This window comes from Coturnix japonica, chromosome 1 (genome assembly GCF_001577835.2).
Source record: "Coturnix japonica isolate 7356 chromosome 1, Coturnix japonica 2.1, whole genome shotgun sequence".
NCBI classification, from domain to species: Eukaryota; Metazoa; Chordata; class Aves; order Galliformes; family Phasianidae; genus Coturnix; species Coturnix japonica.
In genome coordinates this window covers 72,072,867-72,130,774 of record NC_029516.1, presented here as the reverse complement: position 1 = coordinate 72,130,774, position 57,908 = coordinate 72,072,867, and the positions used below count along the sequence as shown (strand labels likewise).

The 57,908-nt window shown below is 47.0% G+C and overlaps 2 protein-coding genes across 11 annotated transcripts in view; both read left to right on the top strand.

Moving 5' to 3' along the window:
• CHD1L (chromodomain helicase DNA binding protein 1 like) overlaps nucleotides 1-13,240 on the top strand; it is a 31,975-nt gene extending 18,735 nt beyond the window's left edge. For all 6 annotated transcript variants that reach the window (XM_015876333.2, XM_015876305.2, XM_015876315.2 and 3 more), the window contains one exon: nucleotides 11,721-13,240. In XM_015876333.2, the coding sequence (XP_015731819.2) occupies nucleotides 11,721-11,790 (70 nt within the window). In that variant the 3' untranslated portion in view covers nucleotides 11,791-13,240. The remainder of the gene's footprint in view (nucleotides 1-11,720) is intronic.
• A 1,431-nt stretch (nucleotides 13,241-14,671) lies between these two features.
• VANGL1 (VANGL planar cell polarity protein 1) lies at nucleotides 14,672-51,858 on the top strand. 5 transcript variants are annotated; one of them, XM_015875104.1, is made up of 9 exons: nucleotides 14,672-14,800; nucleotides 20,020-20,298; nucleotides 21,405-21,531; nucleotides 24,160-24,767; nucleotides 39,673-39,806; nucleotides 43,010-43,145; nucleotides 45,121-45,355; nucleotides 46,262-46,534; nucleotides 49,962-51,858. In XM_015875104.1, exons 2-8 carry the CDS (start codon nucleotides 20,216-20,218, stop codon nucleotides 46,520-46,522), a joined length of 1,584 nt encoding a protein of 527 aa, XP_015730590.1. In that variant the 5' UTR covers nucleotides 14,672-14,800; nucleotides 20,020-20,215; the 3' UTR covers nucleotides 46,523-46,534; nucleotides 49,962-51,858. The 5 variants fall into 5 exon arrangements, with proteins under 5 accessions (XP_015730590.1, XP_015730610.1, XP_015730600.1 ...); XM_015875124.1 differs by adding an exon at nucleotides 42,681-42,719 and having other exon boundaries at nucleotides 43,013-43,145; nucleotides 46,262-51,858; XM_015875114.1 differs by having other exon boundaries at nucleotides 43,013-43,145; nucleotides 46,262-51,858.
• Nucleotides 51,859-57,908: the final 6,050 nt, after the last annotated feature.

The following is a 57,908-nucleotide window of genomic DNA, read 5'->3' as shown; positions in this document are numbered from 1 at the left end:
CCACCTCAATTTTGGCAGCTCGATCAACCTGATGGTTATTTTTATGTTCTTCAGTAGCCTTACTTTTAGGCACATGAGCATCTACATGGGCGCACCTTTACACAATGTTCCTTATTCGGGCAGCAATGTCTTTCCACCAGTTCAGCAGCCCAAACAGGTTTACCCTTTCGTGCCAATTAAGCATTTTCCCACTGTTGCAACCACCCCCATAAGCATTTGCCACCATCCATGAATCAGTATAAAGATAAAGCACTGGCCACCTCTCCCGTTCAGCCACATCTTAAAGCCAGCTGAACAGCCTTTACCTCTGCAAAATTGACTTGATTCTCCTTTACCTTCAGTGGCCTCTGCAAACTTGTCGTGTGGGGCTCCATACAGCAGCTTTCCATCGCTGCGATGCTTCCCTACAATACGACATGATCCGTCTGTGAATAGGGCCAAATTTCTTTTCGTTTTTCTGGTAGCTCATTGTATGGTGGTGCCTCTTTAGCACGTTGATACCCTCTTCTTGTAGGTGGTGTGTTTCATTTTTATCTCACGGCCAGTCCCATGATCACTTCTAGAATTCCAGGAGGCTGAGTTTTCCATTCGAAGCTCGTTGAGTAATTAATAAATCATTACTCCAAGTGCATCAGTAGCAGACTGGGTGGAGGGAACCTGAGCCTTTTAAACATCCAGTTTACTTACTGGCACGAGGGGCTAAAGAAGCTGAAACCTCTGTCCCAACTACTTCAGAAGCAGCCGAACCCCCTCATACCACGGCTAATATCGCTGTCTTCAGTCGGAGTGTAGCGCTCCTCAGACCTTGTATATGCTCGACCGCAAATCCTAGGGGTCGGCCTCGCGGTCTCCCTGAGGCTCTTTGCCACAAACTCCAGTGGACCTTTCCTCTCCAGCAGCCAGTGTAGAGGATGTTCTTCAGATCCTGTCCCGTCCGCTACTGGCCCAAGGCCGACGCACGCGGCTATCATTCTTGTTTTACTCTGCTACAAAGCCTCTGCTGCTCAGGACGCCCATGAGAAATTATTCTCTTCCGTGTTACCGTGATAGAGAGCCTCACTATGTGGCTGTAGTTTCGGACGATGCATTCTCCAAAAGCCCACTACTCCCAGAAAAGAATGGAGTCCTGTTTCTCATTCGTGGGCGGAGGAACATAGCCAGTGATTTTGTCATCACTATCTCTGGATGATGTGACGACGTCCATCTTGCCAATTTTTATGCCTAAGACTGGATTTCCTGGGCAGGCCCCTTTCACCTTGCTGAACCGCTTAATGCAAACCAGCTTTCAAAAAGAAATTTGGTTTATACTAGTTCCCCTTTACTTGGAAACCTCATGCATGCATGTATGTGGCCCCACACCACAGATGTTCATAATATACTTGCAAGTAGATTCGTGAGAAATTACCCTGTTCCAAAACAGCATATGGATCAATCCATGGCAATTGTTGGCCGTGCTCTCCACCCCTGGGTAAACGGTTCCAGGTATACTGAATACCTACACCAGGTAAAAGCAAACTGGCCTACATTTTGCAGCCAAGGGATGGAAAGAGAATTAGCAATTCAATGGTGGCATAACCACCTAGCTTCTTTTGACTCCAGTTCATACTGGAAGTTCTAGGCATGTTGGTACAGCAGCACTTAATGGAGGTGGGTAACTTCATTCAGGCCATGGTAAATCTACCGTCAGCACTCCATTCCCCACTGGTTTTACGCACTGGCCATATGGGGCTGTTAAAAGGCGAGTGCGTTTTGCTAATCACTCCCTGATTTTCTAATTGGCGAATTAGCTTGTGAATGGGGAGCAATGAGTCCCTATTGGTGCGGTACTGCCGTCTGTGAACCACTTTGGTGGCAATTGGTTACCTCTTGGTCTTTTACCTGGAGCAAACCCCACAACAGAAGGATCACTGACAGACCAGGTAAAGTTGACAGCTGCTTAACACCATTTGTGTTTACAGCAGCTATCCGCAAAGGCCCCATCGATTACCCCTTTGGGATCCTTGAAATATCCCGATCCTAAGGTAATCATCCCAGTATATACATGAGCCTCTGGACCCAGTCCACAATATTCGGTGTCTCTGCAGTTTTTACCAGTGAGGCCGTATTTCGGCCTTCCAACATAGTCAATCTTGGAACCCCCAGTTCACTCCATGGATATTTATTGGTTGGGGTCCCTTGGTGATTGAGGGCATTAGCGGTTGCATTGTGCACCAGTGTGCCACAAGCTTTATAGTTTTCTGTGCTCGAGATGTTGCCAGGCCACTTAATCCACACAGTCCCAGTTAGTACTCTATTGTCCTTTTCCCCGCCCTGGCTTGGGGGCCCCTCTGATTGTGTACCGTCGGCGCTTTGCAGCAAACTAGAACTTTCCCCCTTTGGAAGAGTTTCAACCCCTTGGTGGTTGTTTTGCATTGTAATTCTTTCACTTGTGCCTGAAGTGCAGAAGTGGATGAATTACACCACTTCTTCATGTCCTCCCCATGACTACAGAGGAAAAGCAACAAGGCAAGACGTGTAGTCTTATCATTGTCATTTGCTTGAATACGAGTCTTATCGTTGTCAGTTGCTTGAGATACTGGAGGACGTTCTTTTTTATGGTTGAGACTTTTCGATGATACAGTCGAGAGGAACTCACTTGGTTGTTAGCTCTCTCAATAGCCTCAGATCGTGGAAATCCTGGTTTCCATGATCTCGGTACCACCGTGGATTCATCTACATCGCACACCAATTAAGCCAATTGTCAATAATATCACTTTGTGTTTTCCCCACTTTGTCTAACCTTTCCACTATTTCTTTTTTTTTTTTTTTTATTCCCCCATTTTGGGAACCAAAAAATGGGGGCTTTAAGTTTATAAAAGGCTTAAAAAAAAAACTGTTTCTGTAGCGCTTAGAAATATTCAGCCTCCTGAAGTCTGCTAATTAGCCTCCATTTACAAGGGGCTTTCTTTCCCCTTTGCCATATGCCAGATGCAAGCTGCACTGGCATTAGCGCTTTTCTGAGCTGCCATTTGGTAAAGTCACGCCCACATTTGTCCGTGGAACGTGGACTGCTCAGGATCACTGTAATTGTTTGCGATTTTACGATTGAACTGGGGCTGTAGAGCACTTTCCACAGAGCCCTTTCTCTCAAAAATTCTGGATACCTTTCTCCATATCAGTCCATTTCTTTTTTCTCAGCTCCAGAGTCCCGTTTAACCAGGGGAATCTATCTACTTACCGCTTATCAAAATCCGCTTTCAGAGGTGTAGGACGATTTTGGATGTGGCCCTATACCTCTGTCCACACGTGAGTCCCTGGGAAATGCTACCCAGTTTGGCGAGACTTCGACTGCCAAAGTAGGTGGAATTAAGTCGAGCCACCGCCACTGATTGGCACCATTGTCCAAGCAGCCCAAGTAACCAAGTGACCATATTTCTTTGGCTGACGTGTGAAAATCCTTTCTCAGATCTCGAATCTTCACTCAGTTCTAAAAAGATCGATCAATAATGGTCGTAATTACTTTGCTTCACCTTTTGCCTCTATTCAGGCAGTCCCAGGTTAATGTTGTGCAGCTGTGTTGATGAGCTGCCCCACTATAAGAAAAATTTGACTCGAGAAATTTTCTCGGTAAAGAAAATTGTAGCTTTTGGCCTCCTCGTCTGGACTCTTGACCCTACTCTGACGCGTGTGTTATTTCTCCAGGCGACCTTGCCTCCTTTTTCCTCTCTCCTAACTTTCTCTGCTCCTAACTCTCTGCTCCTCAAACTTCTTCTGCTCCTCTAACATCTTCTTATACTGCTCTGAACGAAACCTCGCTCCGCCTGATTCCCGGGTTTTTTTCTATATTATGGTCTTCTGACTCCTTTCCTGCTCTCTGAGATCCCCTGACCTCCTGACTCCCCTGCTCTCCTGTCCCCCTGCCTCTTCTGAGTCCTGACTCTTCTAACTCCCTCCACTCTTCTAACTCCCTCTGCATTTTCTCTAACTGAAGTTGAAACTCGTTTTGTTTTCGCCCTCTTACAGGGGCAACCAGCATTGTATCTAGAATGGATGTGCCCCGGTGGTGTTAAGTGAGTACATACGGTTCAGACTTGAGGGTGTCGCATTTCTCGCCCGAGGATTGTTCGTACCTNAATCTCCAGGTATGTTTCTGAGCACTCTACCTTATAACTCTACAGGAAAATTCATTGCGCTGCCAGCTCCCCCAACAACCTCAAAATTTCCCCTTGTGTGGTACCACAATTGGACATTCCCATTATTTTGTCCATCAGCCACCACGTGCACCGTCAGTGATGCCCTTTGGGCCAAAGACAGTACCCCGGAGGAGGTTTGCCCTTTCCAGACGCTGGAAGGAACCCAAAACCCCGTCTTTCCCAACACGCTCTTTATGGTGTACTACAGGTAACCTTATCTCCCTCCACGGTACGTAGGGAGCTGGATTGGTTAGACCATATGCGATTTACTAGATCTCGCAGACCTGTTGACCAACCCAGGTGGCTTCTGCTAAATGGTTCTCCCACCCAATTTTTATACGTTCCGCTCACCATTGCTTCAAACTTAGTTTTTGCAACAACCGCATTGAATCCGTTCAATCTTACTCAAGACAGCTGTGCATGGATAGGAGAATATGGTAAATCCACTCCGATGCCCCCATGATTTTTGGCCCCAAGTGGGTTACAAGGAGGGAATTTTTTAAAATGGGTCCCATGATCTGATTCAATGTCTTGTCTAGGAGTGCCCATGCCGCCATAGGATTTTTGCCTATTTCCCAACCCTAAATGATGCGTGGTTGTTCGGGGGCCGGTAGGCATGGGCCGGTAACTCGTATGGCGGTTTCCCGAGCCCACCAGTGGTTGCCTCCACCCATGGTGAGTACAGTAACGCCTTGTGTACCATGGCCTAGGAGACTCGTGCCAAGGTGATATGATATCAACCTGCCATGCCTCTCCACATATTTATTACTTTGCCATCGCCCTTCCCCCCAAATAGGTTCATCCTCTTGGCTGTGTTTAATATGGCGCATGTTTCACAATCATGAATAACTTGAGCAATAGCGTCCATAGTTAAGTCCACCCCCCGTCGGTCTCTGGCCCACTTATTGTTGCATCCTTCCTTGATGACCTTGAAGTCTCATGGGGCCCACCGAGCTAGGAATAATTCACCCTGGTTTCTGCCAGTCCAAGTCTATTATTGAGCCACCGTCAATTTGGCAGCTCGATCAACCTGATGGTTATTTTTATGTTCTTCAGTAGCCTTACTTTTAGGCACATGAGCATCTACATGGCGCACCTTTACAACAATGTTCCTTATTCGGGCAGCAATGTCTTTCCACAGTTCAGCAGCCCAAACAGGTTTTACCCTTTCGTTGCCAATTATCATTTTCCCACTGTTGCAACCACCCCCCATAAGGCATTTGCCACCATCCATGAATTCGTATAAAGATGAAGCATTGGCACACCTCTCCCGTTCAGCCAACATCTAAAGCCAGCTGAACAGCCTTTACCTCTGCGAATTGACTTGATTCTCCTTTACCTTCGGTGGCCTCTGCAACTTGTCGTGTGGGGCTCCATACAGCAGCTTTCCATCTGCGATGCTTCCCTACAATACGACATGATCCGTCTGTGAATAGGGCAAATTTCTTTTCGTTTTCTGGTAGCTCATTGTATGGTGGTGCCTCTTTAGCACGTGATACCTCTTCTGTAGGTGGTGTTTCAATTTTTTTACTCTCAGGCCAGTCCATGATCACTTCTAGAATTCCAGGACGGCTGAGTTTTCCCATTCGAGCTCGTTGAGTAATTAATGAAATCCACTTACTCCAAGTGGCATCAGTAGCATGATGGGTGAGGGAACCTGTCCTTTAAACATCCAGTTTTATACTGGCAAGCGAGGTGCTTAGAAGAAGCTGAACCTCTGTCCCAACTACTTCAGAAGCAGCCCGAACCCCCTCATACACGGCTAAGATCTCCTTCTCAGTTGGAGTGTAGCGCTCCTCAGACCCTTTATATGCTCGACTCCAAATCCTAGGGGTCGGCCTCGGGGTCTCTCCTGAGGCCTTTTTGCCACAAAACTCCAGGTGGGACCTTTCTCTCCAGCAGCAGTGTAGAGGATTGTTCTTCACATCCTGTTCCCGTCCGTACTGGCCCAAGGCCACGGCACGGGCTATTTCTTGTTTATCTGCTCAAAAGCCTGCTGCTGCTCAGGACCCATGAGAAATTATTCTTCTTCCGTGTTACCTGATAGAGAGGGCTCACTATGTGGCTGTAGTTTGGGACATGCATTCTCCAAAAGCCCACTACTCCCAGAAAAGATTGGTCTCTGTTTTATTTGTGGGCGGAGACATAGCAGTGATTTTTGTCAATCACATCTGCTGGGATTGTGATGATGTCTATTCTGCCATTTTATGCCTAAGAACTGGATTTCCTGGGCAGGCCCCTTCACCTTGCTGCGCTTAATGGCAAAACCAGCTTTCAAAAGAATTTGGATTATCTGTTTCCCTTTCTTGGAAACCTCTGCTGCTGTATGGCCCCACACCACAATGTCATCAATATACTCAAGTGCTCAGGAGCATTACCCTGTTCCAAAACAGCTTGGATCAATCCATGGCAAATTGTTGGGCTGTGCTTCCCACCCCTGGGTAAACGGTTCCAGGTATACTGAAATTACCTCTCCAGGTAAAAGCAAACTGTGGCCTACATTTGCAGCCAATGGGATGGAAAAGAAGGCATGCATTGACGCAATATCAATGGTGGCATATCCACCTAGGCTTCTTTTGACTCCAGTTCATACTGGAGTTTCTAGCATGTCTTGGTACGGAGACTGAGAGGGTGTAACTTCATTCAGGCCACGGTAATCTACCGTCAGCCTCCATTCCCCACTGGTTTTACGCACTGGCCATATGGGGCTGTTAAAAGGCGAGTGCGTTTTGCTAATCACTCCCTGATTTTCTAATTGGCGAATTAGCTTTGTGAATGGGGAGCAATGAGTCCCTATTGGCGGGGTATCTGCCGTCTGTGAACCACTTTGGTGGCAATTGGTACCTCTTGGTCTTTTACCTGGAGCAACCCCACAGCAGAAGGATCATCTGACAGACCAGGTAAAGTTGACAGCTGCTTAACACCATTTGTGTTTACAGCAGCTATCCCAAAGGCCCATCGTACCCCTTGGATCCTTGAAAATATCCCATCCTAAGTAATCGATTCCCAGTATACATTGGAGCCTGGACCAGTCACAATAGGGTGTCTCTGCCAGTTTTTACCAGTGAGGCTTATTTCGGCCTCCAACAGTAGTCAATTCTTGGGAACCCCCAGTCACTCCATGGATATTATATTGGTTGTGTCCCTTGGTGACTGTGAGGGCATTAGGGTGGCATTGTGCCACCAGTGTCCACCAAGGCTTTTATATTTCTGTGGTCGAGATGTGCCAGGCCACTTAATCCACACAGTCCAGTATACTCTATTGTCCCTTTCCCCCCCCTGGCTGGGGGCAGGGCCCCTCTATTGTTTACCTCGGCGGCTTGCAGCAACTGGAACTTTCCCCCGTTTGGAAGAGTTCACCTTGGTGGTTGTTTTGGATTGTAATTCTTTCACTCGTGCCTGAATGTGCAAAGTGGATGAGTTTATACCACTTCTTTTATCCTCCCCATGATTACTCAAGAAATACAACAAAGCAAAAACGTATGGTTCTTATCATTGTCGTTGCTTGAATACGAGGTGTCTTATCGTTGTCATTTGCTTGAATACGAGGACGTCTCTTTTTTATGGTTGAGATTTTCGATGATACAGGTCGAGAGGAACTCATGTTGTTTAGCTCTCTCAATAGGCGATCGTGGAAATCCTGGTTTCCATCATCTGGTACCACCGTGGATTCATCTACATCAGGCACATTAGCCAATTTGTCAATAATATCACTTTGTGTTTCCTCCACTTTGTCTAACCTTTCCACTATTTTTTTTCCCATTTGGGACAATGGCTGAAGTAATAAAGCTTAACTTCTGTAGCGCTTATAAATAATTCAAGCTCCGTGAAGTCTGCTAATTAGCTCATTTACAGGGGCTTTCTTTCCCCTTTGCCATATACCAATGCAAGTGCACTGGCATGCTTTTCTGGAGCTGCTTTGTAAAGTCACGCCACATTTGTCGTGGAACGTGGACTGCTTCAGGATCATGTAATTGGTTTGGATTGTTACGATTGAACTGGGGGCTGTAAGGAGCATTTCGCACCAGAGCCCTTTCTCTCAAAAATTGGATACCTTTCTCCATATCAGTCCATTTCTTTTTCTCAGGCTCCAAGTCCCGTTTAAAGGGGAATCTATCTCTTACCGCATCAACATCCGCTTCCAGAGGGTGTAGGACCGATTTGGCATGTGCCTATACCTCTGTCCACACGTGAGTCCCTGGAAATGCTACCCGCAGTTGGCGAGCTTCACTGCCATCGAGCCACGCACTGTTGGCACCATTGTCCCAGCAGCGAAGTAACCAAGTGACCATATTTTCTTTTGGCTGACGTGTGTAATCCTTTCTTAGATCTCGAATTTCACTCAGTTTAAAAGATCGATCAATAATGGTCGTAATACTTTGCTCACCTTTTGCTCTATCAAGAGTCCCAGGTGTTGATGTTGGCAGCTGTGTTGATGAGGCTGCCCCATCTATAAGTTTGGACTCGAGAAATTCTCGTAAAGAAAATCTAGCTTTTGGCTCCTCTTCTGACTCTGACCCTGACCCTGACGCTTGTGTTATTTCCTCAGGCGACCTTCCTCCTTTTCCTCTCTCCTAACTTTCTCTCTCCTAACTTTCTCTGCTCGCCTCTGACTTCTTCTCCTCCTCTAACATCTTCTTATAACTGCTCTAACAACCTCTGCTCCGCCGACTTCCTCTGGTCTTCTGATCCCTCCTGCTCTCCTGAGTCCCCTGACCTCCTGAGTCCCCCTGCTCTCCTGAGTCCCCCTGCCTCTCCTGAGTCCTGCTCTCCTAACTCCCTCCGCTCTTCTAACTCCTTCTGCATTTTCCTTCTATCTGAGTTGAAACTCGTTTTGTTTTCGCCCTCTTACAGGGGCAACACCAACATTGTATCTGTGCCCCCGGTGGTTGGGTTAAGTTGGAGTACATACGGTTCAGACTTGAGGGTGTCGCATTCTGCCCTGAGGACGTTATAACTAGACTGGAGGGCGTCGTGCTCAGACTGGAGAGCGTTGTGCTTACACAGGAGGGCGTTGCGCTCTGCCCGGAGATTGTCGTACCTGGACTGGAGGTCTTTGTGTTCAGACTGGAGAGCGTCGTAGTCAGACAGGAGCTCGTCGTACAAAGACCGGAGGGTGCTGCGATTGGCTTAGGGCGTTGTAGTCGGTCATGAGGTCAGTGTACAACGAGTCAATAGAGTCATGTTTGAACTGGAGATCGACGCACTCAGATTGGAGGGCATCGTGTTTGGACTGGAGAGTGTCATACTCGGACCGGAGGGCGCTGTGCTCGGACTGGAGAGTGTCGTGCTCGGACCGGAGGCATCGCGCTCAGTCTGGAGAGTGTCATGCTCGGATCCGGGCTGCAATGTTTTCTTTTTTCTCTGGCGTGGGGTTTCATAGGCCGGACATCGCGCTCAGTCTGGAGAGTGTCATGCTCGGACCGGAGGGCATCGCGCTCAGTCTGGAGAGTGTCATGCTCGGACCGGAGGGCGCCGTGCTCGGACTGGAGAGCGTCGTGCTCGGACCGGAGGGCGCGTGCTCGCGGACTGGAGAGTGTCGTGCTCGGACCGGAGGGCGCTGTGCTCAGACTGGAGAGTGTTGAGTTGAGATTGCAGGAGCTTTTCTATCTCTCCCAAAGTTTTTCTGCGTCAGCTCTAAGATTCTCTTTCTCGTACCAGATTGAGTCTCGTTGGTACAGGAGGTCTTTTCTCTCAGCTTCAAAAACTTTTTCTCTCTCTACCTTCTCATCCCAAAGTTTTTCTGCGTCAGCTCTAAGACTCTCTTTCTCGTACCAGATTGAGTCTCGTTGGTACAGGAGATCTTTTCTCTCAGCTTCAAAAACTTTTTCTCTCTCTACCTTCTCATCCCAAAGTTTTTCTGCGTCAGCTCTAGACTCTCTTTCTCGTACCAGATTGAGTCTCGTTGGTCAGGAGATCTTTTCTCTCAGCTTCAAAAGCTTTTTCTCTCTCTACCTTCTCAGTCCAAAGTTTTTTCTGCCTCAGCTCTAAGACTCTCCTCTCTCGCCCTGAGACTCTCTCTCTCAGCTTCTAAAACTTCCCTCTCAGGAATGGTATTGACTAAGGCCCGATAAGCATTAGCTAGGCCAAAATCATTTGTGCCTCCTGAGATCTGCCTGAGCCACAACATTCCTGCCTCAAATATGCAATCAAACTCTCAGGATTCTTCAAGTGTTCAGGAGTGAAGCTCCATAACACTGAAGATGTCTGTCCTTTGAGAATCTCTTCAAAGCCTCTCCACACTCCCTGCCACTCAGTATTCTCTGGTTCTAGGGAAGACTTCCTCCGGATGTTATAAATCCAGATACTGAGTGAGATTATTACAATAATCAACAGTAAGATCAGGGAGATTAAGAGTGTGACCCACTGATCATTCAAAAACTGCATAAAGGATTCATGAGAAAGAAGAGGAGCACGCTTAAAATCACCATTTCTGTATAATTAGTTGCATTAGTTGCTCCCTCTGGAGCTGTATACAGATACGAAGTGAGCATTGCTAACCATGCTTTCAATCCATTATACATTGTATAGCTCCATAAGAAAAAGGTGGCTAGCTAAACATGGCCAATAGTTCGGAGCGTCTCAAAAAAAGGAACCAATGGCACACAGTCCCTGGTAAAACAAATTTAGTAGAGAAAACATTTTTTTTTTTCCTCCAATAGAGAGAAAAAAGTAAAAGAAAACAAGCTCAGCAGTGTTTTATAAATATAACCGGAGTATTGGCAGTCCGCCTGGACTTTTCAAGGTCAAGCTCGCAGGTGCAGAACCGCAAACACGAGATAGCTCCTTAACAGGGAAAAAAACTCGTAGCTCTGTTAAAAGCTAAAGAGCAACAGAAGAAAACACAGAAAAACAGCAACTCAATTTGCCCGCATTCTCCACCAAAATCTGTCACGGTTTGAACTAAAAATCCACCTGCGTCCGTGACAGGGGCCGTAGGCCCCGGAGGGGCCCTAGGCCGAAAGGAAAAAGTTAATTAGGAAAAGAAAACAGCGGCAACGATCTAAGGAGGCACACTTATTTACTAAATACTATATCGAAATACAGGATACACAATATAATACAATATAATTGAAAATTGAGCTAACGAATCAAGCAAATAGAGAGAGAATGAGTCCGTAACCGAGAGGCCTACTGTGAATCTAGGCGAACGGCTGAAGGCTCCCACACACTCCCCTGAACGCCAGAATCCGAAAGACGTCAGTCTGTTCTGCGACAGAGTTAATATAGAGTCCAGGTCCCGTGACCTATCGTGTTGTTCCCTGGGAGATGTAGTCTTCTTCTGTAAGTTGCAGATTCAGTAAAATTATTCATGCTTAATATGATGTTATGATGTGGAATACTGATAGCAAAAATTACAAAATTATTAAACCATGACACTGTTTTGTCACTTCTCTGCAAAGATATGCTTTTCTACAGCACCACTGCCAGCAATGCTGTGAATCTGAACATCTGAGACAACAGTAAGCAGGGCATTCCGCCTCCTTGCTTTGTAAATCTCTGGGTGGAAGTTTGTTGTTTGGCATTCCTTGACTCTGTCTTTATTAGATACTATTTCCCTAGGAATAGAGGGTCTGCTTCACAGCCATCTTCATCAGTAACGGCCTCAAAGCCATGAAGATACAATATTTGCTTGAGAAACATGCACAAAACCCAAGGATCTCTTTAACTTCACGTAGACAGTCTTTGGTTTGCATCCCCTTCAGAAACATGTCTCACACAGCCATTTCTTATCTCTGTACCTCTCTGCTTTTATTGGTCATAACGTTTATATATCATCAGTGGCTCTAGAATGGAATTGCACTGCTTTGGAGTTCAAAGAGACGTGGGAAAAGGATGTTGGCACAATCCTAAATCTGTTTTGAAGATGGAAAATTAAACTTTCACTGGCGGTCACTTACCTCTTATGTTATTTTATTGCTGGGGCTTGGAGTACAGCACCATTTGACCACTTTTCTTTTCATCTCTTTCAGAATTCATCCCTTGTCACGCTGTCGTTTTCTTCACCAGCTTTTAATGGTTTCCTGGGACTATCTGAATGCACACAGACCTCTCAATGGAAAGGTGTCTGTATTAATGATACAATAAGACACCTTTACAGTGTAAACTGTTATATATATATATTGTTCTGTTGTGTGCTGTTAGCTGTACCAGGAAAGCTGAAGTGATTCACTGTCTTTAACCCTGCTGACATTAGTGCTGCAAAGCCTCTCTGTGGGTGTAAGACCTTTCCTTCGGCTTCTCAGAGGAATAATCCTTGTATTTGGCAAAGGGCTTGTGGGAGCAGGGTCTGACTGTGCAGCGTTTCTGGGGTGAAAGGTGGTGAATAGATGTGCATGGTGCTTTACTCCTTAGGTGAGCTGGCCCTCTTCCAGCTGGCCGGCTGGTGGCACTGTTAATCAGCTGCAGCAGCACTCGTTGCTCTCAGGTCTCTTTACAGAGAGCAGGGCCATGTTCTCCTGCCTGGAAAAAAATACTAACTCTTTGCCAGAATGAAAGTGTCAGTTCTGCTTTTCTCTTGGTCAGCTTCAGTGAATGCTTAACGTGTCATTTCGATCTGAAGACTCAAGGCTCTGTTCCTCTACCTCTTGATTTCCTTTATATTTATTGCCTTTTAATAGGTTTAATTCTTGAGTGCTCCAGCAAGTGTGGATTTGTTCCACAGCTACATGCACACCTGTAGTCACATCTTAACCCAGCTACAGGTTCTCTGGCCACCATTGAGTATACCCTATATTACTGCTACAGCCAGGTATTCCTATTTAAGACCTCATGCTTTCCTTTGTATCCAGGAGAAGCTGGGACTGTGTCCCCATCCTTTTAGCATGTCTGACTGGAGTTATTAAGGAGCGAAGGGCATGATTTCTTGCCTATAAGATTTCAGCTGAATCCTCAACTGCATTTTGTAGGATCTCCGCCAAATGAAGCTTTCCTACTTTGCTACCCACCACCATTTCTCTTTATTTGGACAGAAATTGTGTATTTTGGATGATGAATTCCATAAAGGGCTCTGTAGCTTTTTTTTTTTGCTAGTTGCTATGCAAAATAAATGTCATGCTGTTTCTTCAGCTGTGCAGTGCTACGCATTTTCCCTTTCTAAACAGCAACCACCCCAAAAAGGAAGGAAGGTGTTTCTTTGTACTCGTGTCCCTCTGGCCTTCCTCTTCCCCCTCTAAACAAGATTTTCTGCAGCATAAAAGCTGAACCATGGCTCCTTGTGCATATCTGTTGTTGCACATTTACACAGACTCCAGATGGATGCTGGTAGATGGAGCTCAGTGGCACAGAGTGAGGTCACCTGCTGTTTGAATGGGCTGTACAAGCAGTATCATCCCAGAGCACCTATGAAGGAGCATCTAGTTTTCTTCATCCCATGCTGGAGAGCCAAGCTGATGCCACGTAAGAGTGAGCAGTAACTCAATCAGTAACTCAATGTTTGTTCCTAGTGTAGCTCAGCTTGGGCTTATGTTTCTTACTCGAGATGAGTTGCTGCCTCTTATTCTCTCAAAGCATTGTGCACACAATTCCTAGTTTAGGTGAGGCAGCTCTGTGGCCTCTAACTTGAGAACGTCTTACTCAGTAAGCAGTGAGAAACTGCAGAAACAAGTCAAGCTTTACAGGCAGATGCAGATCTATGACTTGTTACTGAATAGCCCACCGTGTGCTGGGGAAGATGGGGTTTGGATTTGGGGAAAACAAAGCCTAGTTTCCAAGGTGACAGGAAAATCTACAGCAGTTTCAGCCTCGGTATCTTAACAAAAATATCTAATGTTTGTGTCTCCAAACAAGGCAGAATCTGGCACACGGAAATGACCAGTAGAAAAATGTAATGATAAATAGTCTGGGTTGTTTAAAAGCAAGTGAATCTGATGATCTTGGGGGGTGGGGAGGGGGGAAGCAAACTCAGGTTTGGGCACAAGTTGATACAGAACACAAGATGGACACGATTGCTTGGTAGTAGTCTCTTCCAGCCCTGTTATGGGCTGGAGCACACAGTAATGTGCTGTGAGAACTATCTGACAGCAGTAACTCCAGTGCTTTCTGCATTTGTTCCCTTCACTGACTGTGTTGTTCTTGAGTCATTCAAGCTCCAGGAGTGGAATCTAGGAGGTCTGGCTTTCTTCTGTGCATTCTCACAGAGGCAGTTTAGGTTGGATATTAGGAGGAAGTTTTTCACACAGAGGGTGGTGACGCACTGGAACATGTTGCCCAAGGAGGCTGTGGATGCCCCATCCCTGGAGGCATTCAAGGCCAGGCTGGATGTGGCTCTGGGCAGCCTGGTCTGCTGGTTGGTGACCCTGCACACAGCAGGGGGTTGAAACAAGATGATCATTGTGGTCCAGGCTGTTCTATGATTCTCACCTGTGAGTTCACTGTATGAGTTCACTATATTTAAATGGGTGTCCTAGAGAGAGGAGCAACACGCCGGCACAGCAAGGTGATGCTCTGAGGCACGGGGTGCCTGTGGCTGGGCCGGGCCGCGCGGCTGGAGCCGGGGGAGGGACGGGGCGGTGCCGGGCACAGGAAGCGGAAAGCCGCGGCGACTGCGGCCGCCGCCGGGGGAAGGCGGCGGGGCACGGCGGCGGGTCGGTGCCGGCTGAGCGGCATGGGGCGGCGGCGGGACGCAGGTCGGTCGCTCGGTCGGGTGGTCGCTCCGCGTGTCCGTGTGTTTGTGGGGCTGCCGCCCTCCTGTCGCCGCCTCTCCGCCGCCGGGCGGGAGAGGCTCCCGGCGGATGTCTGCGTCTCCGGGGCTGGGCGGCGGGGAGGCCGAGGGGTGAGGGCTGGAGCTGCCCGCTGAGAGCCGCCCGTGGGGAACGGGAGCGGCACGGCCGCAATGCACGGAGAGTGTCCGGCTCGGTTGTCTGCGCTGTGGAACGTGGTTACCTGTAAGCACGTCAATGGGCTGTCCCGGCTTTGAGAAGAGCCGCGGAGCATTTGCAAACGATGTGATGTTTGGAGGGCTCGGTTCTCAGCGTGCTTGGCTGTTCTTCCACGAGGGTGTCTGGCCATAGCCCCGGGACCAGCGTTAGTTTAGCAGTCAGTCGCTACTGTCCTTTAGGTTTGAGTTAGCAGCTGCAGCGTTCTGCTTGTACTATGGATACGTGTACCTGGCAGGGCTGTACTGTCACTGTACTACTTGATAAATCAGCGACTAAGGTATAATTTGCGTGATTGATGACTTGGATGCTGCTTGTGTGTTTCTTACAGTGGGCAGAGGGCATCACCTGACTGATGTGTCCCGCACGGAGCTTCCATACTCATGGAAGTGCTGTGTTGAGGTGGTTTTGTTCAGGCGTTTTTGTTCTCCATTGAGATAACCCCACTAAGTTTTCAGGCCTGCGTTACTGCGTGTTATAGATTAAACACGCAGGTGGGTCGCTTCAATAAACCGAGTGGCTTTGCTTTTCTTTTAGAAAGATCCTTGTCGTGGACTAATGGCTTTCAGCCCAGAGGCTGGGAATTCCCGGGGGTCTGTGAACTGTTTCTAAGGAGCCTGTGAGAGGCAGTGAAGAAAAGAGAACACATCGCTAGAGGGCTTAGATTTGCTGAGTGCTAAGCATTTAGTTTTAGGGTGAGGGGCTTGCAAATCAGGATCCATCACCATAGAGCGAGGGCTCTGGTTAGTTAAAACTAACGGAGAGCCAAGTAGATCAGCATGGGTGAACTTCTGTGCTTCCAGGTTACATTGCTGGACTGGGGGCTGGCTCAGGAAATACAAAAGCGAAAGGTTCCTGTGGCATTGCTCATAGATCTCTCTATGCATGCAGTTGAATGCAGTGAATAACAGGAATACGTTGTAGCTGCCAGAGTCAGCGCTGCCTCTGGAATGTTTCCTGTCTGCCTAGTAATCTTTTAATTATTTCTACTCCTGAAGCCTGATGCTGTCCCTTAGCACGGCCTGATGCTGTCCCTTAGCACGGCTCTTGGGGTTCTGCATGTTTAATCTGTAAAGCTCCATGCAATCATTAGCAGGCATCCTTTGCTCTATAGGCTACTGTAGAAGTGAGGCCTATACAAGGCACACACGTCCTTGTGGGCACTGATGGCTGCTTCTGCTTCTGGATGTGTGTGTAACTCCATATGGTGCTTCTGGATATTTGAAACTCCGTGCACGAATGGGTAAGTCGACTGCAATAGGTTGCAAGTTCTGGACTGGGTAAGAATGAAACTGAACAGGCGAAGGTTTCAAAGCTAGGCTGGGATAGAATTGTTTGCCTCAGCTCCACAGGGGGAAATCCATTGGGAAGGCATGGGATGTAAGAGAGAGCTCTTGTTTGCCTTTGCCTTCTTTGATTTAAAGATGTAACTTGCTCCTTTAAATTTCCCTCGGGCCGGGAGCCAAATTGTGCTGCCTTGAAGATGATCACAAAGCGAACTTCACTGGAAATGGAATTGGGCTCCCAGCATGGAAAATAGTCATTCAAAAGGACTTTTTTTGGGAGATTTATGAGCAAATGAAAAGAGAGAGTTACAATGAGTTGCATAGCTGTGTAGGAGCTGTAATTACAGTGATCCCTTCAATAATACTTGGGGGTAACTATGTTTCTTCCCTGTGGTGCAAGATTCGGCCCTGCTTCTTGCCAGACTGACTGGGGTCCTCGAATCTCCTTTGGGGCCTCCTTAGCATTGTTTCCATCAAGGAGTTCCCAGTCAGATGAAATCAGCAGCTTCCTTCTTTCATCTGTGAGCGAGGGAAAGGCAAAGTGAGAGTCTCGGCCCTACTGGCAGCAGAGTGTGCGCTTGCACAACGTGTTTGTTTGAACAGAGGAGAGATTCCTATCCACCCTCTAGCTGTTTGCCTCTGCCACTCTCCATCGTGGGATTGGCTTTGCTCTTCGGTGCTGTGTGCTGTGAATTGAATCACAGAAAGGACCCGAGACAAAAGTGCGGCAAGGTAGGGAGGGGAGATTACTATGGGTTTTTTTCCCCCTCCTTACAGTGGTGTTGTTTGCTCTCTGAGGATTGTGTTGACACAACTGAGAGTGGTGAACTGTGGTGCGGAGGTGGGAGCTACTTACACCTTCTTTCCTGTCAAAACCCAAGTACGGTGCAGCTGTACCCTGAAGCCAAAGGAGCTTTGTTTCACACGGGGCCAGGTGCTTTGCAAATAGACCATGTTATCTGCAGGAGGTGTGGTGATCTCTTTGAATTAACCGGATTGGGCTACCCATTCACACTTGTTTCTGGATGGATGGGGGCCCCCCATCTCCTCCCCGGCAATCACAGAAGCTTTCTTGGGCTATGACCAGCCCCATTCCTGCCATGATATTGACTAGGAGGTAGGTGCCCTGCTTTGTTTGACTGCTGTGAGTGTACCTGGATCAATTCTCTCTGCAGACTGTGCACCTCCCACTGTGGAGTCTTTGCTTTATCCTACCTGGACTGGGCAGTTTTATTCCCATTCTCCTTGGTGGGAAGAACTGTTCAGCCCCCTGTACATCCTGCAGCTGGGGCCGGGAGGTGGTGCCAAGTTCCTAAGTTCATCACATTGCTTTTGACTGCACTCCAGGAGGTTTAACGTTTTTTGGTGGCCCGGTTGTTGACTTTTCACAGAGCTATGTCAAAACCGTTGCTCTTGTTTGCACAGAAAATGAAAGTTGGCATGATCCAGCCTGCCTCAATGCTCCCATATTAGCCTTAACTGTGAGGCTGCTTCCCATGCCCAGCGCTGCCTTGCTTCTCCCACTGCCAAACTGGATCTGTGTGCTTGTGGTTCCTGTCTAGGAAGCCTGGGCATTTCTCACAGCCATTTCTATCTGCTGAAATACTCTCTGACTTCTCCGGCTCCATCTTCTGTCTGAGATTTGAGGGGGAAAAAAGGTGAAGTAATTGGAGGAAAAGGGCGTGAGTTTAAACCTCCTTCACGGGTTCCTCTATGGCTTTGCTATGTTTGTGATGATGGTTGCTCTCCAGTAATGCCAAAGTGAGTGGATTGATCCCATCATCCTTGTTAACACCTCTTGGATTTGTGAGGTTATTCTTGATTTGCCGCTCCTAGTGCTTACAAGGTCCTTTAGTGCTCATCACAGCCGGTCTAATAGTGCTTTTTGGAGCATGGAGGCTGGGATCTGTCTGAGGTGGAGCTAAAAAGCAGCTTTTCTGAGTCCCATCCTGTTGCTGGAGCCGTACATTCCAGGCTATGTGCAAATCTGGGGAGTTAATGTGTTGCATCATGTCTCCCTGGCTGGGGGATTTTAGTTCCTGTTACAGTCATGATGCTGTATTTCAAACTGTGCCGTGCCTTGGCTTTGTTTTTTGCTGTGCCTGTACAGTCTAAATTCATCATCATTCCCCCCCCCTTCCAAAACCAGGCCTTATGTTTCCATTCTTGTTTGTCCCTTGTAAATTCTCTGCTTCCTTTAAGGAGCTTTTTGAGGCACGATGTTCCCTTGCAGCCTAGGAATTCATGTGTGCAGAGGTTCCCCAACACCACCTCCTTCCTGGGAGCCCTGGTGAGCCCAGGCTTCTGGTAAATGCCTGCAGCTCCACATCATGCTGTGAGCCAAGGGAGCCCTTGGAGCCCAGGCTTGGTTCTTAAGCAGGGTTTATGCATTGCAGAGGGCTCTCTGCTTGCTCATGAGTTGTTCTGGATGTGTTGGTGGAGGAATTCTGGTTGGAAAAGGGAGCCAGCTTAGTATTAGGTTTGGTTTCTGTTGTCGTTCCTCTCTGGGAAGGTAGAAGATGGCAAGCAGTTGTTGACTCTTTTATTGCTAGCAGCTTTCAAAAGTGTTGCAAGCAGAGAGAAACGGAGGGATTTAATGTTAATTAAAGTAGTCTTTTGCCTGCTCTGCCTTCCACATGCCTATAGCCCTCCGTCCTTCTGGTGTTGGCAAAGGACAGCCATCTGACAGGAAGCATGGGAGAGTGCTGCTCCATGCCAAACCCTGCACTGGGACACTATGCTTAAGATTCCCTTAAGACAGGCTGGTCCCTGATTCCTTTGTTTCCCTTCTTGACGAATTCACAATAGAGTTGGGAAGTAGCTGGGCTTCTTTTTTTCCTCTTTCCTCCACAGGGTTCCAAATTCTTGGTGTGTAACTCCTAGGGGCTGTTCTGTTGTCACCATGTTCCCATCCCAAAACAGTCATCTCTCTTCTGCCCTTTGCAGATTGGACTTAAGCTTCTGTTCTGAATGGAATGTGCCACAGGAAACGTTGGCCCATATAAGCCCGTTATGATCTCTAATCAACTCTCCCTGGTGCGATTAGTGTGTGTATATATAGCTATAACTTCTAATAAAATTCAGTTCTTTGAGCCCAAATTAGCTTTGGAGGCGAAGGTTGCAAAGGAAGGGAGGCACTCGCGCTGCCATCGATTGTGTAGTAGCTAATGCTTGTAAAATGGGCACACCTTGCAGCTATGAAAACAAAGCAGGTTCAGACACGGTGGTCTGATCGTTCACAGCATTTCTGCTGCGATAGTCACACACACCCCCGTCCCTTCCCCCAGGAACAAGCAGAGTGTATTGCTGCCATTCTCAGCCTGGTGGTATTTGGGATGTGAGTTATGGGGATGTGGAAGTCAAGTGTAGTATTTGTTCTGGGGTGAGTATCTGTGTTCAGGATGCTCAGTCTTCACCGAGGCTCGAAGCTCTTCTGCTGCTCTTCTGATGCTGCTTCAGTTTCTTGGATAAATATTTCTTGGCTTTCTACCAGCTTATTTAAAGCTCTGCAAATGGGTACGTGTGTCTCCAGTCTGGAAACGGAGATATCAGCTGGGATGAGGTTGCAAACTGGACACAGTGTGATGAGTTGGTGACCTGTGGCCAGGTGGAAAGGGAGTAAGAGAATGAATACAGCATGAATCCTGTTTTGCTTTGCTTAACATGCCTGTTTGTTTTTTCTAGGCCTATCGTGAGGAGCAGAGCTCCCCCAACTCCTGCCCCTGGAAGGACTCCTTGCAAGTGAAGTGCACTTGCTCCCCAAGGACCAGGCCTCACTAATGACTGGGAAGCAAAGAGTACTTAGGAAAGCACTTTTATCACGGACTCCACCTCAGGAGCGCCAGGAACTCGTCTTCTAAACAGAATCCTCGTGGACCCCATGTCTGCTGCAATGGATACAGAATCAACGTATTCGGGATACTCCCACTACTCAGGTCACTCCAAAAAAGCCCACAGACAAGGGTAAGGAAATAGTTATTTTTAATTACTTGCTACTTTAAGCTAGGATGTGTGGAAAAAAATGTTAGCCAGGATGTAATCAATGGGGCTACAGCTCTGCGTGCCGAGGGTCCTCCAGAGGAACCCATTAACAAGATAGGAAGTAATTATGCCATTATTTTAATGACATTCAAACTGTTGATTGTATGCTGGGGTTGCTTGTCGCTAAATAAAAATTGGAGAAGCACCATCTGAAGGAAGAAAATCACTGGACTCTCGCTTTAAAGCGTGAGGGATGAATAGAGTCTCTGGGGAGACGTGTCAGACTTCCTAACTGATACTTGCCACTTGTTTCTATTCTGATACCATTTCTTTATTGTGTAACAATAAGGCTTCCTTTCTTCCCCTCCCCATCCTCCTGACTTCTCTTTGTTGGTGGTGTTTTTTTCTAGCAGGACTTAAGTGGTGCTCGAGTCCACAACAAGTCCTTTATCAGCGTTGATTGGATTTGAAGGCAGGCTTTTGTGAGCTTGAATAGCAAGTCCTCCTTCTGTTTTGGTAGTTCAGTGCCATCAAAAAACCTCTTACTCTAAGACGTCTAATTACTTAGGAAATATGCTCCTTTTTCTTTATTCATTTTCCTTTTTCTTCTTTTTATTGTTTAATCTTCATCATTAGTTTTACATACCAAACTGGTTCCATTTACAGTCTTTGTAACTTAGAACTGAGCTGGTCCGAAATAACTTTGCATTTCAGAAGCAGTTATCCCATGTGGTTGGAAAAAGAATTCTTCCATGGAATCACCTTTGTGCTTGCAGTCCAGTTCTAGAGTAAAAACATCTCGTTTGTCTTTCTTCCCTTTTCCTTTAACATCAGAACGTAGAAAGATGTCTTGTTTCCTTGTATTACCTCTGTGTGTTCCGATGGGACACCTTATTAGAGGCAGAGACCAATTAGTCCCAAATTGAGTCCTTGTTTTATTGCAAATTAAATCAGTGTTGATCAAGAGGTGAGCAAGCATGACTATAACCAATTTCTTAGGGCACCTGCTGCAAGTAAGTTAAAGGTTCCGGGCTGTGCTCCAGAAACTCTTTGGTAACATTCTTCTTCTCTTGCTCTATTTGGAAAAGGAGTCGGGACAGGCACAAATCCCCACGAAGCAAGGATGGCAGTCGGTCTGAGAAGTCTGTCACTATCCAGACACCTCCTGCAGAACCGCTGCTCGGGAATGACGCCTCTCGAACGGAGGAAGGCCAGGTAAGGAGGCAGAGAAGTTAAATGTGGAGCTTGGTTTCTGGAATAGAGCCTGTGACTTCGTCTCACATGAATAAGAAGAGGCATGTTGCTCACGTGCTGTCAGTACGCTACTATGACCTATGGCTGCTGTTTATTCATGCATTACACTAAGTTCTCATCAGTTTTGTCTTTCCTGAGAGCATTATTTTTGACAGCACCAGCGCTGACATGACTTACCCCTGGGGCGCTAATTTGCTTCTGTCTCCAGAGAGAGTTATCTGCCAAGCTCTATAGAAACATGTGTTTCCATCAGCTCACTGTGCAATATTCAGGTCAAGCCTTTCACCTGTATGTATGTTTTTGTCTTGATTTGCATGGGATCGTGGTGTAAAATGTTAGGGCCAGGATTCCCTAATAAGGAAAGGAGGCAAGAAATATAAAGGTTGTGCAAAATAGCTAAGAATTTAGGGGAAAGAACCCTCAAAACTCAAAGCTGATATATCATTATTAATAAGTAAGAAAAGTGTTTATTTTAGATTGCATCTAGGATGGATCCAACACTCTGCTCTAGTAGTTAATGTGAAGGTGCACATTCATTGGCAAAGAATGACTGATGCTGGAAGACAAAGAATACAGGATGTTTCCTTGCTTCCTGGATTGCATTTTTGGTGTGTTTGTTTTTTTTCTATGGGGCTCCACCTTTATTCTTTCAAAACAAAATTGCCAAGTTCTATTCAGATTGCGTATGGTAGCACTTACAACAGCATTCATGTAGCTACAGGTGTACTTACTTCACATACTTTCATTTACTATTTTGTAATCAAGTATTTGTTTTTAAGAGTTCCAGCTATTACTTTGAGTTCTTGACCTGGCCTGAAGGTCGAGGGAGTTGATCCTCCCCCTCTGCTCTTCCCTGGTAAGGCCTCATCTGGAGTATTGTGTCCAGTTCTGGGCTCCCCAGTACAAAAAAGATCTCTTGGAAAGAGTCCAGCAGAGGGCCACAAAGATGGTGAAGGGCCTGGAGCATCTCCCCTGTGAAGAAAGGCTAAGTGAACTGAGTCTGTTTAGCCTTGAGAAAAGAAGACTGAGGGGGGACCTGATCCAGGTCTATAAATATGAGGTGTGGGGGGCAAAGTGGAGAGGCCAGACTCTTTTCAGCCGTGTGTGGAGACAGGACAAGGGAAAACGGACAGAAACTGGAGCATAAGAAGAATTTCTTTATGGTGATGGTGACGGAGCACTGGAACAGGCTGCCCAGGGGGGTTGTGGAATCTCCTTCTCTGGAGATATTCAAGACCTGCCTGGACGCCTACCTGTGTGACCTGGAACAGGGAACCTGCTTTGGCAGGGGGGTTGGACTCAATGATCGCTGCAAGTTCCTTCCAACCCCTACAATTCTGTGAAATATTCTGGCAAATTTTTAGGCCCTTGTTTTCATGCAGACTTCCTTAATGCGTTAAAGTCAAAGGAAATTGAGTTGATAAACGAGGAAGACTTTTCTCCTAGGAAGCAGATTGCCCTAGACTGGATTCAGCTACCTTGTGCCATTTGAGATTTAGACTTGTATTTCCATGTAACTGCATGATTTTGATATTTGTGCCATTTAGAATGGGAGGAACTGTTTGAAGTTGTAAACTAAGACTAGAGTTGCCTGTTTTCTTCCGAGCTGTAGCCTTAAGCTGCTGTGGTGTTTCCATCCCTTCTCTGTTCTGCCAAGCTTCTCAGTCAATCAAAAGGAGGAAATCATGCAGAGCTATTTGATACATAAGCATAAAATACTTGAAGTGCTGAGGTTGTTTTACTGGAGACATGGGCAATAAAAGAAAATGAGACATGATTACTCTTCCATTCAGGAAATCTTACAGTACAGGTATCTCTTCTCTGCTTTGATGAGGAAAAAAAACCCTTAGATTAATTTGAGTTACTGGCTGTTTGTGGTTGGTCTATCTCAAAACCCTACTCCTGTAGGCACGGCAGTGTTGAAGTGCATTGGAAGTTAAATTATCAAAGTTATTCAGAGCAGTTCTTACTGCTTCTGTCCACTGCTCTCTCTAAAAGGTTCTTGAAGACTCTCTTTCCTGTAGCTTTTATAAAGCAGTGAATAGTGTTTAATATTGAAGTGCTGTGGTAAGTAGGAAACTCTGTATGTCTTGCACTCGTGCAGCTCTGTTATGTCTATAGGTATCATGTCTTGTGTATAAAACAATGTCTGTTTCTTTAAAACAAAGTGCTTAGCTCAGCATATGTACTTGCCAAAGTCTGGGAGAAGGTGTAAATCCTATAAATGACCGAGGCTGCAGAAAGAAAGATTTGGGAGGGTGAGAGCAAAAGCAAAATATGCAGTTCTGAATGAGCCTCGAGCTACAAAGGTGTTGGGTGTGAAGCAGCAAAACACGTGCATTGACGTTGTTTGGTACCTATTTGTGTGAAGGACCAGGAGTCTTCTTGGGCATGAGTCACTTCAACAGCAGCTGTGAGTCAAACGCTGAAATGGAACTTTCCTTTCCAGGTGATTCTGTGATGCACTACAGAATTCATGGGCTGGCAGAGCGCTCGTCCTTGGTTTTTCACGTGGGACCTGATTATTATTAGGGTTAATGATAACCCAATTGTTTCACTATTGTTTTTGTTTCTTTTTTCCTCTCTTAGGATGACAATTGGGGTGAGACCACAACAGCAATCACAGGTACCTCTGAGCACAGCATTTCCCAGGAAGACATAGCCAGGATCAGTAAGGATCTGGAGGACAGTGTTGGCTTGGACTGCAAACGTTACCTGGGTTTAACAGTGGCAGCTGTTCTCGGACTCCTCGTCTTCCTTACCCCCATCGCCTTCATTCTTTTGCCCCAGATCCTGTGGCGGGATGATCTGGAGCCGTGTGGTACTGTCTGTGAGGGACTGTTCATCTCTGTGGCATTTAAACTCCTCATTCTTCTGATTGGGACCTGGGCTCTGTTTTTCCGCCAGCCCAAGGCAGACATACCGAGGGTGTTTGTATTCCGGGCCCTCTTGTTGGTCCTCATCTTCCTGTTTGTGTTTTCCTACTGGCTTTTTTATGGCGTTCGCATCTTGGACTCCAAGGACACCAACTACCAAGGAATAGTGCAGTATGCAGTGTCTCTGGTGGATGCACTGCTCTTCATTCATTACCTGGCCATTGTCCTGCTAGAGCTACGGCAGCTGCAGCCCATGTTTACTGTCAAGGTTGTTCGTTCAACAGATGGAGAATCGCGATACTACAGCTTGGGGCACTTGAGGTAGGTACAAGCCACTGGTGTCCAGTGGTGTAGATAAATGCGGCTGTGCCATAGCTGCAAGCATCGACTGCATTTGTTTATGTGGTGTCGCCTGTTTCTGAATTTTCCCCACAGAGGAATCCTAGTCTCTTGAATGCTACCAAATCGGGTTTGGTTGTCCTTGCTTCAGAAACCTGAATAAACATCCCTTGAGTGAGACCGAGAATGAAAAGTGCTGATAGCTCAATTTTAGGTTGGTCACTGGGCTAAGCCCAATAATGTACTTATTTAAAGGCCTTCTCTGCCTTCTTGCTGGAGTAAAGATGAGAGGCTTCCTCATGTAGCTGAGGCTAGTTAGTGCTCTGTGGTTGCATGGACCAGATGCCCTCTGACAGCACATCAGAGCATCACTCTTCAGAGCCTCCTGACTGGCCAGCAAGTTCCTTGCATTCACATGGCAAGGGCTGAAGGAAATAAGCAAGAAAACATTCAGCAAATTAATGTGCTAAAATGCAGGACGCATCTTGTCTGTCCTTCCCTGCACAGTCAGGAGCTGTGGAGGAAACCCGAATAAACATCCCTTGCATCAGACTGAGTGCTGCCATTCAGATCCTGTGTGAGGTGCTGGCAACTGATTGAAATGTTTGCTTTCAGGTGTTTGAGCTTTGGCACCCGTTTTTGTGACAAGTGGGGGCTACCTTGAAGGGTGAGGCATGTAGCTGCATGGTGGGATGCTTTCAGTGGCCTGGGACTCTCTGTTCTTTCTGACTGTGTTTTTGCATTGGCTTGAGGGGAGACTTCTTCTGAAGCAGCCTTAGTGCAGCCAGAACTTTCCAGCAGCTTGAATGCTGAATGAGTACTGGGACACATGTAGATACAGGCTATTTGTTTGTTTGTGCTTTTGTTGTGTTCTTGTGGTACTATACTGCACCTGGTTTGGTCCCGATTCATGATGGTACCTGCTCATTTTGTCATTTATGTTGACCAGCTTGATGGGTCAGATGTATCTAGGAGTGTTTGAGGGCTGTGCAGTCTGCAGGTGTTATGCATGCCTGCTTCAGCCTTTCTCCTGGGGTTAATGCTTCATTCCACAGAGATACAAGAAAGAACGGGTATCTCAGTCTCCTTAGTTGCTGTGTCATGTGAAGATGTCTAGAGATCTTCATGCCTGTGCCCTGTTGGCTCTGAAGCCGATTCCCTAGACTGTATGCGTGCTTAAACAGCTGCTCCACTTATCTTGTCCAGACCCCTGTGGCATGCATATTTATTGCAGATGGAGAGATTAGTGTCTGCTGCTTTAAGTGGATGTAGGAACAGTCTCCAGTTATTAGCTTTGCAATGGAATTGCTTTGAAGCAGATTTAGTGGTTGAAGCTCAAGTCTGGGAGTTGACTCCTGGATACTGATCCTGGCTTAACAGAAAGGCCTGTGGCCTCCTGGACACCACTGGTTTTCCTTTGTAAAATGTGTGGCAGAGTCCCTTTTTTCTAATGGAAGCACTCCAGTTGCTTAATCCAAAGGTCAGCTTTGGAGTTTAAAAAGCAGAGTAATCTCTGCTGATTTGCTTTTTTCTTCTATTTCTTTCTTCCTTTCTTTTTAAACTTATGAATTCCTCTGTGGTGGGTGGCAGATCCAGGGCAGCTTTTTCATTTAAAGTGGAGGGAGATGGAGGGAGCAATCAAAGAGCTCCCTTGTACTGTGGCTTTGTGTCTTGGCATTGCCCATGGCTCTCATAGAAGTGAACTGTGCCTGGAGAATTCAGTATTTACATGTGTATGACTACGTATTTGCACCAAGTGCAGGTTTGACTTGGGTTTGATGGTCGGATGGTATATACTGTTGATTTGTGTTTGGAGGGATTCAGATCCTCCTTCTGCTGAAGTCTACCTGTCTGTCTTTAACCATGTGTAGTTGAAATGCTATTCCATGGTGTGAACCGATGATTGAGTACCTCGTAGGAAGGCAGGGCCAACTCATGGAAGTCAGGTGCATGCTGTGCACCTGAGTGACCAGAAGAGATGGAGCCAGGATCCACCCCTTCTTTCATATTTGTTGGCAAGCACTGAATCCGATCCATGCAAAATGTAGATGTTTTAGCAGCATCTGTGTTGGAGAGGAGAATCTTGCCAATCATGTCTAAGAATGGTAAGCTAGTGCTGCTTTTTCCCGAGCTTCTGGCAGCTGTTTAACATGTTTTTGAGCTTGTGTTGTTTTTAACAACCTCACTAATGTAGAGGTAAGACTTTGAAGATCTGATTAGAAGCCAAGCGTGTCACAGACGAGGAAGAACACATTCTCCCTCCATTTCTCCATTTTGCAGAATGCAAGAGAGGAGAGTTATTTTGTGTGCAGATGGCACAAGCAGCTGGACTTGATATGAAGCATGACCCCAGTGTGATAAGCACTAGGATAAATGGCTGAAATTCGTGTTTCCATCTTCAAACAGCTTAGGATTGCAAGGTGTTTGTGCAAAACGAGAAATTTGGCAAGTCAGACACCCTTGTAGCATTATCTTGCAAAGTGTCTGTGAAGGCTCTTACATGCTTGTCCATAAAATGTCATGGAGGGCTGCCTTCTACACCTGGCTGGTTTGCTCTACTGCAACGTGAGGCCTGATGGAAGAGATGTGCAAAGGTGATGTGTTAGAAGGACTGAAGAAGTTGCCCCGTGGGTGTGCTGGAGAGATGGTCATGGCTATGATGGAGTATGTGCACGCTACTTGTTGCTGCCAATGGGCTTTTTCTGTTTACTGTTATAAATGCTTGCCTCACCCCAACCCTTTTAAAGGGGTCATAGATAGGTTGTGGCCTACTGCCTGGAAGGAGGAAGCATGCTTCAACAGGCACGGTAATCTGATTGCCTTCTGAAATCAAAACATTGTTGCTTTGGTCTATTCTTTTGTCCTCTCTGTGCACCCAAGCACCTCAGGATTGTGGTCCATGGAGTCTTCCATCCTCAGCAGTCCAACAGGCTCCAGAGGCTGGTAGTGAGAAGACTCTTAGGACATCTTGTACACTTCTGCTTCATTGAGTCGCCCTGAATTGTTTTCATGGTAAAAATGTTGGTATCTTCTCAGTCAAATGTGCAGGTTTTCAAATTCTGCCTCTTCTCTAATGTGGCTGAGAGCTGCTAAGTGTGAGGAAACTGGGAGAGACAGGAAGAAAACGACAGCTTAGCTGCTCTTTTGTAAACCCATGGGTTTTGCTAGGTAGAGTATGGACTGGATTTTCCACCCTTCTTGGCTCCAACCACAGTTAAGAAGTTGAATATGCTGAGTTTGATATTCCATTCCACCCCTGAGGGCCCTGAGTCCAGGAGGGTAAGCGTATCTGGGAGTAGTTCCCCAAATTCATATTGTAATTAACCTATTAATAGACCGCCTTGGTCCCACCTCCAGCACTTTGGCTACAACTTTTCTTTTGGGAGACTTTAGCTGCCAAAATGAGCGTTCCCTTTGGCAGTGACTCAGGGTTTGGCGGGTGGAGGTAAAAATTAAATTGGAGTCCCCACGAACAGAGCGCCAAGTCTCAACTTACTGACTGCTCCGCTGCTCCTAGTAGGAGGGGTTGCCATGCAGGGGGAATGCTTTATGGGGGTATGGACGGACAAAGAGGTGAGAAGAGAGAGTAGATGTGGGAAGTAAAGCCTGAGAAAACGTAGGAGAGGTTGGGTGGGGATGCTGGCGAGACTTTTGGAAGCAAGATCAAAGGGAGCAAAGGTGGGGAAGAGTGACTGTAGATAAGTTCCCCGTTGAAAGGCTGATTGCTTTGCTGTTATTGGGACATGGATGACATTTATCATCCGTAATTCAGTTCATATTGGATAGCTTAGAAATAACGTAGATAGGGCGTTGCTGGAGGAAACCCTCCTCTTCAAGTGCTGGACACAGTCCTTTTCTCTCCAGCGAATAGCCCTAGAGCTTTGCTGGTCTGGACAACTCAGGAAAGTGACTAACTTCAAACATGCACGGTAATTAGTGATCCTACGCATAGACCACAGAATGTGGCTCTGTTGTACTCTTGGTTTTCTGGGGTTAGAAATGTCTGTGAGTGGGTTTTTCTCCTCTCTGCAGTACTAGTATGAGGAGCATGGCCATGATAGTTGGGAGCTGTCAAGTTAGGAAGTTATGAGCTTTCCATACAGCTTCAGTGTCAGGACACAGCTTTTGCAGACTGAAATGAGCTGGTTGATGTTTCTGGTTGATGTTTCTCATCCATATAATCAAGAGAAGCTTAGTGCTGAGAAGTAATGGAAAATGTCTGTTAGAGCATCGTCCATCCTTGTGTTCACCGTCTGTATTTGGATGATTATTTGCTGAGTTGTGGTTTGAAAATACAAGAAGAGAGCAGATGCTTCCTTGAAGCAGGTGTATGTCTCCGAAGAGCCTTCACCTTCCCTGCAAGGAGTCAGCCATATCTTATTGAGAAATCTTGTGGCTTGTACAGGCTCACAAAGCAAAATAGATGCAGAAGTATATTTTGGAAGGGGAGCCTGTCTCTTGGCTGAACTGAGGCAGAGGAGCAGCTGTTCCATAGGTGGTGCATGAACCCTTACATTCAGTGCAAAGCAAAGCTGAAAACAGAATTGTGTGGTTGAAAGCGATGCTTCTCCAAGGTTGGCATTCTGGTATCTGTTGAACCTACTGATTACAAAAGTGATTTCTAGGCTCATTATTTATAGGTCTGTGTGCACCCCTTTGCACCACCAGGGCAGTTTTCCCTAGTAAGGGGATTAAAGACTGGGAAGAAGCTTCTTCACCTTCAGCAGCTAGGTGTTGTCCCCCTTATCAAGGGTGAAATTCTTCTCATTAGTAAAACCTGGTTAGCATTTTAGCTCTTTCCTGGAGTTGCATGAACACTTATTATGTTTTATATGTTATGTTTATATATATACTATATTATGTTTATATAGTAGTATATAATACTACTCTTATACTATCAGCTAAATACTCTTAGCTGGCCCTCTTTTGTCTTTCAACCCTTACTGTTATCCATAGGGATAAACACTATAATGAGAGAGATTGAGGTGATGAATTTGTATCTTGTTCCGTAGCAAAACATCTTATTAACTGTGCCTTGATTACAGGAGCTCCCTTACAGCATTGTGTTCCACAAACAGGTTACTTTGCAGAGCAGTTCTGTCACCAGATCCTCTAGCCCAGGTGTGTCCAACCTGCAGCCTGTAGGCCCTGTGAGGCCTGGCCCAGACTGCAGTGCAGCCCACTTTCTGTTTTGATACAGAAAATAGTGCCTGATTTGTTGCTATGTTGGCCCACAACATCAAAGGTGGATGTTGGTGGTGGTGTGGCAGTAGAGGTTGAGTCTTCCCACCAATATTCTGTTACATGTCGTTGCTGTGTGACAGATGGCAGCAGAGGGGCAGTCCATCAGAATGGCGTCTGGCATGGGAGTGATTTCCATGCAAAGCACCCTGATGAGCATTTGTTTGACTGTCTTTCTCCTCCGCTTTCACCCAACATGATGACTACCAGCCTTAAGTACTCTCTCCTCCCAAGAAGTTCTGGCTAAATGGGTGTTAATTGCATCCTCAAGTGTGAAGTAACCGAAGAAACCTGACTATGCTCCAAAGCAGCTTCTTTAGCACCGACAAAGAGAGGTGTCAGACATGACCTCCAAGCCAGTGTCCCTAGCAGCATTTCACATAACTGGGTGTTTACAACCGCCTTTTTGTGGTTTTTAGCCCAGCCTATTTTCTTCAAGGCAGGGCTGAATCCCTACGCTTTAATTCCTGTGCTTGAATAACTTGCCTCCAGGAGAATGGTGCCACCAAGTGCGATTTGCCTGTTTGCTGTGAGGGTACTGGTGGAACTGCAGAAGCAAATTCTCCCTCAGCCTCTGTAATACTGCCTGCTGTTCCCTGCAGAGCAGAAGGGAAGTCTGCTTTGATGCTGGGGTTGAGTTATAGCAGCGGTGCCTCTGTTTTATGAGGGCCTGTCTGATGGTGCGCGGGGTGTGTTGTCAGCAGAGATCAGCGAGGACTTCTTACTTGGGTCAGAGCAACAGCTCATTAAGAGGATGTTTATTTGTGACAGTAGTGAACAGCAGGCTCCAGTAGTGCCAGATGCTTCTCATTAGATGTGGGGTTGGAAATCTGGGATGGACCATCAGTATCTCTGACTGCGTGCACTGCTCATCTGGGAACTTCTGATGCGGTGAAGTCTGACAGGGCTCTGTTTTTCTTGAAGGGAGCATGCTTTCCCAGCCTCTTGTCTCTGTGCACGCTTTTCAGAAAGCTTTAGATACAGCTTTATACGGAGAGCTGTTCTTCACATTGATAAAGATGGCAGCTCAAGAGACTGAAGGATCCACAGTCATCTTGCTATCCCTCCCTTCTTGTTTGATCTTGGCTGCCTTGCTTGCTTTTTTGTACATCCCTCCTCTGTGCACGCGGGGAGCCTTATGTGAGGTGCTGCGGTAATACAGGGTTGTATTTCACAAGCCCCAGGTGTGCCAATAAAATAACAACATAAATACGAACCCTCACAAACTCCTGGGCTGGTGCTTTTCAGAACAAACCAAGCTGCATTTACGCTACCCATGCACACAAGCTGTGCTGCGTCTTTCTGCACGAGGAGCTTGGAGTTGGGCATGGTAGAACACAGCTCAGGTAAGGATCGTGTTCTGCTCCTGTGAATGCACCAAGAAGCAGTAGCTGGTAGCTCGGGGTCATTGCTGCACCCTGGAGCGCTCTCGCATTTTTGGAATAGTTAATACTTTAAACGTTTACAAGCATGCTTGTAAGCAGAGGGTTCATAGTCAATTATTAATTCCCTTGGTCTGTACAGTAGTACAGTATGACTTGCTGTAATGGGGAGTTGTTGGGTTAGTCCTTCTGATGAATGATGAGGATGGAAATGCCACTGGTTTCATCTGCGGGGTTGGATTTTTTCTCTTGTTGGTTTGTCTTTCAAAACTTGCAGTGTCCAGCAGTACAACAGCAGGCTGTCCAGCCTACCCTCTAACTAAGGCATTTGCCATGTAATTTCTTCACCCCCCTGCTGCCTCTGCCCTCCAAGTCGCCAGTGTGTACCACCCACGGAGACAGATGGTCTCCCTAAGCTGCTGAACAAATTTTGTGGCCACGAAGATACTTTTATCTTCAAATGCAAGAGAAAAAAACATAAGAATCCACCCCCTCAACCCTTAACAGCCGTTTTTTTGTGTGTGGTGAATGGTGAAATTCTGCAAAGGAATATGCCCTTTGGGGGAAAGGAGGAGGCATCGTTTCTGTTTAAAGTGCAAGAAATTAAGGATTTACAGTTCTCCTACAGCAGAAACCAAACAATGTTTAAGAAAACTGGAAACTACCTACCCTGAAGGAATAGGGAAGAGTTAATAAGGAGTTGGGTGGTAAATGAAGATTCTTTGGCCACAAATCTGGGGGCAGCACTTTCACATCTAACTCGATTCCCCCTCCAGCAGTCACCCTTATAAGCGTACCTCTAAGCTTAAATTTTGCTCGCACGGTTTAGATCAAGTTGTGTCTTTGGCTGCTGTTTTTGGGAGAGCCATTCTGGCAGACTGTCGTGGAAGGAATGACTTAAACTGCAATGTGAAGGCTGCTGGCTTCTTTGTGTTCCCTAAAAATCAAAGGTTAGTGAAGGGATCGGGTTAGAGATGCTCAGCCTGGAATCATGGATCGTGTTCCCGCAGCATTTGCAGAATCTCTGGGTGCTGCTGGCTTTAAAACGAGAAGCTTTGCTTGGGCAGAGCTGTGGATTGGATCAGATGTTCCTTCATGTGCAGGGTTTTGCTGGTGCCCTGGTGAGCCACTCCATCTACCCTTGAAAAGTCCCGTTGTTGCACTGGTTTTGCTGCCAGTAGAAGCTTTGAATGCTTTCTTTCTGTTGTTTGCTTGGAATTAAAATTGCATTTCTTAGCTTTCATTGAAAAGGAAGAAAAGAAAGAAAGTACTTTGTAACTATTAATGTAACTTGAAGAATTCCTGTATAGTATATGCAGGATGTCTGTAAGCTCTGGCCTTTCATGTTGCATGCTCAAGCTTTAAATTATCTTCTGGAAATGCATCTCTTACAAACTTCTTGCTGTACGTGATGGTTCCTGCGTTCTTAGTTAATCTTTTTAGAGGCTCGTGCTAACCAGAGGCATAGTGTCCGTGAGTGATGGGGAGAGGAGACACAGCGCTGCTGCAGATACATCAGTACCAGGGAGTGGGAGCAGTAATCCAGGGCACTGTGTGCAGCTGCTGCAAGGTTTCTGGGTGCTTTAGGAGTGGGCACACTGTATCTGCATGCAGTGAAACAGCTGGGGGCCAGGGTCACATCCCCCTGTGCCTTAGGACTTGTTCAAAACTCCTACAGTCCTAAGTGCAACTTCAGGTGTGTACACACTTCTAAAAGAGGTCAAGCTTCCCTCAAACACTTCATCTATGCTTTTCAAAGATGAACTGTGAACTCAAAAGCTGATGCTGTTATCTAATACAGCCTGATGGGTGTGAGGAAGAAAGAGGAGGCAATTAGTTTTCTTTCTTTAAAACTATTATGTTTTGTGCTAAAATATATATAAATATATATAGCTCTATAGTTTGTGTTTATGGAGGGAGTTTTTGAGGGGAGTAAACTCTTCGAAAGGGCTGACAATAGCAGGACAATGGGAAATGGTTTTAAGTTAAAAGAGGGAAGATTTAGGTTGGATGTTAGGGGGAAGTTCTTTACTAGGAGAGTGGTTAGGCCCTGGAACAGGCTGCCCAGGGAGGTTGTGGATGCCCCGTCCTTGGAGGTGTTCAAGACCAGGTTGGACGGGGCCCTGGGCAACCTGATCTAGTAAATGTGTATGTTTGGTGGCCCTGCCAGGCAGGGGGGTTGGAACTACATGATCCTTGAGGTCCCTTCCAACCTGGGTCATTCTGTGATTCTGTGATGGGTCATTTGGTCCAGCTCAACTTCTTCAGTCTTCTTAATCATCCTAATGCGCAAAGACTTGAGTTGGCAGAAGTTGTGAGATCAGCTTTAGCCATGTCTGTGGATTGGTCACCAGCCTGTGTAGAGTTGGGTATATGGCCAAGGGGAGCTACTTGGGCTGCAGCTGGGGAAGCCTTGCTGTACCTCTGTCTGTTGGGTATCCTAACCCATAGCAGGGATGCTGTGCAGATTGGCTCACAGGGACAACACGGCAGCATCTTCCTCTAGTCATCTTTTCACTGAAGTTGTCCCCACATGCTCTTTTCTCTCTGCTCTCCTTCCCAGCCTTTCCAATTTGTTCAATAGATAAAGGAAGCCTTTCACAGCTTTGGTTTTGCGTCGATGTGAGCAGCCAGTAGCTGTTTCTCTTTTTCCCCTAAATAAGCAAGTCTGTATTCTCGCTGGCTCCCTCGAGGACACCCCACCACTCTGCAGAACTGTGGCATAGAAACCGGCTGCTCGCTGTGTTGGCAGCATGTTCTGAAAAGCCAATTCTCAGCTGGGGCTGTGATCCCTGTGCTGCTGCTGCTGTCAGGATCCAATTCAGCCACCGTTGGCCTCTGAGGGCATGGGATTGGGTTTGAGATGCCAAGGTAGTGCCTTCATCTGTCTGAATGGTCAAATGGGATAGAAGAATCCAGCTTGAGAGCTGTTAGGGTATTTCACGAGGCTGTTAGTGTCTGAAAAGAGCAGCCTGAACACTGCTGCTGTCTGTGGGCTACACCACATGGTTTTGCACGTTGAGGGAGTGCTTGAAGCTCCCCAGGCACACTGTTCCCCCTGCGGAGAGACCTTAGCAAGGAGGTTGAGAGTGGTTTGCCTTGTGGCCCACACTCCTGGCAGCTGGCTGCTGTGGGAGGAGCTCAGTCCTTCACAAGGTGCCCTTTCACATGTAGCCCTGCAGCCGTCCTGCCGCATGCTCATGGTGGGGGTGAGGTAAGGGCTGCAATGTACCTTTGCCACATACTGACAAATTGCCCTTTGCTTTTCTGTAAGGGGCCTGGAAGGACAAACTCCTGGTTACCTGAGCTGACTCTGTGCCATCAGGCATCTTAAAATCGCAGGCAGTGAACCCCAGCATGACTTTGGACTCAGCAAGGGCTGCAGCCTTTCCTTTCGCATGGAAAAAGTGGTTGCTGCATCTGATTGGAAGTTGCTCTTGTGCTTCAGGCCCTCCTTTGTTTCTAAAACCCGTGTGAAGTTTTTGCTGCTTATCTTTTATGTTTGCTGGATGTCAAGACAGGGCTAACAGGTCTCCCTGTGATTGTGCCTTCCTCATTACTGTGTCCTGTGGTTTGCTTGCTGTGATACCAAGGAAAGGAAGAGGTGTAGTGCTAGTGCTGTCAGCCCAGCACAGTGACTTGCTTTTCCCAGTGAATCATCTTAACTGGGCCTTGAAACTTGCCACTAAAGGTGACTGGGGAAAAAAATGCTTGTGTTCTAAAGACCAGTTAACTTGCTGAAATATCAGGCTAGAAAGCCTCTGAGAAGGAGATTGCAGTGGGAGCATGCCTGTGGGTTTACTGGGTTTTTATAGCTGCTTGCTCAAACTTAGCACTCCGTACTTCTGTAGCAGCATCTTCTGAGCTCTGGCCTGGGAATACTTTTATAGGGCTCTTCAGGGAGGTATTAAATAAGGAGCTTGGTTGGGTCATATCATTTAAAGGAGCAGACTCTTTTTCTAAAAAGCTCAATCATACCCTTGTATAAAACCCCACGTTTTTAAAAATTCCTCGATTCCTCGATGCCTGCTCCTTAGGGGAGTGAGAGCTGTGCCTGCCTTCCTCCTGCCTGAGCCCAGTGGAGACTTCAGTTGTGGTTGCCTGACAAGAGAATGTGGTTTTCCTGTTCCTAGGGGCTGCGGTCTTGTTCTCCCAGCTATACCAGGCTGAAATGCCACTGTAGTTATGGTGATCAAAAGGTATTTTTCTGCTTGGCTTGGTTGGTGCAGCTGCTGAAGGAGTTCCTTGTCTTGGCATCTCTGTGTGGCATCTCATCGCAGAGGGAGTAAGGAGACCTCAGCAACTTGCTGTGGATGGACCTGATGCAGCTGTGAGCTGAATGCAGCCCATAAGATAACGCTGACTGTGCATGGTGGATTGCTCTCTGCAGTTCTTGCTCAGCTTCTTGTTGAGGTGCCAGAGCTTCCCAACTGGCCGTGGCATGTATTTAGCATGCCCAGAGACCTTGGCTTGTTTTGATGCCGTGTGTATGTTTTGCAGCACTTAAAAAAAGGTTCGGAGGAGATGAGTCTGTGTTGGGAGCCATTTAGTGAAATAACCCTGGGCTCGCTCAGCCCTCAATTAGTCCAGCACTAATCTCTGACTCTCCCTTTGGATTTTGCCTCCATAGCACGGTAAGGAAGTCTTTGCTCTGGTAGCAAACATCTTATTTCTTTCTAGGTGTGTGTTTAGGTCTGTATCTGCTGCAACACTGTGAGGTAACAGTAGGTAGCAGAGCCATGGCAAGCTGCCTTCCTATAGCTCAGCAAGCAACACGTGAAGCTTCTAAAACCCCATCAGTGACAGCACTGCAGTCTTTTGTGTATGATGGCAACTTTGAGCATAGAGGTGTGACTTTAATCTCTTTTTTCACCACTCCCCTTCTTACTGTCCATCTTCCCAGCACTACAGAAGACTCAGCACTATTTTTCCAGGAAGTAGCAGCTTCTAAGCTGGTATTCTGATAATGTGAGCAGGCTTCCTTGTGCTCTCTGTATAGCACTGGCTTGGTTGCCTGGAAATGGAAACAAGCAACTTCAGCATTGATGTTGTTATGTCAGGGAAGGCAAATACAAAGCCAAAATGGCCTCTGAGTGAGCCGACACAGTGTCGAGACCTCAGATACCAAAATCCCATGTAGCAACAAGTACTCGAGCAGGTTGCACATGACTTATCTTTTGACAGGGCAAAGCTGGCGGTTGTTGTTGTGCTTTTGTGTCACGTAGTCCCCTCCTCCATTTCCTTGGAGATCCCACAGAAGTTAATTCATTGCTTTTTGTTAAGGACTCGGTCTCTCTCTGCTGCCAAATGCCGCTGAGGTGTGCAGCACCGCTGCCGGATCTGCTTGTTTGCTTTCCCTGCTGGCAGCGTGCTTTGACACGGCCCTTCTTCAAGAGGAGAAGAATGAAGTTAATAAAACAAATGATTTCAAACCCCTTTCAAACTGCACAAATCACAAAGCAACAAAAGTAGGATTTTACTGCTGCTGCCTTTACAAGGCCGTGGTCCTGCGCGAGAGGTCTTTTCTATGTCACAGGTTTTCAAGTCTCAACTGTTGCCTGAAAATGCTTTTCACATCCTGATCTGCCTTTTTGGGCTCTGGTGTTTTGTTGCTGTGCCTGAATGACATTTGGCTGCCAGATGCTTTTTGCAGGACATAAGGAAGGTCCTTGCTTTGGCCATCCCTAAACGGACAGTCTGGTATTGAAACTTTCTGTTCCTTTTCCTCCCACCTCTCCCCATTCTTTTGAAATCATGCATACAAGAGGCCTTCATCTGTGGAAGGCAGAATGGATGCAGTGGGTGGATGTGGTGCTCAGCTCCTCCTGAGACACTTCTGCAGGGAAAGGCCTCCGAGTGCGGGCTGTGGGCCAGCTGCCAGTTCCCATTGCTGGCGGAGCTGGTGTGTGGGTGGGGAGGAGGCTGCCACCAAAGCACCTTGTTTGCTGTGGCAGCAGAGGGTCTGGCCTGCTGTGGAAAAATCACAAAGAACTGCATTTTGCTGGAGGCCCAAGGCTTCCTCAGCTCACTTCTGGGGGCTGTTGTGGGTGTGCAAGTGCACTGGGTCCCTCAGCTGTGCCAGGGATGGGCACATCACTTGTAGGGTTGCTTGCTGCTGTGCAGCTCCCACCTGCAGCAGGGTGAGGTTTCCCCTTGATGTGGGTGAGAAGGTTGAGCGACGCTGCCCAGAAGGCTCTGATTCAGCCTTCCCTTCACCCTGGCTTATTATGGTCACCCTTCTAATTTTCTCAGCCACAACACCTTCTCTTTAATTCTTCTTTTCTTTAAAAGAGAGTTTGGAGAGGCCCAGTCCAGCTGTCCCCCTCACCTGGTGGGCATGTGATGGATTGAATGGGAGCCAGAGATTTCCTAAATGTGGGAAACTGCACCAGTAGGAAATAACGTGGCTTTAATATTCAGGGCAGCGACGGCTGAGCTTTGTAACGTAACAGCTTGGTTGTGTTTGGATTCTGGGCATGTGTGTGCTACTGAGCCAGAGGGGTAGGTAAGTCACTGAGGGGTAGGAACAACTGGTGTCATTGTGATAACAGCCTCTGTGGGGCACAGGGAAAATATGTATGCATTAAAGCGCATGATTCTCTCCTGTGCCCCCAGCAGAGCCAGCTGGCCAGTGGAGCACCTCCCAAACATTTCCACTGCTGCCACTGATGTCCCAGCGCTGTCTGAAACCAGTGCCCTGCACTGGCAGGGTCTAACTGTTCTTGTTTTTACCTTCTTGTTTCCGAATGTTACATCAAGTTTCACCTTTCTTCCTGGGAAACAGACATGGAAGAACTCTGTGGGGTTTGAGTGCAGGCAGAAGGGGAAATACATGTTATTTCTTTAGTGAAGTCTTGTTTTGGAGCTGCAACAAATCCACAGTAGGAATCAGGAGTTTGGCAGGGAAAAATAAACTGGCTGTGGGTTGGGGCTGTCCACCTGCAGGTGTTTGTTAAAGGAAGATTATTTCCCTGATTAAACAGTGGCTTTCATTACATATCAGTAGCCGAGTGCTTAAAGGGAATTGCTTTTAATATACCTGATATGAGATGATATTTAGAACTGGTATCTGAAGAATAAAGCTCCCAGAGGATGCAGTAGTTAGTGTGGTGGGGTGCTCTGCACCTGTCCTAAAGATGGAATTTGCTTTAAAGCCTCAACTGATCATCTTAAAAGTATACAGCTCACAATACAGATGATGCTGTACCATAACAGTGAAGGAGGAAGGTATACACCGAGCAAGTCTGGATTTGTTTGTTTTCCCCAGCATCTTATAGATGAGATGGGCTGCATCTTGACTTCATTCGCTGCTGGGTGGGAGACGGGCAACGAGATGGGGAGAGTGACAGAGGCGGTGTGTGTGAGTTTGAATTACTGGGGTGTGATGTAGGAGTTAATACTAGCACAAGGCACAGGAAAATGAAATCGCTCCTCTGAGAACACACGTTGAATCAGTGGTAGCGATGAGAATTGAATGTAGGTCTTAATTTGTTCGTGTCTATTTTCCCACATTACTATTCTTCCCTTTTTTTTTTCCTGTGTTGTAACATGCGTGAGAGTATTTGGTTGCTTTCCTTATGACAGGCTTTGTTGGTAAGTGTGAACTTCACAAATAGCTGCCAACAAAGATGTTGGCAGTTCCCTTCTAATTTTTGTGGGCTCCAAATGAAATGAAGCGCGATGCTGCCTCAGTTCTGTCCCTTGCTTGGGATTTAACAGGCACCACTGGGATAATTCATTCTCAGGCAGCTGTGCTCCTAAGGCAACGATCTTATCATGCTGCGAAAGCTGGAAAGATTTGGCTCTTGTCAGAGCTTGGATGGAAGAGATCTGAGGAGCTGCAAGGTGCGGCTGGAAGTGACTCAGATGGAAAAGCATCTGCACTGAGCTGGTCCCTCTGTGCAGGCTGGCCACACAAAGCCAGCAGGAAGCATTGATCCCTGGCCTGGGCATGCTGGGGAGCTCAGCACTGTCTGCATTTTACAATGCCCATCATTGATGCTCTACTCTTGCTCAGGGCTTTCCTATCACCTTCCTGTTGAGGCAAGAGAGAGAGAGACGTTTCTAGCATCCCAGACAAGATTTTAGGTCCTATAGAGAGCCTCAGTATTTAATATTCTGTGCGTTGCACAATTTCATGGGTGTGACAGCCTTGTTCTAAATAACACAGATATTTCTTCTTCCATAAAACTTGTATTTTAAAAGGAAATGAAAGACCTTATTGCGTTCTGTGAGTTTATCTTCTCTTGTTCTTTTTCCTCTAGCATTCAGCGAGCTGCACTGGTGGTTCTGGAAAATTACTACAGAGATTTCCCCGTCTACAACCCAGCGCTGTTAACAGCCTCCAAATCCCGTGCTGCCAAACACATGGCTGGCCTGAAAGTCTACAATGTTGATGGTAGGTGAGGTGAAACGTAGTCTCAAAGAATGGGTGGGATAGGGAAGGGCCGGGTTGGCCTTATGCTTTTTTATGCACACATTCTCATCTTTTTCTTTGCCAAATCCTTGTCTCTTGCTGGATGTTTTCCTAACAGTGCTGGGGTTGCTGGTTCCAGATGACTTTACAGATGTGTTTAGCCCACAAAAAGGCTTTTGTCTTTGCCAGGTGAAAACAGCCAAGTTTTGGGTCAGGCTTAATGTTAATGTGGCTTAACAGAGTTTCTTGGCACCACGGCTTGTTTTGGGCAGCCTCTGCTTCTTGTCACCCCTAGGTCATCTCCTTAGTTGTGCTAGTACAATAAACGCAACTTTTAACCTAGATCTCTTCCCCAGTCATTCACTGTGCAGATGGTGTGGGCAGCCTTCAGGAAAATTGAGGAGGTTCATACCAGAGCAGGGAGAAGCAACTGTGTAAGCAGCAGTTGACAGGGAAAGAAACATTCATCAGGCTTGCAGCCTTAGCAGTAAATTAGCTGTACCTGGCTTGTGCTTGGCTGTGCTTCCAAGTCATCGCGATGCTCAGCAGTTTGTGGGGAAATGCCAAGACAGATAACTATCCCCGTGGAACTTTACTGTTCTGCAAACCTGTTTCAGGCTCTTGGGCTTTGAGGATATGTGTGGGAGGATGGCTGAGTGGATCCATGTGGGCACTCAGAGCAGTGAAAACTGGACTTAATCATTTGGCACTGTGAAGCTCTGTCAGTAAAAGCGAGGCTTGATAATCAGGGTGTGCCCAACCATCTGAGCCTCCATAAAAGTGTGCGTTCCTTTGATGGAAGAGCTTTGATGGAAGTTGCATGGGGCAGCTTCTTCAGTGAGGCATGGCCGAAACCCCATGATGAGATGTGGTAAGTCCTGCATATAAACAGGTTTGTATTGAAAGACTTTGAGAGCAGGAAGGAACTGAAAGGACTTATCTGGGCAAGGTGGCTTTGTGTGTGCTGTAGACGCTGAAATATGAGCATTGGTCAGTGCAGCCATGTGTCTTGGGTTTTTCCTTTGCCTTAACAAGGCTACATTGTCTTTTATTTTGGTTTTTTAATTTTTGGTGGTTTTTTTGGTAGCTCTAGATGTTTCAAAGCCTTATTCTCAGTTTTTCCCCAAATCTGATACAGCACTTCAGAGTCCATAAAAACAATTGTAGGTTTAGAGGGTAGTTGAAAGGAAGCAGGAGAGAGTCAAACGGGCAGCCTTTCTTCTGTGGCCTCTGCTTCCTGGAGTGAAGAAGCTCGGAGGTGGGAAAGAATTAATTCAGTAAGAGAGAAGTAACCCGACTTGCTCTGCACTTCTCTAGGAGTGAGATCTTGCATTCCAGTTGCTCATTCTCAGCGAAGCTGTGTGTATGGAAAGTGAGAGCTGCCAGATCCCACAGTGTCTGTGCACTGTTCAAACCGTGCTGCAGGACATGCTGTTCCTATTAGCAGCTTGATTCTGGTGCAGCATCTCTTTAAGAAGTAGCAGGGTGCCTGATCCTGTAGCAGTTTACTGGGGTGCCCCAGGCTTGGAGGAAAAGCTGTCAGTCCAGTGGCATTAGAAGTTTAATGAGTTAGGAGCTCCTGAACTGAGTTGAAATATAAGGAACCAGAAATGAGCTCCAGATATGGCTGGCCAGGCCTTCTTAATGGCAAGCTGATGAGCCTGTTAGGGCCTCAAAACTTGCACTTTCCATTCTGGGGCAGTACAGGATCCCTGGGCTGTTCCTTGTGCAACACTTCTGCCTTTGCAGATGTGGAAATCTCAGGCTTAGAGGCATATTCTTCAGAAGCATTCCCATCCTCTTTACAAAGAGGAGCGTAGTTCTGGCTGCAGCTTGCTTTGGCATCTTGACAGTCTTTTACACCCTCTGTGTGAAAAAACAGTAACGCTATTAAGCAGCTTAATTTGTTGGCAGCTTTTGTATTTGATGTTTTAGCAGCCAGGAAGGAAAAACATCTTGCTGTAATCTTATACAGAATGGGGAGGCTCACCTTCAAAACCTGGATTTCCATCACCAGGCATAGTCAAAGAGGCTTGTAATAATTCTAACCCAAATTTGGGAGCCAGTGTCTCCCTCGAGTAGCATTCTCCATTTCAAGTCTGTGAAACAAAGTGTGAAGTGTTCAGTCTCTTTAGGAGCCATCTCTTTGAATGATGGGTCTTCCTTGTTGAGCTTCAGGCTTCTGTCTTGGAAATTGGCTTGTGATTTCTAGGAAAAATAAATAAAAACTGTCTTTGCATAAGCAAAATACTTTTAAGCATGTCTGTGCAATTGAAGGGCCTTAGTCACTGCCAGGTAAGAGCAGTTGGAAAAACAGCTCTCGGTGGTCTGGAGGCTGTCTTAGGCTTCCTTTATTTTATCCTCTGTTGGGTAGAAGAGTTGATAAACTCATCAAGGGTGACATTTTCTCCATTTCTACCACATCTCTACCCAAAGAGCCAGAGCTGGGGGATTCCTAGAGCTTTCCTGCACTGTTTGGTTGCTAGTTAAGGTCTTGTAAACTCCTCTTTCATTTGCTGGGGTGATAAAGAGCGGATCACAGATTCCTGTTCAGGGAATAGAAGCAATAGAAACTCTAATAGCAGATGCTGCTCTGGTGCTGCCGTGTGTGTAGACCCCAGCCTAATCTGTTGCTCAGAAAGCATCTACCCTTCTGCAAACCTTGGTGCTGTGTCTGAAGGTGGTTCTGCTGTCTCTGCATCCTGCTTTTCTTTTCACTGTGTAACTGCCTGGACTTTGGTTTTCATTCATTTGTATCTGTGGCTCTTGATGTTCATGTTTGTTGTTCTCCTCTTTCCAACTCTGTGCTCCTTCTGTTCTTGCACTGTCTTGTTGCTGAAATGTGGGGTGTTCCAGGTGCCCTTGCTGTCAAACTGAAAGCACATATAATGGACGGTAAGTTGCATCCTTAGCATACACATCTTAACTGCCTTTGTGCGAGATCCCAACTAACTTCCCTTTCCACCGTCATCCTTGGTGCTAAAAAGAAAGCTCCTCTCCAAGCATGTGCTGTCCAGTGGGGTTTCTGCAGAGCTCATGAGGACTGGGGAAGCGTTTATAGCCCCAGCTGAGTAGATGGGGTAGGGGCAGAGTTGTGGCACACCTGTGGCAGATGCTTTGGGATACTGCTCTTTGCCAGCTCCCTTCTGTGACAGTAATGCCCGCCTTCCTATCTCCTCTTGTGGAAGGCCCAGGGAACAACGCCTCGGGGCAGTCCCGTGCCATGATTGCAGCTGCAGCCCGGCGCAGGGACTCCAGCCACAACGAGCTCTACTATGAAGAGGCCGACCACGAGCGCCGAGTTAAAAAGCGTCGTGCAAGGTAAAGGTGTCCTTTCCCCAGGGTTGATCCTCAGTGCTGCTCAGCTGATGCTGAACAACTCTCTAGAGGCTCAGTCATGATAGACTTGCTAAAAGAGAGGGATTTTTTGATTAAGGGCTGGGGGGCGGCTGTAAATCTGTCGCGGTACGTGAACATATGAAGCCCAGATGCACAAGGGACAGTGACAGCTTGAAACTAGGGTTATCTGAAGAAAATACATAAGCAGAGCTTGTGTATATTGTGCCAGATAAGCTAATGTGATGTCATGGATTAGGGAACAGTCCAGTGCTTGACAAATCCTTAGTTACTTGCTGCAGGAAATCCCATTATTTCCCCCGTGCTCAGGCTTGTCATCTCAGCTCAAGTAATCCAAGGGCAGACCTGGTGGAACAGTTGGTATTGCCTCTTCATGGGAGAGGAAAGAATATGTTTTTACAGGCAACTAAAGGGGGCAGTTTGCCTGTCTTTTATAAATGAACTGGGAGGGGAAAGACATGACCAGGACTGCCTGCCTGTGTTTTGTTTTGGAAATAAATAGGTGTTATCTGCCGGTCGCACTTTGGCTGTGAAGTTCACGTTTTGGTGAGGTGACCCCAGAGAGTTTGTGCTTCTATTTTCTTGAGAGCCTAATTACTGTTTGTAGTTAACACACCTAACGTTTTGAGGGGAGCTGCGTACAGACAGGCACCACTGTGTTTGGGAAGGAATGTGCCATAATGGGATGGAACTGGCTTGTATTGTGTTTAATTTTGGCAGCTTATATTTCATTGGGAAAGCTGGCACTTTGTCCCCCTAGTCTCATTTGGTTTGACCTATGCTCTGTGGCTGCTGCTGGTCAGGCTCTCTTCCAACCATGGAGTTATAGGACCTTAAATTTTCAGTGCAGTATAGCATCCTAATGCGTGCATATCTCTCTTTCTTGATGAGGCTGGTTAGAGCAGCTGCTTAGTCAGAGCAAAACCATTGGTCACTAGAAGAGCATGCCAGATGTTGCAAAGAAGGAAGGGTCAGAGCGGCAACAGAAGGACACAAAGCTTAGAAACTGATTTCCACTGTTCCGCAAGTCAAATTAAACAAAACTTACAGGGGTCAGGGCTTTTCGTGCTATTCTTTGTATACAGCCTGTATACAAAGCATTCTGTACCACAGCTTCTCCTAGCTTTAATATACATTGGGTAATAGCATAAAAGTCACAGTAATTGGTGACTTGAGTGTGAAACACGTCCTGTCTAGAGAGGCAAAATAATTGCCTGGTGGCTCGTCCATTATTGTTGCTTTATCCCCATTGACTGCAGCATAGTCCCTGACTTGTTAAGTTTTGCTGGGCTTGCAAGTGTCATTTGGCATGTTTGCCTTTTTATGGTGCGTTCTCGGTGTTTGCTCACCTGTGGCAACACAGGAACGGTTTGCAGAGGATGTCTTTGGCTGCAGCGCTAGGAGGGTAGATGGGGACCTCATCGCTGTTCACTGGAGAGTTACAGGGCAGTCATCCAGAAACGCAAGGTCTGCTCCCAGTTGCTGTAAATCAGAGCAGGCCGCAGCTGGTGAGCACAGTCCTGGGTCATGCTAGTTTACAGCCAGCCTCTTCCTGACATCAAGCTGTCGCACTGTATGCTGGATCCATCATTTTCAAAGATAGGCTTTAAACACAAGGGCAGCTGTGTCTTGTTCAAGTCGTGTAACTGATGTTTGTGCTGCGTTGGCAGAACCAAGTACAACATTCAGGCTTTTAAAGTCTTAATCCTGGTTTATGGCCCTTGGTTTCTGGATGGCTTGGACAAGGAAGGGAGAGCTGCTGCCTACCTCACAGATCATCAGTGGAATGGATTTTATGTAACTTGTATGGCAGACAGTGAGTCAGTGGTAGAGATAGGAACTGGAGCTTGTAAATCCTGACTCCCGGGCTCTGCCTCAACTACAGACTCATCCTATCTCTTGTGTTGTGAGTCTTGCTATCCTGGTTTTCTTTCTGCAGGCTTGTGGTTGCAGTGGAGGAGGCTTTCACTCATATCAAACGCCTCCAGACAGAGGAACAGCAAAAAGCTCCAGGAGAGATGATGGACTCTCGAGAAGCAGCCCAGGCAATCTTCCCATCCATGGCAAGAGCTCTGCAGAAGTATCTTCGCACCACCCGCCAGCAGCAGTACCACAGCATGGAGAGCATCCTGCAACACCTGTCCTTCTGCATCACCAATAACATGACACCAAAGGTAGTGTGCTCTTTAACTCTAGTGTAGGGCAGGAGGGGTGAAGGGACAGCACGTGTGTGCACAGGGTGGGGGAGTTGCTGGGGAAAGCGAGTGGAGATTTTTATAGCTGCTCTCTGCAATGCAATCAGCGCTCTGGAGATTGCATCAGGTCTTAAAGGGAAGTTGTGTTTCCTCTGAAGCACCCTTTTCTTTTTAGCCCAAAGTACCTGGGAGATAATTAGCCATTTGTTCTGATATCCAGTTTAGCACTGGAGTGAGTATCAAAGAAGTGTCCAAGGCAGTGGCCCTGAGTCATGGGCAATTTTCCCAGCTGGCTGACTGATGGAGATAGCAACTTGCAAAGGACATTTTTCTTCTTTTTATCTCATCCACGCTGCTGCATTTTGGACTGCTTCTAATTATAGCCTAAATCCCTGTCTGACAGTGTTTGTAACTCGTGGTCTGCCTGGTCAGATGTCAGTTTGTTGCTTCACACCCTGACTGCTGAACTACAAATGCTGGGAGGGACTGAATGACAAGGGATATGTGTCACTGGTCCCTCAGTGTCCTTTCTTCTGCCCTCTCCCCCCTAATACCATGCTGGAGAATGCCACCCAAGGACAGAAACAGTAATTCACTCGTGGGAATTTACCCAGGATTTTCTTTGCTGAGTGTGGAAATGCTGTGAAGAAACACAGGTTGACCCTTTCATTGGGATCTATATGGGATCCTGTTCAGAGGTGCAGCGGGTTAAGATAGCAAAGGAGAGGGGAACGAGCGTCTCCTGAAGCCCGGGAGCTGAAATAACTTCTTTCATTGCAAGCCAATGCTCACAGAGCTGTATCTAGAGAAAGAAAGAGAGCATGGAAGCAGGCAGAGTCGTGAGGCTGCTGTACCCTGTTGCTAATGTGTTCATTTTCTCACTAGGCATTCCTGGAGCGTTACCTCAGCCCCGGCCCAACCCTCCAGTACGACAGGGATCGCTGGTTCTCCAAGCAGTGGACACTCGTTAGCGAGGAAGCAGTCACAAGCGGGTTGCAAGACGGAATTGTTTTTGTCCTCAAGTGCTTGGACTTCAGCCTCGTTGCTAATGTGAAGAAAATCCCCTTCATCAAACTCTCTGAAGAGTTCATAGACCCTAAATCTCATAAATTTGTCCTTCGCTTACAGTCCGAGACTTCAGTCTAAGGGATTTTGAGGGTGGGTTGTTTAGAAATGTTTTTTTTTTTTTCCTCACTATTGTGCTTTTGGGTTTTATTTCCCTAATGCTGACTGAAACTGGCAGATGATGGACCAGTAATATTTGACCATCTGCACTTTATTTGGAAAGGGGTGGAGGGAGCTGGGATATCTTATCTAGAAAGGAATATCTTAAGAGGCGACAGGGTGGCTTGGCTTGGTTAGCTCAGCCTTGGAGACAGAACAGATATTTTTTTTTCCCCTTTCCAGGCATATTGTAAATCTCACGCTCTCTTTCTCTGCACAGTTGCGACGTCTGTATTTCTGTTGGAATGCTGCCTTACATCCTGTGTGCGTGTGTGCTCTTCTGTCCCTGCTTTTGCTACCTGTATCTCTCTCTGAGAACAGGCTGCTCACCTCTCCGCCTCAGAAGTCTGCTTGTACAGAGAGAACTTCCAGTTTCTTTTCATGTGGGAGCTGGAGAGTGCGAGAGGTTTCCTTCTATCAGCTGCGTAATTGTAAGACTGAAGATCTGTTGATGTTTTTTTCTTGCTCTCCGTGTGTCCTCTTATCAGTGCTGGACCTGTGTGAACACAGTGGGATGCTTTTGCCGTCTGTTTCTGTCTCTGTGAAGTTGCTTGTGTCGACCTGGATCAGCCCATCTTGCTGCTATTCTGAATTCTTTTTAGCTGCGCTTGTTAGCAAAACAGTTCTGCATGCAACAGCTCCTTTTTCTCTCAGTATTCAGTCCCTCTTGCTTGTCCCCTTCCTTTGCCAGGCGCTCCAAAGCTCCCCAGTCTGCTTTCCAAACGTGTTTCTCTAGCCCTAGTGCCCTCGGGGTCTGCCTTACTGCTTCTTCCTCTCACACCTGCAGGGGCTGCACATTTGCACAGGGTGGGTAAGTAGCTGGCTCCTTCTCAGACGCATCACAGACACTTCTAGCTCTGCAGCCCTGCAGAGGGGAAGAAGAAAGTGCGCAGGAGTTTAACCCTTTATATCCAAGGGCTTCAGTGTGTCTGGAAGACAGACAGGCAAAAACACTTCCCTCCTCGACGAGGAGAGCCAGAGATGGGCTGGCTCTACTGCCCTCCTCTTGCTTTGAAGAACTGCTGTGATCTTGAAACGCATGTCCTTCCTTGCCTTCAGCTATAGCTGGGAAATACCAAACTGAATGCTGAAAAGCTGCCTACCTTCCTTGGCCTTCTGCTGTGGGGGTCTTCTGAGTTCTCAGTGCCAGGGTAGCCTGCTGCTTCTCTGTTCTTGTGAGAGATGTTTAGCTCTTAAAACTGCAGTTTTGTCTTGAAAGCCTTCTTTGCCCATCAGTGCATAACTTCTGTGTTGTCTGAGTTTTGTGGGGTTTTGAAAGGTTTCTTTGTAAGATGAGCCTGTCTGGATGCTAGCTCTGAGCATTGTGTGACTCCAGAGCCATCTCCGGGCCTGGCAGTGACCTGTCTTCAGACAGGCCCCTCCTAGAAGCCCTGGTCTGTGGTGACAGGTTAAAGTGGAAATGCTGGACTCATCCTGCCCAGTCTTTTGCCATGCAAAGATCTGTATATCTGTATCTGGCATGAACCAACCTGCCTTCCATGGAAATCTCTTACTGCAAAGTGCCCTGTTGACAAAGTGCAACCAATGCCTTTCACTGCATTATCTTATGTGGGGACCTGTGATAGCTCCCCACAGCTGCTTTTGCCTTCCCCAGGCCTTCCTTGGGCTCCATCATCAGTCCACTGGGCTGCTTCCCTGTTCCAGCAGCAGTAGTTAAAAAGAAGCCACATATCCAGCAGCACCAGTTGGTCCTTTGGGGCCAAGGGATCTACCAGCCACTTGAACTCTCTGGTGAGGTCCCAGGTGGAGATTCCCACAGCCAAGTGTCACCTCTGGTCTTTGCAGCCTTCTGCTGCTGGCAGCTTTCATCTGAACGTGTAATACCTCCGTCCTGTAGTCTCTGTGTGATGTGCCAGAATTGGTTGTGAGGAAACAAAATGTGTGTGATGAGACCAAGCCATCTATGCCCTGTAAAGCATGAGATGTAAGTGGAGTTTTCCTTGTCTAAAATCAATGCCTGAGTTTCTTTCTAGGTCAGACTTTCTTGCAGTCTGTGTCTGTACAGGGATTTTTCTACTGACTGTGGCCTTTGCAGTATTTCAGTTTGGAAAAACACAGATTTATTCCCTCCTTAAAAACAAAACCAACAAAAAAGGTGATGGAGCATGTAGTATCTCACACGTAGCTCTCCTAAAGACCTATATATTTGGCTTTTATGATGTGCATTACCAGCTGGGGCAGGAGAGACTGGGAGTAGCATGGGCACTACAAAGCACTTCTGCCTATGGCTGAACCGGCTTGGATGTGTGCAGCCAGAGAGAGAATCGCTGTGCTGGGGGCTTGGGCGTGCCCCATACATGGGAGCACCTTGGTTTGGGCACTGCTCCATAAAACCTTCCTTTCCCAGGATTTCCTCTCCCCGATGAATGGGCCTGTCTGACAGTGTCTGCTCAGGAAACTCTTGTCTTAATCCTAAGTTGCATTGAGTCCTTAAACACATGGAAAGCCAGATGGAAGCAGGGCATGATCGCTCTGGGTCTGCTTCCTAATCTGTGCTGCCTTCTCTGCTGTCAGCAGGGCCAGCTCCTGCTTTAAACACTCTTCCCAGTGTCGAGGTGAATGCTTTGCTTAATAAAATCTTAACGAGGGAGTTTCACCTCTCAGTCTGCTTACTACAGAATTGCAACCTGTTCCGGGCTGAGGACAGACTATAAGGGAACATGAATTCCTGGGTATCCCCAGGGGTTTTTTTTAATGATTTTTTATGTTTCTCCAGCTCTCCGTTTGGGGACTTGTTTCCCCTTCTCATGTGAAATCAAGGGACCACGGTCATACCTACCTCACTGGGGTGTTCTGAGGCTAAACTCAGTGGTGCATCACAAAGTGCTTTGAAATCCACGTATGGATCTGTGGAGTCTGTAGGAACTCAGGCTCTTAGTAAAAATCCTAAGCAGTGAGAGCAGACTGGTTTGTTTAATTCTGTTTATAGCCAGCTAATGAGTAAGAATTGAGTCACGGGGAACAAAGCTCTGATCCAAATCCTGCAGTCCTTACTCCTGGAAGGCTTGCCAAGAGCTGAGCATAAATAAGGCTTGTACAGTTTGCCAGTCGAGCACAGGCTGCTTCCCTCCAAACGCCTCCTATTCTGCACCATCTCCTTGTGTGTACTTCTCCCTCCTGTCTCCCAAGCCCGTATGCTCATACCTAACAGGGAATTGGCTCTTAGAAATGGGTGTTTTTTGAGATAACCCTCTTTGTGGTGAAGCTGATCCCATGCCCCTCGGAGGAGGACCTTATGGTGGACCATTCAGTAGGGTGCTGTGTTGGCCCACTCCTCTTTTCCATATGTGATTTTCAAGTTACGCTGCTCAGACGGTTTAAAGACTTGTTTTTGTTACAGCCTGAATCCAAAACCATGCTGAGATCTTCCAAAACCAGATGCAACAAAGACTTTCAGATGCTCCAAGGCAGATGGAAATGACTATGTGGTTTCCACAAAGGTTGACTCTCTCTTATGGCCGAAGAATGGAAAGCTAGGGTTTCTTGTAGCTGGGGTGGTAGACCTTGGCACCCACACACCTTGCATGAAGCAGAGTATCTGCTGAAGGTGTACCGTGCATGGAAGAGTGGCAGAGCAAGGTCAGCTCTGCTTTGGGGTTGTGCTTGGCTCTTTCAAAGCAGCAAGAGAAATCCACTCTGGAGTGGCATCTTGGAGACAGATTTCAGCTTTTCCTCTGGTGTTCTGCTACCTCTGAAGTCTTCTGTTGAGTTCTCTGCTGAGGATGAACAGATACCAGGTGGGATGTGTAGTGCTGGCCTGTGGCTTGGAGCCTGAGACAGCTCAGGGTAAGACACAAGTCTAAGGGAGAGCTGAACAAATTGCAACCCTCAGAGAGCTTTTCCTCTTTTGCTTTGGGATGCTCCACACCAAGTGTAGTGATCCTGCTGTTTCCAAGCATGCCAGAAGCTGTGGAGAAGCAGTTTCTACAACTGGCTGTGCAGAAGGTAGCTTGTAAAAGTCTTGTTTGAGCTGTGCTTGTTCCAACGCTTGTTAGTGAAGAAACTGGAAAGATCTATACTATGCAAAATGTGGAAACCTCCTCAGGCCAATTTCGTTTTGCTCACAGAAACTTTTCAATCTCCTCTTATTTTATAAAGGTAAATCAGAGATCTCGCAGTCTGTTGAAGAATGCTGCTGTCTGGCCCCAGGCTCTGCTCAGCTCGGCCCTGCCGTCCAAGAGGTGTTTTGAGATGTTTGTACAGATGTCCGTTTTCTCATTCAGCTTGCGTGTGGATGTGCTTCTCCCTTTATAGGTGTATGCGTTGTACATGTCTAAAGCCTCGAGCCAGGCTTGGCGGTTCAGTGTTTGAGTTGTGAAGAAGGAAGCGCTCTTGGGATCAGATTGTTTTGTTGTTTGAAATAATCTGTTCTCCTAAAAGAGAGGGCTTTTTTTTTTGAGCCTTGAAATCTCCTTTAGGAACATGCATCCTTCCGTGCTGGGGCTGCTGCCTCAGATAGATGGGGACCAAAAGTTGCTGTTTCCAACCGCTGCTGTGGATCTCATTGAATTTACTCCTGATGGGTCCCCCCCAGCACCAGTTTATCTGCCTGTCTGTTTCCCTCCAAGAGGCGGGGTGTGCTGATCCATGCGCTGCAGTGCAGCCCTATGGGCAGTGCATGATGCTGGGGGTGTACTCTGCTACCCCTCAGCGTCTTCCCTTGGCAGCTTTCACCATTGGGAGCATCTCCTGCCTGCACACAGGGATACTGCAGCTCGCTGCCTGCTAAGACCCTGCTGTGAAGGGATCTTATACTCTTCTGTGCCTGTTCCTTTGATTCAGTCTTATTGTGTCTTGGGGTAGGGGATGGGAGCCAGCTCTCTTCCTGCCCCCTTTTTTGATCACTGTGTAATACTCTTTTTCTACGCATACTGTGTACAGTAAGATGGGTTTTGCCAAGGTTTTCTAATTAACAGACACTAACCAGCATTTCTTTTGTTGTTGTTGTTGTTTTTCCTCCTTTTTTTGCACACGTGACTTTAACTGCAGTGGTACATTGTCTTTCAGTTCCTTTTCTGATCGTGGCCTTTAGTAAGCAAATTCCTGGTGTCTGTGATATTAATGCACTGTGGGTCTCTCGTCTAAGTAAGTCGTTCTGTTCCAAGCTGGGTTCTCTTCAGTTTATAGCTGGATGGGTTTTTGTTGTTTTTAAACTGAAACATAAAACCGTTTTACACTTTGCATATTTTGTACAGTAAAGTTCTGGAAATAAACTGAAACCAGATTTGATCGTCCCACTCCTTCCTCTTATCTTTTCAGACCGAAAAGAAGAAAAAGAAAAAGGGGTCTCTGGCCTCCAGACATTCCTAAACTGTGGCTGGGAGGGGCCCTGCAAACATGTGGGTTAACCTTTTTGAGGCTGCTTTGTGTCACCTTCCTTTCAGGCCTTTCTGATCCACCCTGCCATAGTAAAATGCAAACTCATTTATCACTCCTGAAATGAGACTGGTAGGTGACTGCTTTGAACACCTGAAATCTCCAAGGATGGAGAGCAAATACAGCTGGTGAGGGTGTGTGCGGTGTGGGGGGGCTGGGGCTGAAACAGGTTTTTCTGCCTGCTGTATTCTTTGCTCGCATATTATGAAGTGTAGGATTTGTGGCTGAATCCCTTATTAGGACCTGGTGGGGAGGAGGAGTGTTGAGGCAAAGCCTCCTTCTGTCAGTGGATGTGAGCCTGCTCAATGGATGCGTGCTCTGCTAAAAACGGCTTAAGGACTTGCCCTGAAATCACTCTGTGGGTGCAGCTCTTCCCATCCCCATGGTGCTGAGAGCTTTGAAAGACCGTGTATTGCAGGCCCTCCCATACCTTGTTCTTTAGGACAGCCCCTTCTATGGGCTCACTACTGCGCCCTGCAAAGTGGCTTTTCTCTATGGGCTGCTGGAAAAATCCACAGGATGCTGTGGAGCAGTGAAAAAAACAGTGCAGCAGTCATCAAGATAAGTGCTAAAAATATAAATGCTGGTGGAGAGAAACATCCCAACTAGTAATAATGTGCTCAGGGGGAGAGGAAGGTGTTTGGGCTACCAACCAAAGCCCAGGAGGAAGCAGGAAGGGTGGGGTGGAGTGTGCTGGGCTCTGCCTCCTGCCCTCCATTGATCTCTGTTTTTGATCCATGTCTGTGGTGGGGCCTAGCAATGCTGGGACTGCCTGCACCTTCCCTGGGCAGCCTGTTCCAGTGCCTCATCACCCTCTGAGTAAAGGATTTCTTCCTAATACAGCATCTAAATCTCTCCTCTCTTAGTTTTAAACCATTCCCCTTTTACCCATCGCTACATGCTCTTATTAAAAAGTCCCCACTCTTCTCCCGGCTGAACCAGCCTGTCCTCACAGGGGAGGTGCTTCAGCCCTCTTGAGCATCCTCGTGGCCTCCTTTGGACCCCTTCCAACAGCTTCATGTCCTTCTTGTGCTGTCAGTCATCCTTTCTCTCTCGCTGTGGGTTGTGGAAGCTGAAGGAAGAAACAGGCTTTGCCAGAGGGACCAGTTCCCCTGGCTTTTGCCCAGAGCTCATGTATCTGAATCATAAGGGGCTGCAGTGTGAAGCTCAGCAGAAATTAGAGCTGAGGGTGCTGCTTTGGGTTGGCCAAATCTTTCACTGGAGTCATAAGGGTCCTTGAGGTGTGAGGGAGCCCCAGGCACAGTGCTGCCCACACAAACCCCTGACAAGATGGCGGAGGCGGCAGTGAATGGTAACAGCGCATGGAGGAGCTGGCTGTGCTGCCCACGAGGTGCCTTGCTCCTCCAGGAGATACCAGGATTGTTTAGGAAGGAGGAACCTCTTCTTGCAGTGCCCACAAGAGGCTTTGGCTGCCTTGGGACAGCACTTCGATGCCTACTGAGGTAAAGTGTCTGATGCTGAGTGAGGCAGCGCCTGAAGTGTGGCCTGCTGACTGTGGTAAGTGGTGGGACCAGGCCTCATGGTTACATGTGCTGAGAAAACACTGGCTTTGGAGAATTCAGTGGGGAGAAATGGGGCAGAGATGTAGTCCATGTGTAACATGTGGATTAATAAAGGGATTCATCGCTTAGCCAGCTCCAGAGCCTTGCATGCAGCACTAGCAATGCCTCAAGAGGTGATAACGTTAGCTAAGTAAACAGCTTGATGAAACATCTAGCTGTGGTGATGAGCAGAGCTTCCAACCTCAAAACAGGTTCTGTGCACTGACTCTGCAGCCCCTGCCCTAGATCTGAACCCTGGTTAAGTGTGGGGAGGGACTGAGCTGAGGTCTCCCAGGGAAAGCCAGAGTGGCCAGGCAGGCCCTGAGCTCTGGGCAGGGCATAATGCCAGAGGAACAAGGTCCCTGTTATGTGTGCTACAACAGTGTGCAGGATGGGAAGGCATGGAGGGCGTTGTCCAAGTGGTGCTCTTTGTCTTTCAGCACTGCTCCTGAGTTTATGTTGGACTGGGTTGGTGATGGGTTTAGGTTACAGTCCTTTCCGGCCTGATAGATAATCCATGGGATCAGGGGTGCCCATCCCCTTCTCACGTGAGAATCCATGTGTTGCATGGACCAGGTGGGGGTAGGGGCGGTTTGGTGTAGTGAATGCATATGCATAAATCACTATGAACAAGGTTACCCTGGTTGCTTTGAAGTGCTGTTACACATTTTACAGCCCTGCTGCTAGCTTGTACCAGAAAGTACCTCCAGCAGAAATAAAACTGTTTTCCATTCTCCTCCCCATTTCCCTGTGCCCTTCCAAAATGCAGCTGGAGAAGCCTTCCTTTTTCACACCAGTGTTTCTACAGGAGTCCGTGATCAGGTTGGAGCCCACTGCAAAACTGCTAGTCCAAAAACCAGGGCTGATCTTCCTTCTACCCCCTCCCGCCCCACAAGGTGAAGAGCTGAATGGGTGAAGGAGATCACTTATGTGCATGACTTGGCATGATGCAAATAACTCAGGGAAGCTGTGCTGCCTCCTGCAGCCTGTGGTCCTGCCTGCAGGAGGAGTACAGAGGTTCTGTGCTGGTGGGACCAAGGCCAAGATAAAGGGAGCAATTGGTCTCTGGAAGATGTGTGTGCAACTTTAGGAGAGAAAGAAAGGAGATAATTTGTGTATGAGTATCAAGGATAGCTCAGTGTGGCCGCCACACTATGTATCAGAGTACAGAAGAAGGAGTAAAACCTCAAGAGAAATAATAAGACAAGAAGGAGGCAGTAAGAAGTTGGTGGGAGAGACTTTAGAGGACAGGGTGTGTTCTTTCCCTCCAGCATCCTTAGGAACATGAAGGTATGAGGGTTTCAAAATCAGACACACTATAGATTGTTCTAGACGCGAAGCTTCTCTTTGAATTGTAACATTTTGTGCCTAATTTTTCCAGAGGTGAAAATCAGGCTTCCAAATGTTTGGGCTTCTGCAGTCCTATTTTTTAACACTTGAAAAGATGACTTGAATAATAACTCCATAAAAGTGGAGAGAAGGGAGTTCTCGATCAAATACAATTCATTCAGCCTCTGGAAGTTTTAAGAGTTGCTAAGAACTTTTAGTTCTTTGGGCCTTCCTTTAGCACAAGTCAGACGCTATGAGCATGCTTTGAAACAGGGAACAAGAAGGAGTTGATTATATCTACACCACAGATGTGAAACAGATCTGTAAATCTTTTAGCTTCTATTTGGTAAAAGCTCATTCTTGAGTACTTATAATACCAGATCCTATGGTTGATTATAATTTTGCTTTGTAAGTGGTTGGGAGAAACTGGCTTAGTAATTCAGTAACTAGGCTGGGAAGCATTGCAAATTCCTTCAGTGATTTCATTCTGCAGAGGCCAAACTGTTCTTCAAATGCTTGGTTACTTCTGTCATTCAATAACTCCTTTTCCTTTGTCACTAGCAGGAGTGGGCTTTGACACACTGGTTTGAATTTTAGAGCAAAATCCAGGTCAATCTCACTGGTCATGTGTAGTTTTATTTTTACCCATGTTACTTGTTTCATGGGCAGGCAGACTCTCCTCCCAGCCCAAGCAGAGCTGGAGGTTGCCCATGGCCATGGTTTGAGACATTTGCCACCCACAGGCAATGAAGGGCACAGTCAGGACAGCTGCTGCTCTTCTTGGGCGGGTGGTTGGCTTTCTGGCTGCTGCTGAAGTATGGGATAACTCCTCTGTCAAAGCTCACTTTGTTTAACCCTTATTTCTTATGCCTGAAGCTTTGCCGCTCATCTGGTGCTCAGGCAGAGTAGCAGAATAATTTTTATTTAGTCATTTATTTAACAGTTTAGCACCTTTTAGACCTGGCAAGAGTTGTTCCCCTGGATCTGGGCTGGCCTAGGTTAGGTGTCAGGGGTACCAGACTTGAGGAACTGGGTCATAGGCAGGAGATGCTGCAGCACAATGGGTACCAAGTCTTGGGTCTCAGATAGGGCTCAGTCCTGCTGGAGCGGCCAGATTAACTCAGGATAATTGCCCTTCCTTGATTCTTTGTTGCCTGCTCACTGGTTGTCCTTCTTCAGGTCCCCAAATCCAGGCATCGGTGTGTGACTGGCCCTATATGGGGCTTCCCTGAAGTTTTGCTGAGGCAGAGAGAGATCCAGATGTAATCCAGCCTCATTTTCACAGGACTAAGAAACTTCAGCAGCCAGGAATTGATACATTCCTGGTCTAATTATTTGTTTAATTGGGAACAAAAAGCAGTGTTTTTCATTTGGCCCTGGTAATAAAACCCTGAATCATTTCTTACGTGTGATGTGTGGACAGACACAGAGAAGCAGCCAGTATCTACCTCTTCAGGGTGGGAAACAGCCAAGGTGTCCAGTCTGATAGCATGGGAGACCACCCTTATTCTCAGAATTACAGAATCACAGAATGACCTGGGTTGGAAGGGACCTCAAGGATCATGAAGGTCCAAACCCTCTGCCTGGCAGGGTCCACCAAACTTCCATGTTTATTAGATCAGGTTGCCCAGGGCCCCATCCAACCTGGCCTTGAACACCTCCAGGGATGGAGCATCCACAACCTCCCTGGGCAGCCTGTTCCAGGACCTCTCCAGTCTCCTAGTAAAGGACTTCCCCCTAACATCCAACCTAAAGAAGCACCAGCAGAATTGCTGACCCTGAAAATATGAAGCGCTCTGTGACTTCCAGTGCTCTGGATGCAGCTGTCATACAATGGAGGAGAGTAAGGTATGCAGGTGTGGGCATGGACCCAGTAGTGTACTGGGAAATTACAACAGCTCAGTTGTTTTGTGCAGAGTTTCTCCCTGTCTCACCAGCTATTAACCCACTACACACAGGTATCTTACATGTCCCTGGAAGGAAGACACTCAAATTTAACTCCTTCACGAGGAGCTTTATCTCAGTCCCTGTGAACCTGGATTCTGTGGGTGGATGAAAGAGCCTTGGCCACCTTCATTGCTGCAATCCTTCCTCTTCTGCAACATCTGTTAACTTTTGGTGGGTTTATCCCAAAAGAAGGGACTGGGCGCTTCTGGCTTTGTAAGTAAAAGCTGGAGATAAATGGAGATCCCCTTTGCAGTCAAAGAAATCTAAGGGAAGCCATAATGTGGGACTGAGGGGAGGAGGGCTGTTCCCTTCAAGAGCTGTGCTGGCCCCATTGAGGAGTGGCAGCCACATGATCAGCCCTTTCTCTCATAACATGGGGAAATCTGTAAATCACCAACACCAACCTACTGGCTGCAGTATGAGCTCAGTCTTTCTAGCATCTGTATGAGGTTAAACACCACCTGTGCACCTGAACACACCTGCAGTGCTATTTGCAGGGTCAGTTTCTTCTGCCTAATTTACGTCCCTTGGAGCATATGGACAGAGGCACGTCAGACTAGAAGGATGTCTGGGAGCGATGGTGTTACAAGAAAATTATCCAGGCATTTCGGGTATCCAGGGACAGTGTTGGTTAGGAAAGGCAGTAGAGCAATTCTTTGTTTATTCTTCATGTTTATCGACAGTGGTATGACTTAGCAATGACTGATCTGGGGCTGCAGATCTGCTAAGGAAGTTACCACATGCAAAGTGAAATCTTGCATGCTTTACTCCTAGGAATAAAGAAGAAATCTTTACTCCCAAGGTAAAGATAAGCAAGTACTATTCTCAGGTGAGCAACATAAGCAGAGTTTGTCTCTTAATCACAGACTAAGAGACTACTAAACTGCTAGATGAGCCTGTTCTTGCTCTTTACTAATGTGCGTAAATGAGTCTTTGAGTTCATCTTGTTCCCTCTTTCCTGGCTGTAATAGCTGAAAGGGCAGAGCAGAAGGATAGCAATGGGCAACTTTCTGGTCTGGATAGAGAACCTCCTGACAGCACACTGCATTTCAAGCCTTCCCAAAGTCTCCACC

Bases quoted from the DNA above. Each gene is read 5' to 3' on its own strand.
- VANGL1 (XM_015875124.1), top strand. From the start codon at position 20,216: ATGTCTGCTGCAATGGATACAGAATCAACGTATTCGGGATACTCCCAC. The intron at 24,768-39,672 runs GTAGGTACAAGC...TTTTTCCTCTAG, and splicing joins TACAGCTTGGGGCACTTGAG to CATTCAGCGAGCTGCACTGG. The intron at 45,356-46,261 runs GTAGTGTGCTCT...TTTTCTCACTAG, and splicing joins CCAATAACATGACACCAAAG to GCATTCCTGGAGCGTTACCT.